The sequence below is a fragment of the Cantharellus anzutake genome, assembly GCF_015039405.1.
Source record: "Cantharellus anzutake strain C23 chromosome Unknown EI90scaffold_78, whole genome shotgun sequence".
Lineage (NCBI taxonomy): Eukaryota > Fungi > Basidiomycota > Agaricomycetes > Cantharellales > Hydnaceae > Cantharellus > Cantharellus anzutake.
The window spans coordinates 280,789-352,180 of record NW_024067028.1 but is presented as its reverse complement, the minus strand read 5'-3'; the positions used below and the strand labels follow the sequence as shown (position 1 = coordinate 352,180).

At 48.5% G+C, this 71,392-nt stretch overlaps 5 protein-coding genes across 5 annotated transcripts in view; 4 read left to right on the top strand and 1 right to left on the bottom strand.

The window, feature by feature from the left end:
- EI90DRAFT_2505886 (phosphatase 2C-like domain-containing protein) overlaps window positions 1-211 on the top strand; it is a 2,608-nt gene extending 2,397 nt beyond the window's left edge. The window contains exon 11 of the mRNA XM_039053147.1: window positions 1-211. This exon is cut by the window's left edge and continues 91 nt beyond it. The gene's annotated coding sequence lies outside the window, so the exon portion shown is untranslated.
- A 359-nt stretch (window positions 212-570) lies between these two features.
- On the top strand, window positions 571-2,138 carry EI90DRAFT_2977852 (isoprenoid synthase domain-containing protein). The gene is made up of 5 exons (XM_039055921.1): window positions 571-809; window positions 872-967; window positions 1,037-1,138; window positions 1,216-1,671; window positions 1,725-2,138. Exons 1-5 carry the CDS (start codon window positions 600-602, stop codon window positions 1,851-1,853), a joined length of 993 nt encoding a protein of 330 aa, XP_038910663.1. The 5' UTR covers window positions 571-599; the 3' UTR covers window positions 1,854-2,138.
- Window positions 2,139-55,629: 53,491 nt separating this feature from the next.
- Window positions 55,630-57,016, bottom strand: EI90DRAFT_3020270 (uncharacterized protein; the record flags this gene model as incomplete). The annotated part of the gene is made up of 10 exons (XM_039057490.1): window positions 55,630-55,814; window positions 55,873-55,953; window positions 55,976-56,033; window positions 56,084-56,115; window positions 56,209-56,257; window positions 56,302-56,327; window positions 56,510-56,637; window positions 56,785-56,831; window positions 56,890-56,982; window positions 57,005-57,016. 10 exons carry the CDS (start codon window positions 57,014-57,016, stop codon window positions 55,630-55,632), a joined length of 711 nt encoding a protein of 236 aa, XP_038910662.1.
- A 59-nt stretch (window positions 57,017-57,075) lies between these two features.
- Window positions 57,076-57,633, top strand: EI90DRAFT_3131601 (uncharacterized protein; the record flags this gene model as incomplete). The annotated part of the gene is made up of 1 exon (XM_039064402.1): window positions 57,076-57,633. One exon carries the CDS (start codon window positions 57,076-57,078, stop codon window positions 57,631-57,633), a length of 558 nt encoding a protein of 185 aa, XP_038910661.1.
- A 4,187-nt stretch (window positions 57,634-61,820) lies between these two features.
- Window positions 61,821-62,881, top strand: EI90DRAFT_3020269 (uncharacterized protein; the record flags this gene model as incomplete). Its single annotated transcript, XM_039057489.1, has 4 exons — window positions 61,821-62,297; window positions 62,349-62,494; window positions 62,553-62,691; window positions 62,750-62,881. The coding sequence occupies 4 exons, from the start codon at window positions 61,821-61,823 to the stop codon at window positions 62,879-62,881; spliced, it is 894 nt and encodes a 297-aa protein (XP_038910660.1).
- Between the last annotated feature and the right edge of the window lie 8,511 nt (window positions 62,882-71,392).

The following is a 71,392-nucleotide window of genomic DNA, read 5'->3' as shown; positions in this document are numbered from 1 at the left end:
TGGAAGTCTTTCAGGCCAAGCATTTCTTCGTAATCCCTACAATGACACACACGTCCCCTTCTAGTGTTTTCCTCGCGCTCGCTGCTTCCTCTTTCCACACTCTACTCCTAATCATTCTTCTAGTCGTGCAATCGGTGCATTGGACCCCCCCATGCATGGTGAATGAAAGCATAATACGCATATGAATCCTATACTTCCTTCCTATTGGAGCTTTGGGTCTGCGAATTGTCTCATTTGCTTATTTGTCCGCATCCTGCAAATCGTGTCTGCGTTTTATCTTGGTATCCTTTCCATTCCTCTCGGCTAGGCTGCGTCCCCTTCAAGCTCTCTTACAGTCTCATCCCATGTATTACCTAAACTTTCGTGTATTTGGCTGATGGCCAGTTTTCGCTGATCGACCGATCGAGGCTTAAAGTGACGAATGTTCTTTTTTTCTTTTTCTTCCTGTTACCCCTAGTCGGACCGTGCATACATTGGTATATTCTGCGACTGCCCAAATATGCACAATGGCATTCGATTCGGTGCTGTGTCAATTCAAGCGTTTGGCGCGCGCTTTCTAGCTCGTCACATGTGTAGGGTCGTTGCCCCAAACAATATTGATGTTCCTGAGTACGTCATCAATAGGTGCTCGAACAAGCGCGCTTGGAACTTCTTCGCGCTTAGTGTGGACTTCTGCGCGTCCTAGTGTTGTGAAGACAGCCGATTACTGCAAAAATCTTGTTCAGAGGCTCGACAGAGATGCTTTTCTGACATCATATTTTTATCCTCCAAGCATTCGACCATCTTTCTTTGCTATTCGGGCGTTCAATGTAAGCTTCGCATCGATTTTTCCCAGCCCCATGGCGTTGTCTCATCTAGGAGCACTGGTAAGATAGAAACGGCGACAGTGAAGGATCAGGTTTCCAACTCTGCGCTCGGACGTATACGTATGCAGTGGTGGAGAGACACGGTTAAGAGCTTGTATAGGGTAAGCTAGGCCTATCTGGCGCGTTCCGCTTATCGATCTCGTTACTGACTTGTCCATTTGTTTGTAAAGGAGTCCTCGCCCATTCAACACCCTGTAGCACTTGCGCTTCACGACGCCGTGCGAAAGGCTAATATCCCGGAATATCACTTGAACCGCATCATTGACGCTAGGGTGTGTACTTGGTATTTGAGGGATCGGTCATATGTGTATACATTGTCTCGCACCTAACGGCCCCGGTTCTGAATTAGGATCAAGACTTCGATAATGCACATCATATGACAATGGAGTCTCTTCGCGCCTACTCCGAATCTACGTCGTCCACCATATTATATATCCTTATTCCATTGCTTGTTCATCCTCAGGGACCTGGCGCCTCCCGACTTTCCGATTTCTCACATGCAGCATCTCATCTGGGATTTGCACAGACTATCATCACTCTCATTCGTTCCCTTCCTTATCATGCTTCGAAGCGATATATGCCAATACCTACTGAGGTCACTGCAAAGCACAGTGTTTCTCATGAAGATGTCTTTCGCTATGGAGGCAGCGCGAAGGGCGTCAGTGATGCAGTGTACGAGTTTGCTTGCGTTGCGAAAGAAGAACTCGATGTAGCACGATCCATCTTCGCCGAAGGTACCTTTAAGGGGGATGGACTCTCGATCGTCAAGGTACCACCCGAGGTTTTACCCATCTTCCTCTCTGGAGTAAGTGGCGTTGCGTGTTTCTTTTCGCTTCATCAACACTGTTTGTTTTCCAGGTACCCATCGCCTCATATCTGAGCAGATTGGAAAGCGTTGACTTCAATGCTTTCCATACTTCATTACAATTTTCAGATTGGAAACTGCCTTTCCAAGTCTGGCGGAATCGTCGATGGCGTCGGTTCTAGGTTGCAAGAGGCCACCGCTAGGTCAAAGTGCTTCGAAAAAAAAATATCGCATTCGTTGTGTCATGCTTATGTAATTCCTTGCTGTCGCTTCTATATATGTAATTCCGAATTATGTGACCAGAGGAAGGCGGACCAGGCTACAATTGTTATGAGGGTTCCCCTCAAACTGGATGGCCGAGCTTGCAGTGCCTTCGGTGCTGCACTGCAAGCTTGGCCATCCAGTTTGGGAGGAACCCTCTAACATTTCAAATTAAATATGCCATCTTCATTTGTATGCAGAGTGTTTAGAGGCAATATACTAATTTATTCTTCATGTTCCATTTAAAGTAATATGAGATTGCTAGCGAAGCGGGGCAACTCAGTCTCAAGCAAATAATGCGAAAGAGAACTAGAATATATTACCTAGCGAAGCGGGGCAACTAGAGGTAATATACAGTATATAAGTATAGGTTGAAATAAAGGAATGATTGTTGCTAACCTCAGTCTCAAGCAAATAATGCGAAAGAGAACTGAGGGAAAAAGTGATTCAAAGAGCGGTAATTCCCATGTAGTTTGGGAGCGGGATAGTCCGAAATGAATACAAAAGAATGAATAAATAGATGTGGCTGGCCGGGCGAGTTCCTCGCTCGGCCGTGGGAATGTGGCCATATGAAAACTCGCACGGCCGCGCTAGCGCGCTGTTTTCCAACACCATTCAGTGCTTTCACAGCACACTCTTGTTAGAAAAGTGACTATAATAATCTATTTGTTGCAGTAAATTTTGTTTAATAAACTCCATACCCAATCCAAGAATCTGAACCATATCCACAGATTGAAATGTGCATTCAGTGTCAGGGATTGCTTGTCAGTCCAAGTCAAGTATTGCCTGAAAACCTAGTCATAGACAAAGCTGAGGTTCCAACCCTCAGCAACACATACATGACATCAGCAAAATATTGTTATGCTCCTGAGTGCTCCGGAGTATGGAGAGCACTGGGAGAATCAGGAGGAGATTGGCTGGTCCAGGAACAGCTCTGTAAGGAATGGATGATGCATGCTTGCATGCATGTCAGGGCACGCTGCGCTGCACCCCTCTCCACTCTCTCTCTCTCCCTCTTTCTCCTTCCTCCTTTCCTTCTTTCTCTCCTTTCTCTTCTTCCTTTCTATCCTTATACAGGTGTGTCCAACGCTGAGCACCCTGTACAGGTACTGTGATGCCGGATGTGCCACGCATCCCTACTTGTGTTTCTCCTCTCTCACACCCGGGATTGACTGCGGAGTTGCCTGCAACAACCCAGCTCCATCTGAGGTTGATGTGGCACCTCCATGTGACCCGTTTTCACATGTATATAAACTTAGCCGAAGCAGGACTGAAGAAGCAGCCTTCTTCTCATTCCTGCTTCAGGCAAGTGTTTCAACCTAGTTTAGCTCTTCATCTTAATAACAATACATTCCCGCTTCAGCCTAAGAAGCCACACAGGGACATCAGCCTGAGTGAGGGCTACCCACCATACAGTCTCACCACCCCACCACTGTCTGGGCCATTAGCACCAAGTGTTATGCTGTTACCCCCACCTCTTCAGAGCCATCCCTGACAGCAGAAGAAGGCTTCAACCTAATCTCCCCTGCCTCCTCCAGCATGGTAACTGAAGAGCAGTACCAGGACCTGCTGACCAGGTTCCAGGAACTGCAGGCCATCCTTGAGGGTCACATCCAAAACCCACCAGCCCCACTCACACCTGCACCCATAGCCACACCTGTGCCCAAGCCCAAAGCACCCAAGGTTGCCCCCCCCACCGCTTTCGCTGGCACGAGTGAGGACCTTGACCGCTTCAAAGCAGAATGCGGAATCTACTTCCATGTCCGCGCCGCAGAGTTTCCTGACACCCTGTCCCAGATCCTCTTTGTCCTGTCATACATGAAGGGAGGAGCTGCAGGAGCATGGGCAACACAATGCATGATTGTGCTGCTGATGGTGGGGTCCCCCATGATCACCATGGACAAGTTCATGGCAGAACTTGATGCCATGTTCCAAGACCCCAACTGGGAAGCCACCACATGACAGAAGCTCGCCACTGTTGGAGAATATAATATGTTCCCAATAGTATAGAGTTTAACAGCCTATACCGGCATGGCTCAAGGGCGAGTAGTGTATGGATGCACACTAGAGGTCCTGGGTTCGATACCAGGCTTGTCCATGATTTTATGTCCTTGCCATGTGACCTGGATTTGAAGCCATTTGAATTGGAGCTCCAGATAAGTCCAGTAGTCGCACCGGATACAATTTTGACAGCCACTCTGCAGCAAGGTAATGACTCCATGGATAAGGTCATCCAGGAGTTTGAGATCCATGGCCCCACCTCGCAGCTAGGTGATGTAGGGCTGGTAGACTGCTTCGAGCAAGCAATCAATGCCTGGCTCTGTGAAAGCATCTACCACCTACGCCCCATGCTGAGAACCTGGGCAGAGTGGAAGCGAGAAGCCACTCTCCTTGACAACCAATGGCAGTGCTTCCAGGCGACTCAACCCCAACTCCCACTGGTTAGGTCGCCTCCTCCCCCCACCAGACCACCACCACCCCCTCAGTGTCATATCCATACAAACCCGATCCCGATCTGACTCCCAGACCCTCTGCTTCACCATCTCTGGAGTCCTACCCTATCCCTGTCCGCTCCGACATTCACCTTTGGACCGAACATCACTCCTCTCATCACCCTCCTCCTCTCACCCTCCTCCTCATTCCTCACCTCACCTCCACCCTTCCATCCCTCTCCTACCCTATCTCCGTCCGCTCTGATACTCACCTTCGGACCTGACACCATTCCTCCTCCACTCCTCTCGCCACTCTTCTCGCCACTCTCCTCCCTCCTCCCCTCTTCTGCCAAACCTCCGCCAAGTTACGACCTTCCACTGCCATCCTGTACCTTGTACTCGGACACTGCCCATACCTTCACTCCAAGACTCCATCATGGTCCTGACCTCGGACTTTGACTCCACCTTGGCCTAAGTCCATTGCATTGGTGACCTCATACTACGTAAACACCATTGCCAACATTCCTTGGACTTTCAACCCCACCTCTGTAACCTCTGTAAGCTCTGAGCTCCACAGATCATACCTGGCACTTTCGCTGATTGTAATGTATCTTTTGCGCTTTCCCCTCATCCTTATTTGGACTGCTGCTTCTCTCCATTTTAGCCAGTTAGTCATCATCCCCACTTCACCTCATCCTCCTGCCCCTCTGGGCTTCGCCCTCCCTATCTCCTTTCGGATGTACCACAGGTTCTAACCTATGACCTTCAGTGCCGCTCCGCTTCCATCATCCCTTTGTCCCTGTTTGGATGCCTTTGTTCCAATTCAGACCCCCTTTGTTTCCTCGTGCTTTCACCTCTCTCCATTATATACAGGTGCTTGTACATACTCGTTTTAGGCCCTTAGTCTAAAATCAACCTGAAATGCCCCCTAGAGACTTCCTGCTCAATGCCTCTGAAATTAAGGACCAAATGGACAAACAGCAATGGCACAGCACTCTGCATGAGTCACTGAGGCCAAGGTCCCTCCTTGCTAAGTCTCCGGTTCCCCTCCAGAATCGTCCACCCTTGCCCAGTTCTAACACTCAGCCACTCCCATGCCTGTCACCAGGGCCACCACCATGACTTGCCGCCACCCCCGCTGCCCCCATGACCATGGCCCTGCGCCCCCCAGCCCTGCTGCCTCAACTGATGGACCTTGACCGCTTGAGGGCAGACCAATGACGAGGGCTATGCCACAACTGCAATGCCCCCAGGCACTTCGCACGAGACTGCCCCCTCCCAAAAGTCTGCCAAGTGCGCTGGATGCACCCAGAGGATCTTCGAGCACTTGCAGAAGGGCTAAGGAGCCAGCTGATGGGGACACCTGAAGGGAACAAGGAGGAGAGGGAGGAAGTGGACCCCTCTGCAGATTTTCAGGAAGGCAACTGGTGAGGGATGTGTCCCAGCTGCCTGTGAGCAATGGCACCCAGTGTAAATACAGAGATATGCACAAGTCCACGCCACTGTCCAAATTCCACCAGGTGATTGCTAAGAAACAGAGGAAAACCGCATCCTTGACCAGAAAAGGCATGAAAACCGCGAGCCTGCCCCTGGAGGTGGCTGTCTCTCCACCTGCCATCTACATGCTTGCCAAACAATCCCCACATTCCCTCAACCTGAAAGTGAAGGTGACTGCCCTACCGTCCCTCTCCACAGTCGCTGTGTCAGCACTGCTAGACTCCGGCATGACCAGGAACTTTGTGAGCCCAGACTTCATCTGGAAACACAGGCTCGAGACGACCTGTTATGGGGATGGGGGAAATTCCCCATTCCTCGATCTGTTCTTATAGTGGGATGACAAAGGTCATATCTGGTCTGTACCATAATGGGATATGTAATCGATGAGTGATCCCAGTCTTGCCTGGGAGTGGACGATTGAATTCCCATCGATCGCGATTGGTGATGTAGTGAGCTATTAAGGGATTGATGGTAGGTAGTCGGAGATGCCAGGATGGATGGGTCAGCCACGGGTACTTGGCGCTCCTCAATGGAGCGTACCGTGTGCAAGGTCGCGACTTGTGAGATGGGTGAGAACTTCGTATAGTCGCCATTGGGTACTTGGCATTCGCAGTGCGAACATACTGGTAGCGGGTTGATATCATAAGCATGCAATGAGGACTGACTAATAGGGCCTTTGGTGACTTGGCGTTCCCAAAGGGAACGTACCGTTGGCAGGGAAACATGATGACTGACGAAGGAGGGAACAGATGGTGGATGGGCGGCGACTTGGCATTCGCGTAGCGAACGTGCCGGCATCACGGGAAAGTGGGCCTCAGAGTATTCACGATCTCCATGATCATGATGTGACGTTGTATGTCGAGTACTGGGGGGAGAGGGGAGTGACGAGGACCCATAGGGTACAGATTCAATAGGACGATACACATGTCGAGAGTCTTCGACTCGCGACCTCGAGTTCTCACGGCGAGGGCCGTTAGAGGACTCGATATAACCAGACTTATAAGACATATTGAGAGTTGTACAATCACACGGGTTCAGTTGAGTCACAGGGAGGGTTGTTACAGAAGACGATACATGAGACAGTTGTAGAGCAGTTGTTAGTTAGCGGGAACCACCTTCGGCGGTTTCTGTACAAGACGCATGACTATCTACAAATGGTAAGGTCACGGGAAATCCCGTGAAACACAAGTAACCTCGGCCAGCACCAAAACCCCAATGGGGAAAGCTTTGCACAAGGGGGGGAAAGGGGTAGAATGGGTAAGGAGGATAGGGTATCGGGATAGAGGACGGAAGGGAGAAAGAGGGGAGGAACGATAGAGAGGAGAAGTCTTTGACCATGCGACGGATATGGTCGTTGGAGACTCCGTATCCATAACATCGCCCCCCAGTCTCCTAACGACCATGACGCAGTCCCTGAGGGGCGTATCTCCGCAGGTCGTCTCTCCAGGGCGACCGGCTTCTCGAGCGCTCGTGATAGGAATCCGGATGGAGGGAATCGTACTGAGCTCCACCAGAGGAGGATGGGTGCGGATCTGATCCCGGGTACTGCACAGGCGGGGGGTAGGGCCGGCTCGTAGGAGGAGGATGAACAGTTGTTGGAGGAGCTGCCAGGTTGATGACGAAGGCGGGCACGGCAGTGTTGGTGTTGCTGTCCACCACCCACATAGGATTGACCAGCATCGCGAAAGTTGGCGTCCGCGGAATTGACTGTGGCCCTCTGGCGCTATACGGTACCATACTAGAAGGGGAAGGATCAGGATTTGAGTCTCTTGGGTTAGGGTGGCTATCCCTTCGAGCAATCGATTCTCGAGACGTAGGTCGAGAAAACCACCTTCTATCCACATCTCTGTCGTAGTCAGATCGACTAGGTTCGGGGCGATAAGAGTCCATCCGAGTTTGACGGGTTTCATTCCCCATTTGCCAACGAGCCTGTCCCAAATGACCCGAGACTGATCCTTCTCTTTGGCCGGGATACAGATGGGACCTCCTCTCTTCTCAAGGCAATTTCCTCCAGCAGTTATGGTTCGACGAACCCGAGGGAGAGGATGAGGCGGAAGAGTTGTCAGTGGAAAGGGCGGATGGGGTGTTGGTAGGATGAACGCTTGGTTGCGGCACCACCACATTCGGAGGGGGTAGGAAGACCGAACTCCCCGCACCCGGCCAGTTGGGAGATGGAGGTGGTATGGAAGCGTCTCCTAGGTTCAAGCCCAACGTTCCTGACGTCAGCTCGTCTGAGCCCTCGTCGAAAGGAGTCGGTGAATCTGGCTGTGCCAGTTGTCGCTCAGCATCATCCATGACCACTTCTTGTGCCTCGGCGCGAGTCATGAAGCGTCCGGTATCCGGGTAGTAGAATGTCCGGCTCAGACGACGTTTCTCCACCAACTTGAGGGTGGATGGGTCCTTGTTGGATGGGGGTGGACCAGGCCACACGAGTCGGAATTTGTAGGCCTCCCTGTCTTCAGCACCAGGCAATGGTTCGGGCGCATCTTCCCATTTGGGCCAGTCGAGGAACCAAGGAACTTCAGTCCCTTGAGCCAATGGGAGTCGATAATTACGAGCAGCCTTGGCATGTCCGCTCAGGTTCAGTTCTTCGAACAATCCATTCTTGATTACGTGACATGGCAGCTGACAAGCTAGGTATACAGCGAACTCGGGTGAATTTGCCGTCAATCGATCATCAGTCGAACTTTCTTCGAGAAAAATTCCTTTCGGGGGTTCCAACCAGGATATCTTGCGTCCCTCTTGGACTTCTACTTCCATCAGGTGTTCATGGATCCGGGTGTAATTGACGAAAGCGGTAAGGAGGGAAATGATCCGGAGTATGTAGGTGTATCGAGATATTATGGTGAAGGGGTGTTGCCAGGGAGCAAACTGGAAGGCAAAGATGTGACCATCCAACTCGTGCTCGCCGCCTGACTTGGACTTGACTTTGTATATTACTTCCCTCAATTCGTTAGGCAATCGTAATTTCGTGAGGGCCTCAGCCTTGAGTGCGGCGGCCTTTGAAGACTCCCAGCGTTCCAGCAATGGGGTCAGAGCTCGAGGCGGAACGTTCTGGTTCCCGTTTTCTCTCAGCACTTCGGCCTCGTTGAGGTGGTGATATTCCGGTAGTAAGAGCCACAATCGATCCAGAGATCGAGCACCGGGTCTTATGTGGTGCAAAGCGACGTACGAGAAAGTAGGGTCGAGAGGTCCCAGCTGCCCGTTTAACCACATAGGGTTGGATGGGGCTCTCTTGAAGGGCTTGGACGACACTTCGGCTGCTTCGAGACCTGGGCAGTCCTGTCTGTGATCGTCCATGATCGCAACAGAGTTACGTGGGGTGGGCCTGCAGCTCATACTTGCCAGTCCGAGAGACATTGTCAGTTAGGTTTGTTGATGGGACCATGAGAGGGAAAACGATGGAGATGGAAGGTGATCGAAGTGTATTCTGATCACGTGCCGTTAATCGACTTCATGTGAATACCTGATCGGGAAGTGGGCGCTTATTCACGTCTGCTCAGGCCCGCCTTCGATCTATACCTTCCAAGGATCTCGGGGGCGTTTTGGAGGTCTCTTTTGGTTGCCCAGGTGTCTTCTTGCGCCCCATATCCTTTCCACCTCACTCTGTACAGGAGTTTCCCTTTCCGCTTCCTGTGCCCCACCACCTCTTCTACCTCAAACTCTTCCGAGGCTTTCATATCGTCCCTGGGGTTGGACAGTAGCGGTCTTGAGACGTCACCGGGTGAACGATAAGGCCTCAGGTGTGCTACATTCACCACGTTATGCATAGGGTAGGAGTCGGGAAGTTTTAATCGGTAGGCGTTCTCGTTTATCACCTCCGTCACCTTGAATGGTCCAATGCGTCTCTGCATTAGCTTCCTCCCTGTACCCTTTACTTCCAGGAGGTTGAGTTTATGAGGATCGATCAGTACCAAATCTCCCACTTCGTACGTTACTCTCCTGTGTTTGGCATTGTGCGCTCTAACTTGACACAATTGTGCCAGATGGATCGCTTCTCATGCCCATCTTCTGCGTACATTCAATGCATCCACTCTTTCCTCCGCTTTGACGTTGAGGGACTCCTCAGGAACTAGGAATGAGCTGGGCAGATGGGGCCGGAAACCCATCAGTAGCGTAGCAGGAGCTTCTCCCATAGTAGTGTGAGGACTATTATTGTACGCTAACATCAGAACGTCCAAGAATTCATGCCAGTCATCCCTGTCCTTATTGACATAAGCTCGTAACATGACTTCCAATTGCTGGTTCATTATTTCCGTCTGTCCATCCGTTTGCAGGTGCACAGCTGAAGACATCGCCAGCTTAGTGTTAAAGTGATGCGCTAAGGATGACCAGAACGTCGAGAGAAAACGAGGATCCCAGTCGCTGACTATTACTGCGGGCAACCCCACATGTTTAATCACATGGCGCCATAATAAGTCTGCAGTGCCCGTCGCATCTGTGGTGGAAGAGCATGGGATAAAATGCCCATATTTCGTGAACTTGTCTACCACTACCAAGATGGCATCTGGCTGCGTGGTTCCTTTAGGAGGGGGTAATCTAGTCACGAAATCCAAGGTTATCATGTGGTATGGCAAGTCTGGGACAGGCAAGGGTTTCAGCAGACCCGGCATTTTGCCTCTGTCATGCTTGATCTTCTGACAGACGTTGCAAGTTTCCACATACTGTCGAGCATCCTTTCCAAGGTCCTTCCAATAACACTTAGATTTCAGGCGCTTGAGCGTTCTTTCTATACCCACGTGGGCGGCCTCGTGAGGGGTGTCATGAATTTCCTTGAGGATCGTGGTCCTCAGACTTCTCGGGACACATAGGCGTCGGTTGGTTTGCGGGTCGTCCCAAAGTAGCAACCCTTCCTCCGACACTTGGTAGGCACCTCCTGCTACACTGCCGTCAAGAGTTTTGCGGTATATGTCCCCGAATTCTTCGTCCGTGTAGTAGGCCAGACGGAATTCCTTGGCTGTTCTCGGGGCTAAACCCAACCATAAACTTGTCGTGCTCTTTTCCACTTGATCTTCGTCCACGATGTCCATGCTACGCGATAGGTCTAACTTATCTATGGTGCGAGACTGTGCCCTGGTAACCACAAAGGCTCCTTTCGCTGGGTCCTTGCACAGATACATGCTCCAACTTTGGATAAGGTCCTCCTGAGCCAGGCTGGTTTCTAGACTGAGTAGCTTTTCCACGTTCGGGGATATCGTTTCCGGGGTCCGGGCCAAGCGAGATAAGGGGTCTACGTTAGAATGTGCAAGTCCCGGACGGTGGACTATGGTCATCTTCAGGAATGCTGCGAAGACTAGACCCCATGCCGCTAGGCGACGATTGTAGTTTTCGAAGGTCCTCGCCCATTGCAGTGCCGTGTGGTCCGTGATTAGGAGTAGGTCCTCACCCTCGATGAACGGCGTGAACCTGACTAACGATTCCTTAGCTGCTAAGGCTTCTCTCTCTGTTGCCAAGTATCGGGTCTCGGGACCCTTGCACATTCGACTCCAATAGGCGATAACCCTTTCCACCTGGATGGTAGATTCTTCGAAAGCGGACACCCACTGTGCAGGTAGGGGGCGATCGTCTCGCCTGGCGTTCAACTTCTTTACCAACTCAGGGATCTGCTCCTGCTGATCATATGCGAGTTTCAACTTCTCATAGGCACGCGTCACCTTGAGGTCCTTAATAGTCATTGGCTGTATCTGCTGTAACGTACCCGCCAAAGCTACGTCAGACGCATCGGTATAGAGCCTATAACCCAACCCTTTCATGGGGTGTCCCCTGACCGGAGCCGTGGCTAGGGCGTATTTCAACAATGAGAAGGCTTGTTTGCACGGCTCGTGCCAGATCCAGGGAGCCCCATCTTTCAATAAGTCGAAGAGGGGTCTGGCAATGAGTGAATATTGAGGTATGAACGAGGAGAAGTAAACCGCTATTCCAAGGAAGGTGTGCAGCGCCTTCCTGTTTTGGGGTTCTTCGATCTCCAGTAAGGCTTGCACCTTTTCCCTGTGAGTGGAGAGTCCCAGGCGGGATACCTTTTGACCCAGTAGCAACAAACTCTGGTATCCTAAATGACACTTGGGCGGCGAAAGCGTAAGGTTAGCCCTCTTTATAGCATCAAGAACTCGATCTATATGTGTCAAGTGTTGGGCAAAAGACGTGGAGTATACTACGATGTCGTCGATGTACACTAGGGCGAATTGCCACAGGAAAGGAGCTAGGACTTCCTGCATGACTCTTTGGAACACGGGTGGGCCGTTTCGCCACCCGAAGGGCATCCTCGTAAATTGAAACAATCTGCGATGGGTACGAAAAGCCGTCTTGTCTCTCAATTCTTGATCGAACTCCAATTGCGTAAACCCTGATAGCACGTCGAAGGTTGACATATATTGGGAGCCGGAAAGGGCCTGTAGAATATCCGTTTGTCTTGGAATGGGGAACTCGTCCGGGATAGTGACCTCATCCAGCTCTCACCAATCCACGCAGAGCCTATTCTTCCCTCTTTGGCTGACGATTATAACCGGGGTGCCCCAGGGACTCTGGGACGGCTCGATCACTCCCATCTCTAACCAGGCATCTAACTGTTTATCGATGATCTCTCTTTTCAGAGGGGAGGCATGGTATGGCGGAAGCGAGATGGGTTTCGCACCTTCTTTTAATGATATATGCACGCGGGCATCATATCGTCCCAGGTTCCCAGCCGTAGCGAAGGCCCTCCCGTGCTTCTGCACCAAGTGTCACGACCCGGCGTTCCCCGGGGCCAGACGACCTCCTCCCTGACCCTCTCCCACGCCCGAACACTCCCCGCACACTCCGCTCGCCGTCCGTCGCCGTCTAACCACTTCCCGCCACCTCTCCACAACCCCTCTCTTGATTGTCGTTGAACGACCTAGCGGCGCAGAGCGCCGCGACCTGTTGTCCCATGTTTCGCCGCACCTTATTACCTCGCGGCGAAGGTCACGCTTGACCTTCGTTGTCTTGAACACGTGCTCTTTGTTTGTTTTCCTCCTTCTTTTCTCCGCCCGCAATCTCCGCGAGATCTGGCGACTTATTCCCTATTCAGTTTCCTAGCGCTTATATACAGCTTGTAACTAATGCTTGTACTGTAGTTCGAAATCAACTAGAATTACCCCCTAGAGCTTACCTCTGTCCCCGCGAGACCTCTGACCTTCTAAGTATCGGGACCGCGTCGAGAACGAGGCGCAACGCTCCTCCTAGAGTCGTTGAAGCCGAAATCCCGGCTCACTCGCCTAAGTAGCCTCGGCCTCGAGATCGGTGGGGTTTATCCCTCGCTAAAGCTCGGTCGGGTGTAGGATGCCTTTACTACTAGCGGGCAATGCTCGGTCGCCTATGGCTACCCTCGGCGAACCTTCGCACGGTTCTGACACCAAGGCTCGGAGCTGTTCCTTTTCTTTGGGCGATAACTCTGGGTTTACGTCTACCACATCCACCAAGGTTTCAGGAAGGACCTCATCTCCAGGTATCGTCTCCACTGTCTTTGGTCCGACTAAAGCTCCGTCGATATCATGGACTTCCTCAGGTTGTCCCAGGACATTGGCTTCCGCTGCGACAGCCTGTATTAATAGTCCTTTACTCTGGAACTCACGGATCTGAGGCTCGCTTAGTTGTTTGGCGCCATCTAGATCCTCGTTGGGATTACACATGGATGCTATCGTTGTCCCGCTCTGGACTTTGATCGGGTATGGGTTTGGATTGGTCAAGGGCAGCCTAAGGGGATGGGCGGTGTTTACGAGCATGGTCGGAGGTGGCAGACAGTCACCCTGCTTCCATCCGGTCCTCCGTCCTTCGACGAGGTGTACTCCCGAGTTGTGGTCGAAGTTACCAGTGACCCCAACCAGGTGGACTGTGTACGGTTCTAAGGTCACATCCTCTGTGATTTTTAGTCGACCTGTACCCGAGACATTCACTCGTTTAGGTTCTCGAGAATGAGAAGGACCGGCTATAACTGGATAGGCGGGCGCGTGATGAATCTGGCTCTTGAGGGGAACCTGGTGGTCTGAGTCTGCCACTTGCCAGAATTCTCGTTCAGGTGGACACATGGTATGCAGCTGGAACGCTGTCTGCACGTCTTCGGCTATCAACAGAGGGATGGTCATCCCTTTGAGTACGTAAGCTTCCACACCCCGCAACAGGACGTGACCTCGTTGTGAGGGCAGGTATAAGTCAATCGTCGTGTAGCCTTGGCATTTAGCCTTCCCTGTTAGCTGAACCAAATTCAATTTCAATCCTTGCTTAATGCGGGTGCCTTCTCCTTTAATACGGTCGTACAGGTCAGTCGATATTAGCGTGCAGGCTGCCCCAGAGTCGGCCAACACTTCTATCTCGATCCCATCTATTGTGTTGATACGACAATGGACTCGACAAGCGTCAGATCCTAAGGACTGCTGACCTGGGGGTCGCTCGAATATCTTACGGGCTTCATATATCTCACCCGGGACCAGGGCGGCCCCAATGAGTCTCTCGTCAGGCAGGATCTCCTTCCACGTACAGGCTGCAATGTAAGAAAAGGAAGAATCTTCGGCATTATCTATGTCAGGTATGTCCGACAATTCGGAATCGGACAGGGTACAAAACTCTGTGTAGGCCACTGCGAATTCTGCTTCCTGACCTTCCACTAAGGCAGCATAAGCCCATCAGTAGGTACTTTCCAACTTGGACGAGTTGTCATGTTCCTTATGGTCGTTCCTGGCTCGATCAGCCTTCCTAGGGGGACAGTCGTTGTCCCAATGGTTCGCACTTCCACAGTGCCGACACGGTCTGGTCGGTTTCTTCCATGACTTGAAGTCGCTCATAGGGTAGGTCTGGCTTCTGGACGTGACGGCGACGCTTCTGGTCTCGACACGGTCTCCTCCGCGTTTATTCCTCTCCAAATTAATGCGGGCGACTCGGTTTGCTAAAGCGTCAATACTGAACTCGTCACTAGCTACTAATTCGTCATGCTTAAGTTTAGTCAGCCATAAGAGTTCTTCGGCTGTGTCGACCTGATCGATGTTGAGATGGGCCCACCATCCTTTCGGGATGTCTTCTAGAAGTCTTTGGGCCTTGCCCCTCAAGACCTCTGGTCCGGGAACATCGGCGAGTGGATATAGGATGCGTAAGAGTTGTAGTTTGCGTGTCGCGAAGTCGTGTGGGGACTCCTTAGAGTACCTTTCACCCTTACGGTACCTACAAGCGTGGAATCGATCTCGAATCTTGTCGAGGAAGGCGGGTGTTAAGAAGAAATGTAGCACATATCTGTGTAGATCTTCCCAATTGGTGGTAAAATACAACTTGTCGGCGACCGGTACAGTCGACCACCAGTCTGCCAGAGCACCCTTGAAACGATCAGGAAGTACACAGGTCATTTGTTGGGTGAAAGCAGGCGAGTGCCTGGCCAGGTTCCGACATATGCTGCACCATGTTATATAGCTGTCGATTGAACCATCGAACTCCGGGAAGTCTGATGCAGTATATTTGCGATCCACGTAAGGTTGCGTGCAGTTGAGAGGAGGAGGTCTGTATCCAGGATTCTGCTGAGGCGCTGCCAACGCTCCAGGTCCGGGAGGCGGGGGAGGGGGTGGTGCCCCAGCGTATCTGATGGGTAGAATGTGCCCTGGGTATGGAGCCCCACCGGGCGGAGGAGGTGGTCCAGGTGGAGGTGGTGGTCCTGATGGGGGTGGTGGACCTGCACCTCATGGTGGTGGCTGCCAGGGGTCGGGAGGCAGTTGTCTCGGATCATGACCTGGATCTCTGGATCCAATGGGTCCTTCATTTGCCGGATGGTGAGGGACACGAGGGGGTTCGGGTCCACGGTTGTCGGGATCAAGTCTCTCCTCGACAGGTCCCAGCTCTGTCTTCCTTCCGACCTTCAGACCTTTCACAAATTCCGTGTAACCCACGTTCTCCTTGGGGTTCTCGAAAGCGTTGGTCTCTCGACGAACTGTGACGAATGGCATCGAGGGTTCGTCTCTGAGTAGCATCCCTGCAGCGACATTAATGCTTGGTCTTGGCACCAGGAAGGCCCTGGACGGTAGGGTGCGTTTACAAACGAAAGTGGTCTCTTCCGCGGGAGATATGAGATCCTCAAATGTAGTCCATCCCGACGGGAGGGCTTCAGGTTGACAAGTGGGTCGCATTTCGGTTGACCACGCCTCCTTGACTTGCCCAGGATCCGTAAACTTGGCGGGCAAGACATTCGCCAACCTGAGTCCACTCATGCGCGACTCGTCAAATTCCTGTGAAGGACGAGCAGCTTTCTTGATGGCATCGAAATGTTTTTCAAAGGAATTGAAACGCTGGTCTAGGAAGTTCCATGCAATGCTGAACTCCTTAGGCGACGACCATCCTCTTATGGTGAATATCAGGGCGAGGTCGCCTCGGGGATCCACTACGAAATCACCTGCGGCTAAGTTGGCCTTGGTGGCTAGCTGGGTGAACTCGGTAATTTTCATGAGCAGGTCGGTTAGCTCGACCCGCCAGACGGTCCCTAGTCGATATCTCAAAGGCTCTCCTTCGAGACCGGCTCCAACAGACTCTTTCTCGAGATCAGCGGGAGCGAGACGACGCCAATTTCGTATACGTTTCATGTAGTTATTTGAATCCTCAAAAATTCCACCTTCAAACTCTCCAAGAGCTTCGATGACTTGCCTGAGAGCTTGTTGTCTTAGGAATGCGCCGGGCGAGGAATGCACGTCTTCACCTACTGGCAAGGTATCTCTTGAATTGGATCTACGATCCGACTGACTGATCCTCGTGGGGCGGGAAGGAGGATACAATTCGTGTGTCACTTGGACCGGGGTGACTGGTTTGTCTCCCAACAGGGACACCGTCTTTGGTGGCATGGTGCGAGTTTCTCGCACTGGGGTTGGGGCACCAATGTTACGGGGATGGGGGAAATTCCCCATTCCTCGATCTGTTCTTATAGTGGGATGACAAAGGTCATATCTGGTCTGTACCATAACGGGATATGTAATCGATGAGTGATCCCAGTCTTGCCTGGGAGTGGACGATTGAATTCCCATCGATCGCGATTGGTGATGTAGTGAGCTATTAAGGGATTGATGGTAGGTAGTCGGAGATGCCAGGATGGACAGGTCAGCCACGGGTACTTGGCGCTCCTCAATGGAGCGTACCATGTGCGAGGTTGCGACTTGTGAGATGGGTGAGAACTTCGTATAGTCGCCATCGGGTACTTGGCGTTCGCAGTGCGAATGTACCGGTAGCGGGTTGATATCATAAGCATGCAATGAGGACTGACTAATAGGGCCTTCGGTGACTTGGCGTTCCCAAAGGGAACGTACTGTTGGCGGGGAAACATGATGACTGACGAAGGAGGGAACAGATGGTGGATGGGCGGCGACTTGGTGTTCGCATAGCGAACGTGCCGGCATCACGGGAAAGTGGGCCTCAGAGTATTCACGATCTCCATGATCGTGATGTGACGTCGTATGTCGAGTACTGGGGGGAGAGCGGAGTGACGAGGACCCATTGGGTACAGATTCAATAGGACAATACACATGTTGAGAGTCTTCGACTCGCGACCTCGAGTTCTCATGGCAAGGGCTGTTAGAGGACTCGATATAACCAGACTTATAAGACATATTGAGAGTTGTACAATCACATGGGTTCAGTTGAGTCACAGGGAGGGTTGTTACAGAAGACGATACACGAGACAGTTGTAGAGCAGTTGTTAGTTAGCGGGAACCACCTTCGGCGGTTTCCGTACAAGACGTGTGACTATCTACAAATGGTAAGGTCGCAGGAAATCCTGCGAAACACAAGTAACCTTGGCCAGCACCAAAACCCCAATGGGGAAAGCTTTGCACGAGGGGGGGAAAGGGGTAGAACGGGTAAGGAGGATAGGGTATCGGGATAGAGGATGGAAGGGAGAAAGAGGGGAGGAACGATAGAGAGGAGAAGTCTTTGACCATGCGACGGATATGGTCGTTGGAGACTCCGTATCCGTAACACGACCCCCCTTCCCCAACCTATCCCAGTGCACAATGTGGATGGGATGCCCAACGAGAATGGGGCCATCACAGAAGAGCTGGAGGCCCTGTTGATGTTTGGCCAGCACACAGAGTGGGCCCACTTTGCCATGGTGAACCTAGGGCAGCAGTCCCTCATCATCGGGCATTCATGGTTGCTGCACCACAACCCGGAGGTTGACTGGGTACAGCAGAAGGTTGTCATGTCCCATTGCCCCTCCTCCTGCCAGTTGCCACGAGTGGACATCAGGCAAGCCCTCGAAACAGAACCTGGTGATGGGATCTATGCTGCCATAATGCTGCCAGGGTGGGGACACGACCTGAGAGTGATGACAATGCTGTCTCAACGCCTAGCAGAGGAAGCCCAAGACATGGAGGTGAAACTGCTGACGCTGGAAGAGCTGGTACCCGAGCACTACAGGGACTTCCAGGACATGTTCTCAAAGGAAGCCTTTGACATCCTGCCCCCCTCGAAAACCCTGGGATCATGCCATTGACCTGACCCCTGATGCCAAACTCCCCAGAGGCAAGACATTCCCCCTATCCCAACCAGAGCAGAAGGAGCTAGATGAGTTCCTATGTGAGAACCTGTGGAACGGATGCATATGCCCCTCGAAGTCGCTGATGGGCACCCCCATATTCTTCGTCAAGAAGAAGGACAGGTCCCTGCACCTAGTCCAAGACTACTGAAAGCTCAATGAAATAATGGTCAAGAACTCATACCCCCTCCCACTCATTTCCGACATCCTTGCATGCCTTTGAAACGCAAAGTACTTCTTGGCACTGGATCTGCGCTGGGGGTTTAACAACGTGCAGATCAAAGATGGCGATGAGTGGAAGGCAGTGTTCGTGACTAACCGAGGCCTGTTCAAACCCACGGTAATGTTCTTCGGGCTGTGCAACTCCTCCACAACTTTCCAAACCATGATGAATGATATCCTCTGGGACTTCATTGACTGGGAAGTCATTATTTGTTACATGGACGACATCTTGATTTTTATGTCCACTCTGGAGGAACACCGGAAGGTTGTGCAGGAGGTGCTGGAAATGTTGCGGAAGAGAAGCTCTTCCTCAAACCAGAAAAGTGCAAGTTTGAGTGGTGCCGCATTGAGTACCTCGGACTCATCATTTCCGAAGGCAGCATCGCCATGGACCCGGTGATGGTCCAAGGAGTCCTTGACTGGCCAACACTGATGAAGGTGAAAGAAGTACAATCCTTCTTAGGCTTCGTGAACTTCTATCGCCGCTTCATCAAGGACTTCTCCAAGACAGTGTGCCCACTCCATGCACTGACCTGCAAAGTGAAGGCCTGGGCGTGGGGCAGAGTGAAGAACACGCCTTCAACGCTCTTAAGAAAGCTGTCACCTCCACCCCCATCCTCACTTTCCCCACTGACTCCAGCCGCTACAGACTCGAGTGTGACGCTGCAAGCAGGGAGGAAGGCTATACCACAGTCAAGGGGTTGCCACGTTGCAAGCGGGCTAGAGATCTAACCCCCTAAATGCGAGCAAATTCGTGGGGAGGAAGTCTGGGATTATCCTAAGCTTGTCCTAGGTTTGGTCCGGGTCCTAACAAAACAAAAACAATCACAAAACTCGCTGAGAATTACGTACCCCTGGTCTGTCTTGGACAATCGTCAGGGATTTCCTTATAATACTCAAAGAGTCAAGCTTAGAATTTCTCTCTTTTTCTTGGATCTCTCAGCGCTACAGTCTCTTGTAATCAAAAAGGGAGGTCTCTTTTCCATTCCTACATGTACAAGCTTTTAAACACATGGAACAGCAATAATGTGGAAAAACAAATGAAAGGAAAAATATAAAACAAAGGATTGTTGTTACGGGCACCATGTGGACCGTTAAGTATGGCCGATAAGTCCAATGGCCGACATGGAAGTTCAATAAAAAGAAACAGGAGTGATAAGCGGGCCATATCTGCTAATAATTGCCATTCTCCACCAATTTCCACCATCACACTACACTCATCCGTCTCTTCCTACCCGTAGCATCCTTTCCTGACCTCTCCATTCGATTCCCCAGGTTTTCAGCTTTCTCTTGATACTAAATTTGTCCCAAATGGTTGAGATTTGACTGAGTGGTGGGCGTGAGAATCGTAAAATTGGCCCGTGCACAGGGTTAGACGTCCCAAAAAGTGTTTGCGAGAGTCCCCGTGTCAATTGGATCTTCATATGCATCCTTTGTGATTCTTCTGAGTTTTTATGAGCACTCCGGAGTGCATTTTGGCTGTTTGTTTGCTTCAGTACGGCTTGTGATTTCCATATTGGGCCGAAAACCAGTTTCGCGATCTCCTGAAGTACGGATCTCAGCTCCGCCGCATGGGACTTTCGACACCACCACCCTCACATGCCTTTCGACATCGTGCGGAACCTCGTGGTAAGATGAGAAATCGTCACCACCATTGTTCCACAACGGCTGGGTCGATCTGGACGAAATTCGGGGAATCCATAGTTATGATTTTTCTCTATTTTCTGAGCCCTTGATCGTCGCCTGGCGGCCAGTAGCGCCAAGTGTAGTTTTTGGGCTGAACCAATTCAGTACCAGTGCATTATGCACAATTGTACCCTGTATTAAATGAAATAAAATGTTCTTATGCACCATTGGCATTGGTAGGTGATCATCGCATATGGGAAATCCTTAAGGAACGTAAAACCACAAAAATACTGGCGGTGTAGGGTATAGTAGGTTATCCCGCCTACAACGTCACTCTCAGCTGCTCCCTCACCAAAGGGAAAGAAGAAGGGGGGGTGGAAAGGGCACCTAGGGTTTCAGACTCACTGTGACCCTGGTCCCGACTAACTCAGCCTAAAAAATCAACACTAGACACCACCCCAGGTACATGGACCTGGTACTTAGTGGAGCAGAGGGGAGAATCTCTGTATCATACTAGATACATTTTGTATATAAACCATGGTCATCTGAACTAAAGTCCGAGAAATCCAACGGTGTTAGGGATGGACAGAAACGGATGGAACAACACAGAACAAAGAAAACAACAGAAAACATGAAAAATATATAGGAACGGCCACACAATCGATAAATTCCGACGATCTCCACAACGGCGGCACCAAATCTCCCGATCTTGGACTCGTTCTACTCGTCTTGATGGTATCTTTCCAACGATACCAAGTGCGTCCGGATCGGAGAAGAACCGGGGGAGATATGGCGAAATTACTGGGAAAGCGGCCCAGTAACACGTCCGGGTGGGCCATAACCTGGTCTGAAAAAATATCAAAAAATACAACGATGATAGGGGAGGTTCAATAGGCTTTGGGGGAGGTGGGGGATCGTGTGTCAGGTCCTAGGTATCGTCTGTAGGCCATAGCGGTGTCTGGGTACTACCGGCTCATCCCTCCCACAATGCCTCCAACTTCACCACTGGCGCCATCCTATCCCAGCTCCAAGCCGATGGCGAGTTCCACCCCATAGCCTTCATGTCCAAGAGCTTCACTGAGGTGGAACGCAACTACGAAATTTATGATAAGGAGATGCTCATGATAGTCCGAGTGCTAGAAGAGTGGCATCATTTCATAGAAGGAGCAGAAGAAAAGGTCGACATCTACACTGACCACCGCAACTTAGGCTATTTCTGCACCATGCAGTGGCTTAATCACTGCCAAGCATGGTGGTTGCTCTTCCTGTCCCGCTTCCACTCACCCTCCACCCTCATCCACTGGTGTCAGGGATGGCTCAGAAGTGACAGGGGTTGCAGCGTGTCGTCCGGTGCTAGTGACCTGGGTGGTGGCAGAGTTGTGGGAGCATATGTTGGACAGCCCTCACTTAAGCAGACATCCCTGTGAGCTTCTTAGACTGAAGCAGAAGTGAGTTATTATTAAAATGGAAAGCTGTAGACTACTTGCCTGAAGCAGAAGGTTGCTTCTTTGGTTCTGCTTCGGCTCAGTTTATATACAGGAGGAAACAGGTCACATGGGGAGTGCCACATCAGCCCTGGGTGGAGCTGGGCTATTGTGGGCAGCTCTGTGGGCGATCCTGAATATTAAAAGAGAGATATACAAGTAGGAATGCGCAGTGCATCCGGCAGTGTAGCACCTATGCAGGGTGCTCGGCATCGGATGTGTCTGCACTACAAGTGTGAGGAGGAAGGGGGGTCGCCCATGTAAAGATAGAAAGAGAGAAAGGAAAGGGGAAGGGAAAGAAAGAGGAAAGTGAGCGGTGTGGTGTGGCATGCACTGACAACCAGCCAGGGAAGCTCATGGGGAAGCCAGATGCCCTTTCCTGCCACTCTGACCACTTGAAGGGGAAGGATGACAATGAGAGCCTGACCCTCCTACAGCCAGAGTGGTTCAAAGCCTGTGTGACAGAAGCCATCATGGTAGAGGGGGAAGAGATGACCATCCTGGAAAGAATATGCATGGTGAAGGACTGCGACGAGAGGGTGGTGAAAGTGCTGAAGGAACTAGGGGACGGAATGCTCAGGTCAGATGAATGGAGCAGAGACAGGGAACTGATCCTCTACAGGGGGAAGGTGTACATCCTGCAAGACCTGCAGTCACGATCTGGTGCAGCTACACCATGATGCGTTGAAGGAGAGAACGAAGGAAGGTCAGTTGGGAGGTTCAAACGAGACCACCACCAAGCTGTTCCCTGGTTCTTTAGTTAGGATGGGGAAGTGTACTAGTATTATTTGTTGTAAATATAGTACCAATCCGAGTGTTTTGGCTAATTCTATTTTTATGGGTTAGTCTAAAGTTTCTGGGAATTGACTTACAGATAAACCGAGCCCTGTGGAGCTGTTTCTTTATTGAAATTTCTTAATTTGTCTAGGTGTAATTCTGTGTAGCGTTGTTTAATTTGGAATTTAACTTGAATTTAATCTTCTACTTGGTGAAGTTTCAAAGATTCTATTCAGTTAATGGATTTGGATTGTGTCTGGGGTGTCCCTTGAGTTTGTTTTATTTTTGTCTTATTTTATTGCTTGTTTTAACAGTAGCAAAATAACTGTTTTGTGTTTACACTTTTGAAATCTGGAGTGTTAACCAGCTCTCCTGTTGAAATATCTACTTAATATTTCTCTCCTTAATTGCTGCCTTTTACTACAGTGGCAATCTTAACTGTATATCACTTTTTCGCACTGGAGTGACAACCAGAAATGGTTGAGAAAAATAATACTCTATTTTCTTACTTCTCTAAGGGGGGCGAAAAGTCGCAGAAAGGGTCTCCCTTTTATACTCCTTGGGTTGCCTTCCTTTTTCACGCTCTACCTCGTATTTACAGGATTTATTTACAGTGTATTTTTCTCAAACTGAATAAAAAATGAAAATTTCACGCTATAGTTCTACTGTGCTTTTGCTGCGCTGAACTGCGGTTCTACTGTGGTCAGACTGCGCCTAGAATGCTTATTGTCCTTCCTTGCCTAAGCTATTTTAATGGTTAATTAGAACTTGACTGCGCTGCATTTGTCGCAGTTTCCTATTTCAAATTCCTCATTTTTACCATTAAATTCGCTATGACTCGGTGATTCTGAATTCAAACTTCACATTACTATGCGTACAGCTGCACTGAGACCTTCAGCTGATTTATTCCATTTTTATTCAGTGACATTTAGTTAAAATGAGACTTGAAATGGTAAATGAGTGAATTATTCAGGTTTAAAACCAAAAGAAAAAGTTGCTAGTAGTCAAGAATTACTCAAACGAATGTATTATAGCTCTCCACTTAATTAGAATATCGTTCCCTAAAATTCCCACCATGGTCCATCGTAGTTTAGTGGTTTTCGTGGATTTTGTTCATCTTCCTTGATTCCCCTTTGTATTATCACATCCTAATCCTCCAGATGTGTTGTTCGTTGTTATAGTAGGTCGTCCTCGAAGATATCATATTTTTATGTATTTTATTTAGGGCTCTGGACCTCTTGAAGCTGTTTTCCTGCACGTTTTCAGGTTTCTAACTTCATGTCCTAGTATCTCATTCATTTCTGGATGGTTTCTCACGTTCTTGGTATCATAAATTTTCATTTATTCCCACCTTTCCAATGGTACTAAAGTTGTGTTCTATTTCCTGGTATTTGTCGAGTTAGCAAAAGTTCGTGCATGCATTCGGTAATCACATGCGTCGTTCCCATAGTCGTTCATATGCAGGCGCTGTTTCTGTTTAATTGTTCGGGATTTATGATATGCGCGGATGTTTATATCTTTCATATGGGCTTCTGTGATTTATCTCAGATTTTTCCCTCATGATCTAAGGTTGTTTTGCACTTTCCATGCTTTGTTTTGACCGGGCTCTTCCTTATTTGGATGGAAATTGGTCTTTGCAATCTGCCAAAGTGCGGATCTCAGTTCCGACGGCCGGTTCCCTTCACATTGCCACCCTCACGTGTCATTAAACATGATGCGGATTTCTATATTCCCATCATGGGTACAGTGCCCCAAAAAACCGTTGCAATGTTTTGCACATTTCACTTCATGAGCATATTGCACCATGGGAAGGGATCCTAAAATTTTAAAAAAATATTAAAAACATGCAAGAGTATCTCATCCATAACTCCACCAATTATGGAATCAATATGTCCATTTTTGGGTAAGTTATTTGATTTACAAATGGCCCATGTGTTAGAAACGGGCGGAAACAGACGACTCCGGAGTGGAATCGGAGACTTAGCGTGGAGGGACCTTGGCCTCAGCGACTCAAGTGGAGCGCTGTGCCATTGCTGTTTGTCCATTTGGTCCTTAATTTCACAGTAGGCGAGCAGGAAGTCTCTAGGGGGCATTTCAGGTTGATTTCGGACTGAGCCCCAAACAAGTATGTACAAGCGCCAATATATATAATGGAGGGGGCAAAAGCACAAGGAGACAAAGGGGATCCGAATCGGAACGAAGACGTCCGAACGGGAACAAAGGGTAGACAGAAGCGGAACGGTACCGAAGGTCATAAGGCAGGACCTGTGATACATCCGAAAGGAGGTAGGGAGGGCGAGGCCCAGAGGGGCAGGAGGATGAGGAGAAGTGGGGATGATGACTAACTGGCTAGAATGGGAAGAAGCAGCAGTCCAAATAGGGATGAGGGGAAAATGCAAAAGATACATTACAAGCGGCAAAAGTGCCGAAGGCGATCCGTGAAGCTTGGAGGTTGCGGAGCTTATGGAGGTTACGGAGGCGGGGTTGAAAGTCCGAGGAATATTGGCAATGGTGTTTACGTAGTATGAGGTCACCAATGCAATGGACTAAGACCGAGGTGGAGTCAAAGTCCGAGGTAGGGACTATGATGGAGGCTCGGAGCAAAGATATGAGCGGTGCCTGAGTACGAAGTACGGAACAGCGGTGGAAGGTCGTAACTTGGTGGGAGGTCGGCGGAAGAGTACCAGAGAGAGGAGAGAGGAGAAAGGTAAGAGAGAAGGAGTGGTGGGAAGGAGAGTAGTCAGGTCTGAAGGTGAGTATTGGAGCGGACGGGGGAGGCGTAGGGGTGACGGAAGGGTGGCGGTGTTGTGAAGGAGGAGCGGAGTAGGAGGAGGAGGAGTAGTAGGAGGGTGGCGAGAGGGGTGGTGTTCGGTCCGAGGTGAGTATCGGAGTGGACGGAGGTAGGGGAGGAGAGGGAAGGAGGAGTAGAGGTGGCATGGGGGGTAGAAGGAGGCGTGTTGCCAGGACCGAAGGTGAGTATCGGAACGGGCAGCTGTAGGGTATGACTCCGGAGGTGGGGGAGGAGGTCCGGGAGTCAGGTTGGGATCGGGTATGCACGGATATGACACCATGTCATTGCAACGGTTTTTTGGTGTCCAATTTTGATAAAGGAAAATCACATTAATTAATACTTGGTATATCCACCTTTTGCCCTAAGTACTGCCTCAATCCTCCTAGGCATACTTTCAATCAAATTCTGGCACACACTTGGCTCTATCTTGTCCCACTCCTCCGGAAAGCGCTCCCACAGCTCATGAACACTATTTGGTGGTTGTTCATACTCCCCAAGCTTCCTCTTCACATGATTCCACAAGTGATCAATTGGATTTAGGTCTGGGGACTGAGAGGGCCACTCCATGACCTCAATACCATGGTTATTGAACCAGTTCTGGGCCTTTTTGCTGGTGTGTTTGGGGTCATTGTCCTGTTGGAAGAGGACATGGGCTGGGTTTTTGTCATAATATGATAGGGTTTGCAGGAAGTCCTCTTCCAGGATTTGGCAGTATAGCTCTGTGTCCATCCTCCCATCAATTTTACATGCCAACCCAGCCCCATCCCATGTCATACATCCCCAAACCATCACAGAACCACCACCAAACTTCTTTGTCCCTTGCACCAGCCTATCTGTGAGAGGCTCATTCACCCGTTTCCACACCCATTTCCTCCCATCTGAGCCCAGGCGATTAACCTTAGTCTCATCAGACCACACCACTCTCTTCCAATCCTCCAGAGTCCACTCCTTGTGGCTGATTGCAAAGTCCATCCTGTCTTTCTTATGACGTTTGCTGAGCATGGGCTGTTTCTTCTTCACCACTGCTTTCCAACCAGCCTCCTTGAGCCGCAGACGAACAGCCTCAGTGGAGAGACTTGTGTTGTTGACATTTTGAAGGATTCGGGTGACTTGTGCAGCATTGTCAGCTTTGCCAGAGTTGATGAGATGCATTGCATGCCGGATATCAGTGTCTGAGAGCTTAGATGGATGACCACCACTGGGCTTAGGAGTGTCAGGACGATGTTTGGACCAAAGGCGGGTAACAGTGGAGTGGTGGGTGCCAGCAATAGATGAGATTTGGCAAGCACTATGGCCAGAATCAATGAGAGAAAGAACTTGTTCAACTTTTGAAGTAGCTAATTGACGCATTTTGGAATTGGGGGTTATGGGTGGAAATGCTTGTGTATTTATACTCCAGCAATGCTATTTTGTTTACTAGTGTGTATAGTAAACAATATCACATGACTTATCACATGATATTTCCATTTTTAGTCCATTCTGGCAGTACACCAAAAAACCGTTGCAATGACATGGGTCATTTGGAAAATAAATAACTTAACCAAAAATAGACATATTGATTACATAATCAGTAGGAATTTGGATGGGATACTAGCGCATCTTTTTCATATTTTTTCACAATTTTGGAATCCCTTCCCATGGTGCAATATGCTCATGAAGTGAAATGTGCAAAACATTGCAACGGTTTTTTGGGGCACTGTATAACTTCACAACGACTGGACCATTTGGGCTGAAAATTTGCATAACTATATTTCCCCATTTTTCATAATTTCCGTGTAAATTTTGTTGTATGTTGTAATTATGGATCCTACGCAAACATCGTCTTTTCCCTGAGCTCGGACTTTGGATGTCGTTATTCCCGTTATTGGATATCTCATTAATGCATGATCCTTTTATTATGAAAATTTGGGTGGATTAAGATTAGATCCCTTTCTTTCTAATGGGCCATCAAGCTCGTCTCGGTCGTTACTGGTTAGTCTTCGCGCTTGCTTTTTAAACGTTGTCCTCATTTTGCAGGAGTTTTAGTCATATCTCCGTCGTTTATGGGTAGTTTTCCCTGTAATTACTTTCATTGGGTCCGTTTGGGGGACATCTTCATTTCCTATTATAAACACAACTTTGAATTTTGCATTAGTTCCTGAGGAATCCTTGTTCCGTGGTACTTCCATCCTTGGCTATGTGTGCAGACATGGGAAAGTAGTTTCCATGGAGGTTCTCTGATTGTTTCTATAGTCAAATCTTTGTCGATTGTCCTAATTCTTTCTTTAATATTTGGTATAAATTCCCCCGAGAATTCTGTTTTGTTGATGCTAAGCTTGAAGTATTTTTGCTAATTTTCTTTCTTTCAATTTATCGCATATAGTCATAATAATTTGTAAAAATTCGTAAAAATTCATTAAAATTCAGGTCCTTCTATTTTCTCATATCTACTTGTCGTATGGGGTTTTGTGATTTATCTGGCATATTTCCATAATGGGTTTCCATAGTGTGACCGTTATTTCTCCTACAGCATGGGCAACAGGGCACCTGGGGCGATGGAAGACCCTAGAGCTCATCTCCTGCAACTACTGGTGGCCCCAGATGGCGGAGTACATAGGCCGCTACGTAGCAGGATGTGACGCCTGTAACCAGGTCAAATTGTTCCCCTCATGGAAGGTGGGTGTCAGGTCACAGTCCATGTATATAGGGGTCACGTGACCCAGGGAGGTCACTATCATCCTACCCACTGTGAATCATACATATTTGATACTCACAGCCAGGTTCTAGGATACCCACCTTACAGTGGGGAAGCTCATGCCAAACAAGATCCCCACACACTGCTGGCAGGTAATCTCCATAGACATGATCGGAGAGCTCCCCAAGTCAAGAGATTACAACACCATCCTGGTTGTGGTGGATCGCCTTTCCAAGCACATCCATGCAATCCCCACAGTCACAATGGTAGACTTGGCAGGAATTGCCCGACTTTTCCTTGAGCATGTCTGGAAGCATCATGGCCTCCCCGAGGAAATTCTCAGCGACAGAGGGAGCATCTCTCAGTTTTCCAAAGAGCTAGCAGCCCTGCTAGCGGTCAAGCTGACCCCCTCTGCTCCTTACCACCTGCAGACGGATGGACAGATGGAGCGGGTAAACCAGGAGATAGAGGCCTACCTCCGAGTGTTTGTCAACCACTGCCAGGACGATTGGGCAGACTGGCTCCCGCTAGCAGAATTCTCCCATAACAACTGCATCCACACATCCACCCACTGCACCCCCTTTGAGCTTGACACCAGTCAGCACCCCAGGATGGGGACAGAACCCATGTGCACGTCAGAAGTTGAAGCTGCAGACACATTCACCTTGAGGATGATGAAAATGCAAGAGGAGGCAAAGGTGGCACTGGAGCATGCGGCAGAGGAGATGGCCCGCTACTACAACCAAAATCGAGAAGTAGTGCCTGAGTACAAGGAAGGTGACCAAGTCTGGCTCAGTACTCAGAACTACACCATGGACTGTCTGACCAAGAAGCTAGATCACGAATGGGTGGGCCCCTTTAAAATTCTCAAGGCTGTATCCCCTGCTGCGGTCAAGCTCCGACTCACAGCATGGCAAAAAGGTGTCCACCCAGTGGTGTCAGTAACAAACGTCTGACCCTACCACCCAGATGCGATCGCCAAATGACCTGCCAACCCCCGCCCAGGCCCCGAAATCATAGATGGGGGAGAAGAGTATGAAGTTGAGAAGGTCCTCGACTCCCACTGGCACTGCAGAAAACTCTCGTATTTGGTGAAGTTTACAGGCTGGCCAAACTCTGAGAATGAATGGCTCCCCCTTGACAACCTGACCAATGCACACGACTGAATCAAGGAGTTTCACAGAGCACACCTGGATGCCCCCGGAAGAGAACGAGAGAACCCCCTGGCCATTTCGAGGCAAAGCAGCTTAAGGGGGGGTGATGTCAGGGCATGCCACACCACACCACACCCCTCTCCACACTCTCTCTCTCCCTCTTTCTCCTTCCTCCTTTCCTCCTTTCTCTCCTTTCTCTTCTTCCTTTCTATCCTCATACAGATGACTTCTCTCTTCTCCACATCTGTAGCATGGATGCATCTGATGCCGAGCACCCTGTATGGGTACCGCGATGCCGGACGTGCCATGCATCCCTACTTGTGTTTCTCCTCTCTCACACCTGGGATCGACTGCAGAGTTGCCTGCGACAACCTGGCTCCATCCGAGGTTGATGTGGCACCTCCACGTGACCCGTTTTCACATGTACAGTTGAAACCGTGGTAAGCCATACCTGAGATAACACATAACCTGCCATTACCCATAGAAATTTCTGGGAACCGGTATGGTTCTTATTGTCTAACCTGTCAGAGACCAGGTTGAGACGAGGGAGTGTCTCTGTGATGGAGGGCTTCGGCCTCAGTGACTTGTGCCAGGAGCACTGAAGGACAGAACGAAGGAAGGTCAGTTGGGAGGTTCAAACGAGATCACCACCAAGCTGTTCCCTGGTTCTTTAGTTAGGATGGGGAAGTGTACTAGTATTATTTATTGTAAATATAGTACCAATCCGAGTGTTTTGGGTAATTCTATTTTTATGGGTTAGTTTTAAAGTTCCTGGGAATTGACTTACAGATAAACCGAGCCCTGTGGAGCTGTTTCTTTATTGAAATTTCTTAATTTGTCTAGGTGTAATTCTGTGTAGCGTTGTTTAATTTGGAATTTAACTTGAATTTAATCTTCTACTTGGTGAAGTTTCAAAGATTCTATTCAGTTAATGGATTTGGATTGTGTCTGGAGTGTCCCTTGGGTTTGTTTTATTTTTGTCTTATTTTATTGCTTGTTTTAACAGTAGCAAGATAACTGTTTTGTGTTTACACTTTGAAATCTGGAGTGTTAACCAGCTCTCCTGTTGAAATATTTACTTAATATTTCTCTCCTTAATTGCTGCCTTTTACTACAGTGGCAATCTTAACTGTATATCACTTTTTCGCACTGGAGTGACAACCAGAAATGCTTGAGAAAAATAATACTCTATTTTCTTACTTCTCTAAGGGGGGGCGAAAAGTCGCAGAAAGGGTCTCCCTTTTATACTCCTTGGGTCGCCTTCCTTTTTCATGCTCTACCTTCTATTTACAGGATTTATTTACAGTGTATTTTTCTCAAACTGAATAAAAAATGAAAATTTCACGCTATAGTTCTACTGTGCTTTTGCTGCGCTGAACTGCGGTTCTACTGTGGTCAGACTGTGCCTAGAATCCTTATTGTCCTCCCTCGCCTAAGCTATTTTAATGGTTAATTAGAACTTGGCTGCGCTGCATTTGTCGCAGTTACCTATTTCAAATTCCCTATATATACCATTAAATTTGCTATGACCCGATGATTCTGAATTCAAACTTCGCATTAATATGTGTATGGCTGTGCTGAGACCTTTAGCTGATTTATTCCATTTTTATTTAGTGACATTTAGTTAAAATGAGACTGAAATGGTAAATGAGTGAATTATTCAGGTTTAAAACTGAAAGAAAAAGTTGCTAGTAGTCAAGAATTACTCAAACGAATGTGTTATTGCTCTCCACTTCATTAGAATATTGTTCCCTAAAATTCCTGCCATGGTCCGTCATAGTTTAGTGGTTTTCGTGAATTTCGTTCATATTCCCTGATTCCCCTTTGTATTATCACATCCTAATCCTCCATATGTATTGTTTGTTGTTATAGTAGGTCGTCCTTGAAGATATCATATTTTTATGTATTTTATTTAGGACTCTGGACCTCTTGAAGCTGTCTTCCCGCGCGTTTTCAGGTTTCTAACTTCATGTCCTTGTATCTCATTCATTTCTGGATGTTTTCTCACGTTCTTGGTATCATAAATTTTCATTTATTCCCACCTTTCCAATGGTACTAAGGTTGTGTCCTATTTCCTGGTATTCGTTGAGTTAGCAAAAGTTCACGCACACATTCAGTAATCACGTGTGTCATTCCCATAGTTGTTCGTATGCGGGCGCCATTTCTGTTTAATTGTTCGGGGTTTATGATATGCGCGGGTGTTTATTTCTTTCATATGGGCTTCTGTGATTTATTTCAGATTTTTCCCTCATGATCTAAGGTTGTTTTGCACTTTCCATGCTTTGTTTTGACCGGGCTCTTCCTTATTTGGACGGAAATTGGTCTTCGCGATCTGCCGAAGTGCAGATCTCAGTTCCGATGGCTGGTTCCCTGCGCATCGCCACCCTCACGTGTCATTACACATGATGCGGATTTCTATATTCCCGTCATGGGTATAACTTCACAACGGCTGGACCATTTGGGCTGAAAATTTGCATAACTATAGTTCCCCATTTTTCATAATTTCCGTGTAAATTTCGTTGTATGTTTTAATTATGGATCCTACACAAACATCGTCTTTTCCCTGAGCTCGGACTTTTGATGTCGCTATTCCCGTTATTGGATATCTCATTAATGCATGATCCTTTTATTATGAAAATTTGGGAGGATTAAGATTAGATCCCTTCCTTTCTAATGGGCCATTAAGCTTGTCTTGGTCGTTACTGGTTAATCTTCGCGCTTGCCTTTTAGACGTTGTCCTCGTTTTGCAGGAGTTTTAGTCATATCTCCATCGTTTATGGGTAGTTTCCCCTGTAATTACTTTCATTGGGTCCGTTTGGGGGACATCTACATTTCCTATTATAGACACGACTTTGAATTTTGCATTAGTTCCTGAGGAATCCTCGTTCTGTGGTACTTCCATCCTTGGCTACGTGTGCGGACGTGGGAAAGTAGTTTCCGTGGAGGTTCTCTGATTGTTTTTATAGTCAAATCTTGGTCGATTGTCCTAATTCTTGGTTTAATATTTGCTATAAATTCCCCCGAGAATTCCATCTCGTTGATGGTAAGCTTGAAGTATTTTTGCTATTTTTCTTTCTTTCGATTTATCGCGTATAGTCATAATAATTCGTTAAAATTCAGGTCCTTCTATTTTCTCATATCTACTTGTTGTATGAGGTTTTGTGATTTATCTGGCATATTTCCATAATGGGTTTCCATAGTGTGACCGTTATTTCTCCTACAGCACTGTGCCAAGTAACATGTCCATGCCCTAACTTACTAAACTGGCAACCAGAACTGAAAGGGGTAAACTCTAGTCGATTTTATTACTGAGGTGTAACCTATGTACAAGTCCATCAGCAAACCTGGATGCGGAGGCCTGAGAGCTCATAGAGCTCTCAGAGCTCTCAGAGCTCTCAGAGCTTCAGTACTTTGAAATTGCAGGTCCCCTTCTCTGAGAGCTCCAAAAAGTAGTCAAAGCTCTGAAAAGTAGTCAAAGCTCTGAGAGCTCATAGAGCTATTTTTGCACACAGGGAACTATTATCTATATGAGCTCCCTGAGTGTTTAATTTACCCGATATCAAAATTAAAATTTAAAAGCATTGACTATGGCATCATGTGACTAGCCATAGCCAACTCCCTACCATACAAGGGACTGAACAAACTCAGCTTCACTTTCAGCACCAATGCGGCACCAGACACCAAGGGTATGTAGCCCAATCAATATATAGACCAAATTTAGGGATATAAATGCAGTTAATCTGAAATTACTTAGGGAAAATGCGGGAAAATGAGTGGGGGGGAAATGGGGGGGAAATGGGGGGGAAAATGAGGGGAAAATTGAGGGGGGGGAATGGGGGGGAATGGGGGGGAATTGGGGGGGAATTGGGAGGGGGAATGAGGGAAAATTTAAAGGGGGAAATGGGGGGAAAATGAGGGGGGAAATGGGGAAATTTGGAGGGGGGGATGAGGGGGGAAATGAGGGGGAAAATGAGGGGAAAATGGAGGGGGGGAATGGGGTGACATTTGGAGGGGGAAATGAGGAGGGAATTGGGGGGAATGAGGGAGGAAATTGAGGGGGGAAGTGGGGGGAAAATGGAGGGGGGAATGGGGTGAAATTTGGAGGGGGGAATGAGGGGGAATGAGGGGGAAAATGGGGGAGGAAATGGAGGGGGGAAATGGGGGGGGAATGAGGGGAAATTTGGAGGGGAGGATGGGGGGAATGGGGGGAAAATTGAGGAGGGAATTGAGGGGAAAATTGAGGGGGAATGGGGGGGGAATGAGGGGAAATTTGAAGGGAAATTGGGAGGGAATGGGGGGGGGGAATGGGGGGAGGTTTGGAGGGGGGAATGGGGGAGAAATGGGGGGGAAATTGAGGTGGGAATTGGGGGGGGGAATGAGGGGAAAATCGAAGGGGGGATGGGGGGGAAATTGAGGGGGGGGATGAAGGGGAAAATGGGAGGAAAATGAGGGGGAACTGGGGGTTTCTAAAAACTTGAAAAAAAGTCAGGGAAAATTAAGGAAAATTCAGAAAATGGGGGACTTTCTAAAAAAGGAGAATGTCCAAAAAATCAGGGGGAAAATCAGAAATTTTGGGATAAGTTAGGGAGAGATATTTCAGGAAATTAGGAATAATTGGAAAAAAAATTAATTCACTTTTTTGATAATTTAATGTGCATTGGAAAGTGCCAAAGTGGGGCAATGTAGCAATGTATGTTTCAGTGTTAGAAAAGTCTCCCACCATGTTTTGGTGAGTGTCAGGGCACAGCCCCTCACTATTCCACAATCCTGCATGCACGCAGACCCATGGGAAAGTTCTGGGTAAGTTACTCACCCAGAAACCATCACAGCCACAACTGTGGGAACTTTCTGGGTGAGCAGCTCGTTCCCACGGGGGGGTGCCATTTATGGGGAGTCAACAAAGAGCTGAAAACTGTATAGTTCCTGGCTCCCATTTGTAGAGGAGGTTGAGAAGGTTTAGCCCCCTCAGTGAGTTTGAGGATCTCGGACTGGGACTAGATACCCCAGCGACTAGGAGGATCCCCCTGGGCCCATCACAGAACAAGGGCTGGGCCCTGACAGTGAGCCAAATAACCATGGCTTTTTGACCATGGGAAATTTGGTGTCAAAGGCTTGGATGATATCTGAAGAATACATCAGCTTTTTGTTTGCTTTATTTTCAATTTACTTCATTTGGAACACTTTGTTAAAACTGATTTATACCCTACATAACATGCATGGTTACATTGCCACACTTTGGTGCTTTCCAATTCACATAGAATCATCAAAATTGGTTGAGTTTTGAGCAAGAAATGAGATGAAAGATAAAGTGCAAATTTTTGAATTTCAGAGTTTTCCTCAAATTTTGTAAATAGCAATAAAAAATAAGGTGCTGATTTTAGTAAACACAAAAGGTATATGAGCTCTATGAGCCCACTGAGTTCATAGAGTTCATAGAGCTCATAGAGCTTTCAGAGCAATGACAATGGCCATTTTACACACATATATATCCATATTATCTTTGCACTACTGGTGCCAAAATAACTAAGCAGATTTCATGGAGATATGAAGACCATCCATGATTTAAAAACAAAAAGCTCTATGAGCTCTATGAGCTCAGTGAGCTCATAGAGCTCATAGAGTGTTTCAAGTAATGATGCTGGCCATGGAATATGCATTTCCAAAAATGTATATACATATTATCTTTGCACTTCTGCATCCTTAGGAGAATAAAATCATTCAAACATTTAATTTTCTCCACCCAATGTGTAGAGGGTGCACAGCAAAAAGACTCAATTTGCTCACAGAGCTCTGAGAGCTCCAAGAGCTCCAAGAGCTCCCTACCAAGTTTGCTGATGTTGAGTATATATATAGTTACAACGGGGGCAGGTCCGCAAATGGTGGAGCCGAGTGGAGCGGAGCTAATGGGATTAGACATTAGCTGATTGAATATTACTGATGAGTCGGGTTACGGGGTTAACGGAATGGTAGGCGATAACCCAGAAACGGAAAGGAGGGATAGGCCTGAAGATGGGCTTGCAGGGCAAGTGAGTGTATTGCCCAGCGGAGGCAGGAGTGTGCTAGCGGACGTCGGAGCTGTCCGGAAGCCTTTGGGGCTCTGTACTTAGGGAGGCATAGGTAATAAATTGAAAAGAGGGGGTGGTGACCATCGAGGGGTACCGAGGTGATTGCAGAATGCAGGAGCTCCGAGGTTAGTGAAGAAGGAGCAGAGGTAGAATGGAGGGATCGGAGGGAGTGGAAGTCGATGGCTGGGGATGGATATGACATAACCCATAAACCTGCCATCCCCCATAACACATAACATGCTGGGGGATTTTTATATTGGAATTTTGCAAAATTTGATCCATAACCCATAACTGAAAGAGTGGTCATGCCTCTGGCAATAATTTTTAATTCAGAGAAATTGACAGCAGCAAAGTAGGAAGGAAGGTTTGGATGCTCTTGAGTCAGCTGGGGCCCACAAGAGAAATAAAATGAGTTATAGCTGAACTGGTAAACAACCCACTGGAGATTAATGACGTCTCTGACAATCACATCTTTGATGCCGTGTCTGAGGCATGGGAACATGGGGATGACCAGGATTTGGCAGGGGCCTATGATGCTGATCATTCCGGTGATGATACACCAGTTTTCTCATGTTAGAAGGCTTTTCGGGCAGTGCTTTTGCTAATGACTTACACCAAACAAATACATTCCTCTTTTGCGTGGAAAATGGAAGCCATTTTTGGATGTTGTTAGATCGGGCAGATTTGGACAACTCCGGAATGGAATCGGAGACTTAGTGTGGAAGGACCTCAGCCTCAGCGACTCAAGCAGAGCACTGTGCCATTGCTGGTTGTCCTGGGGGTCCCTAATTTCGGATCTAGCAAAGGAAAGTCTCTTGGGGGGAGATCAAGTCGATTTCGGACTGAGGTTACCAGTTACTAGGTACATTGTATATAAGGAGGGGTCCGGAATCAAAAGGAACAAGGGTAGGACGAAAGGAGACAAAGGGAGATGGAAAGCGGAACAACACCAAGGGTCAAGGGTTTGACTCAATGGTGTTTCTCAAAGGAGGAATGAAGGGCCAAGGCCCAAGGAGGAAGGAAGGAGGATGGGAGTGGGGAATGGCTAGCTGACTGAATAGAAAGGAAGCAGCAGCCCAAATAGGAATGAGGGAGTATAGCGGAATTGAATGGGACATTGCAATAGTTGCAAGGTCCGAGGTAAGTCCGGAAAGTCCGAACTCGGAAGTTAAACTCCGGAGTATTGGCAAAGGTAATTAAATGGAATGAGCTAGCCAATACAATGGGTATAAGCGGAGGTGGGGTCAAAGTCCGAGGTCGGAGCTAAGACCGGAGGTTCCAGAGATGGAGATGCGAACGGGATTCCGGAGCGGAGGTCCGGAGTTGGGAGCATAGGTGTTGTGTGCTTGTCTGGAAGGTGTCGAGGTTGAGGTTGGACCCGGAATGTTCCGGAGTCGAACTGAAGGTGGTGTTGGAGCCGGCAGTGGGATAACCTCTTGGGAGTCGGCAAGGAGAAGGGAAGTGGGGCTCCGGAGTCAGTTTCGGAGTTCCGGGAGCCCGGAGCGGAGGTCGGGATTGTATGGATGTGACGGATGTGAGACCCATCACCAAGTTCAGTCATCACTCTGCAGCAGTACATACTTCAAAAAAGTTGTGTAGATGGGCTTTATGTAGATACATAATCTTAATGTTTAGACCTTGCCGATATTTGAGGTACCACATAACCTGTCATTACCCATACTGAAGTCTGGGAATGCAAGGGTATGGGTTATCATGGTTTCAACTGTATATAAACTTAGCCGAAGCAGGACCAAAGAAGCAGCCTTCTTCTCATTCCTGCTTCAGGCAAGTGTTTCAACCTAGTTTAGCTCTTCATCTTAATAACAATACATTCCCACTTCAGCCTAAGAAGCCACACAGGGACATCAGCCCAAGTGAGGGCTACCCACCATACGGTCTCACCACCCTGCCGCCATCCGGGCCGTTAGCACCAAGTGTTATGCCATTACCCCCACCTCTTCAGAGCTGTCCCTGACAGTGCATTCCTTTTATTCATTATTCTATAATAAACTTTGGACTAAACAATGTAAAACACCTGTATGTACATATATAGCATCTGGGGCTTTGCTCTTCTCCTCCCCCCCTGTTGAATACTAGCTCCATACAGTCTAGATTATTGACAGCCTGAGGATTGAGGAGTCACCAAGGCTGGCACCCCAACTGGCCTTACAAGCTCATTTCCTCTGGAGTTGGCCAGGTACTCCAGGGCACTCCCAGGAGGGCATGGAGCATTGCTTTGTGCACAAACATATCCAGTAAATACAATTTAAATGCTTCAAAGTGAGAAGCTTGTGGGAGCTCCTGGAGCATTTAAAAATGAAAAGGAAAAAAGATGGAAGATGTTGGAGGAACCATGTGCTATGAGGGTACTCCAATGGAGCTAACCTGAACAGCCACATTCCTGCGTTAGCGTGGGAACATTCTGGGAGAGCAACTCGCCCAGAATCCACCATGTGACTACTTAGTCACAAGACCTCTTTTATATTATTTTGGTCTAACCTGTGCCAGTCCATGGATATATTCATTCATTTGAATTCATTTCCTTTTCCCTCAGTTCTTCATGCATATTAGCTGAGACTGAGGTTAGTTACTACATTCCCTTATTGCTTTATCATTGTAACTCATAATATGTATATTACCTTTAGTCTATCATTAGTTCTTCACACATATTAGCTGAGACTGAGCTTCACACTTATAGTCCAGCTCCGAGATCAAGTGTCGCTCATCAACAGAAGATTCCCCATGAATGCCTCCTACCACAAGACTAACACAACAAGACACTGCTTAACATTTAGATCAAACACTATACTACAGTCATTCATGTGCCAATGGTTCATTTGCATGTAACATCCTTATTTCACCTCTGTATTTTTATATATTTTACATACTTGTATGTTATGGCTGCGCAAAAATTTGACCAGATCAGACATGAAATGAAGGAGTGATAGCAGTTGTTCAGTGAATTAATGGTGCACACAAAAATTATGCATCTTGCACTTTCCAGGAGCACAGCTATGACAGTACAATATGCCGTACAGCTTGATGCATCACCAGGGAGCAGAACGCCACTGGCACATGCACCCATGTTTGTTTGTTTTGGTGAACAAGCATTTTGTTGGACTTGGGTTTACATCTGAGTTTCCAAATTCAGTAGTTTGAATTTATCCCTTTCTGCACCTACTGCTTTCACTGGATTCCCTTCATGGCTTGGCATGCAGATTCCCTGAGAATGTGCCAGCAAAAAGCAGCTCAAGCAGTGGAGCAACATATTCTATAAACCCTTGCTTCATACCATACTGAATTAGCATGTGCTCAGCAAGAGGGTTGGAAGGCAGTCAGTGTGTGAGTGTTAGAAGAGCGTGTAATTGTCCGGAAGTGGAGAAGGGACTCAGGAAAGGAGGGACCTTGGCCTCAGCGACTCAAGTGGAGCGCTGTGCTGTTGCTTTGTTGTCTAAGGTGGTCCTTAACGTTAGCACAGGGAGTCTCTTGGGGGGACAATCCAGTCGATTCTGGTTCTCTAGTCATCGATTTCAGACTAGGGGTACAGGAAACTATGTACAGAGTGTATATATAATAATACAGGAGTGGAGTCAGAGGACAAAGGTGTCAGGGACGCATCCGGGGTCAAGAGGGCCCGGGGGTAATGTCCGGCACTGAGGCCGTCGCGGGGTGTGGAGCGGGCGTGCATACTGGTGGGCCCGATCCGGGACAGTGGTCCCTGGCCACTCAGACTGAAGTGGAGAATGTGTTATTATTATTAAAGGGGAAAACTACACTACTTACCTGAAGTGGAGAATGTGAGAAGAAGGTTGCTTCTTCGGTTCCCACTTCAGGTACATTTATGTACATGCGGCTTGAGTCACATGACGGGTGCCACGTCATCCTCGGAGGCAGCCGCAGGCATCTGGGTGTCCCCGTGGGGGATCCCGAGAGCGTCCGCTGCATGTGCGCGTGCTGGGCACAGCGGGAAGCCATCCGGGGTGTGTGGGCCGGATGGGTCAATAGTACATCGATACAAAGGAAGGTGGTCCGTGTAGATAGAAAGAAATAAACAGGAAGAGGAAGATGAGAAGAATGAAATAAAGAAAGGGGAAAGAAGAGGGAAAAGAAAGGGGAGGAGAGGGAGGAAGGAGGGGGGAGGGGATAGACAGCGGGGAGCGGGTGTGGTGTGGCCGGGTGGGTCCGGGTGGACCCGGGTCAGGCAGGTGTGCCCTGACAAAAGGGAACTGGAAGGAGACAAAGGGGGACTGGATGAGGGAACAACCCCAAGGGTCAAGGGTTGGAACTCTATGGTGCTTCCCAAAAGGGCAAGGCCAAGAGGGGAAGGAGTGGAGTGGGTTGTGGGGAATGACAGCTGACTAATATGGAAAGGTAGCAGCCATCTAAATAAGGAAGAAGCAACAAGAGGATTAAATGACACCATACAGTAGGGACTGCAGGGTCTGGAGTAAGTTCTGGAGGTCTGGAGTCGGAAGTCTAAGTCCGGAATATTGGCAAGATGTAATAAATGAAATGCAATAAGGAATACAAGGAGATAAGACAGAGGAGGAGGTCAAAGTCTGGAGGTGGAGATGTGACCAGAGTTCTGGAGGTGGAGGTGTGATGGGGTTCCGGTACAGGAGTCTGGAAAGCTCTGGTCTGGAAGGTATGTGGTTGGGATTGGACCTGGAGTAAACCAGAGTTGGACCAGAGGTAGTGTTGGACGTTGTGTTGGAGCCAGAGGTAGAATGGGCTCTCAACAAACAACAGGGGGAGGAGGTGGTGGAGGATGTGGAGTTCTGGAGGAGGAGGTGGAGGTCCAGAATCAGGAGCAGAGGTCCGGAGTTGTATGGATATGACAGTGAGAACATGCATTGGAATGCAAGGTACTCTTAACTACATTCCTATGGAGGCTCAAGGGTGGGAAAGGTCGTGATGTGGCAGCTATGGCCCGATCATGGCTGAATCAGGCAGAAAATGATACTCTTGTGGAATTTCTACTCCTCATGTCAGACCACAGCTTCCCATTAACCCATGAAGGTGCTGCTGAGTATGCACTAGACATTGCCAATATCCAAGATCCTGATCTCCAATCACTGGGCAAAAATTGGTTGATGGTTTCTTGATCGACTGACTCAATTCAGAATGGAGCACAAACCTTGAGAATATTCATGGTGGTGCTGTCAACCCCACAACAATAGAACACTGGTTTCAACTCCTGCATGCTCAGTACAAGGAGTTTAACTTCTCACCTGGGAATATACATGCAATGGATGAAAGTGGCTTTCCATTTGGCACTGGTGAAAAGGTCAGGGTGATTGCATGCAAAATGGCCAAACAAGCACACATTCAACATGATGGAAACTGGGAGAATGTTAGTGTCATAGTGACTGTCTGTGCCAATGGTTCCTATGTGCCACCAGTTGTCATCTTCAAAGGACAAAACATTAACTCAAAATGGTTGAGGAACATGTCAGAGGCTGGGTTTGGGACAAATGAAGATGTCCCTGTAATTGGAGGGCTATGGCCTCAGCAACTCTGCCAGGAGTGCTGTGCCCAGTATCACATTGGTGCCCTAATTTATGGACTGAGGGGAACTCTAGAAGAGGGGGATTAACTCTAGTCAATATTTTCACTGATGTGTACCATAACTACAAGTTATGTATATATATAGTTACAGAGGGAGTCTAGGTGGTGGGCCCATAAATGGCAGGGGCCAGATGGAGCTGACTGTCAGGGCAATAGCCCTGAACCCCGAGTCTTATGTAACAAAGGTGTACTTAGAGTCACGTGGTTAAGCGGCAACTTCCGGTTACCTGCTTAACACTACCATAAAATACACACCATTGTAACACTTATGGACTAGTGTGCTGAGCGACCCACAAGACCTCACACTTTTTTAAGTGTATGAGGTGTGTTTAAAAAATAAACACAAACCACAGACTTATACATCTTTAACATTCTGACTTGGTAGCACCTATGGCACCAAAACATGCCTGCAAGGGCAAGGTCACCTCTGCAGCGACGATAAAAAAGAACAAGTGGTTCATAAAGAAACTGCAATCTCCCATTATGGGAGATTCACAACAAAAGTCATTGTCAGATGATGACAAGGATCAATGCGATCCTCAAAAAGCAACCACTTCAGGGCTGGTCCCTGAGGGTTCAAAAAACTTATGTGGAGTAAGTGCGGGGCCCAATACCCCTAGAACTCCATGTTACACAAATCCTACCCACATTGGGGAAGATTCATCACCTCCAGAAGAGGTGATCGACTTACATGATGAATGCATAAGCGCCGAAAAATCAGCCGAAAAAGCTGATTGGACTAAGACACAGGAAACTCCAGGGCCCCACTATCCCCTGAAGTCTTCCCCTGTCTCCCCAAGTCAAGCCCCAAAGGCAGACAAAGGGAAACAGAGGGAATGAAAGGTTGCTTCTTGTTTGGGGATGGTAATGTTCTGTTCCCCCATTCGCCTCAGGCCTCAGATATTCCATCTAAATATAAGCTTTAATGTGCTGTATATTCAACGGGGTAGAGGTAAAAGGCTACCGGGCCTTTACAACTACTCCAAGGTATATATATGTAAATTACATATCCCAGCACAAATAAATAAAGAAATAACAGCATCACTATAATGGGAATTATAGTGAAGTAAGGTTAATCCCTTACATCCTCCTCCCTTGCGATATTGAATTGCAGACAGGGTACAAGCATATTAAAGAAATACAGTGCTCTACATACAAAGAATGTATGCAAGTGGGGGCACACTCATTGCAGGAGGCTATAGTTGTCAGAGACCAGATCCAGGATGAAGAAGACGTCCCTGTGGTGGAGGGCTTTGGCCTCAGCGACTAAACCAGGAGCGCTGTGCCTAGTTACACGTCCATGCCCTAATTTACTGACTGGCAAGGAATACTAGAAGAGGGAAAACTCTAGTCGATTTTATCACTAAGGTGTAACCTATCTACAAGTTATGTATATATAGTTACATAGATGACGGGCCCATGAATGGCAGGGCTGAGCGGAGTGGAGCTAACAGAGTTACATGTTAGCTGACTGAATATTACTGACGAGTTGGGTTACAGGTTTAGCGGACCATTTGCAGACCCGCCCTCGCTGTAACTATATATACTTAACTTGTACATAGGTTACACTCCAGTAATAAAATCGACTAGAGTTTACCCTCTCCAGTTCTGGTGGCCAGTTAGTAAGTTAGGGCACAGACGTGTTTACTAGGCACAGCGCTCCTGGCATAAGTCGCTGAGGCCGAAGCCCTCCGTCACGGAGACACTCCTTCGTCTCGACCCGGTCTCTGAAGTATTTTATTACTCCCTGACTAGTACACATCTTGTATGGCACCAAAAGCCCCTCGCACTCGTTTGCCACTATGCACATTAGTTCCCAACTCTGCCTCACCGTCCCCAGAACCCTCACAGCCTGGTCCTAGTCGATTGGCGAGAAACCCAGTTGAGTTTCGAAGCTTTTCTAATCTTGAAACCCCTCTCCCATCGACTCCGATCATGCGCCCCATTAGGAATCGATCACCAGTTGCAGATTCCGACTTCGGAGACACCACGGAACAACCCATAGACCCCGTCCACTTCTTTGGACTCGGTTCCGAGGTCCCCAACTTCATCGACCCTCCTCCTGCTGATCCTCCCATCCCCACTGTCCCAACCACCAACGATGCTGAACCCATCCCCAACGTGGCTATTGCACAATTAGCCCAAGCCATTGCCAGCTTGGCTCGTCACACCGGTCGTCCACCACCTCCACCATCCTCTGCTCTCCGGACCAAGGTCCGTGAGCCCGAACAGTTCGACGGGAAAGATCCCTGAGAACTCCGAGTATTTCTGGTCCAATGCGAACTCAATTTCCAGGACCATCCCCTCACTTTTGCTAGCAACTGCGCTAAGGTCATCTTTGTGCAGTCCTACCTCAAGGGAATGGCCCTCGATTGGTTTGAGCCGGATCTATTATTCAACCAAAATTCTACTCTTCGTCTGCGATGGATGAATAACTACCAAGAGTTCATCAACAAACTTCAAACCAACTTCGGTCCTCACGATCCTGTGGGCGATGCCGAAGTTCAACTAATGACCCTGGACATGAAGGACGGGCACCACATCAATAAATACATCATCGAGTTCAACCAACACGCCTCTCAACTTCATGGATACGGAGAAGCCGCACTTTGTTGTTTTTTCTATAATGGATTGCCGGAACATATCAAGGACGATATTGCCAGAATAGGTAAACCTTCTACTCTTTCGGAACTTCGCACCTTGTCACAAACTCTCCATGCGTGCTATTGGGAGCGTATATCTGAAGTTACACGTCATGCAAAACCTTCCTCCTCTAACGTTTTCGACAAGTCCAACGCCGCTTCTCGTCCCGACCCCGTCCCTTCCTCCTCCTCTTTCAACTCCGCTTCTGGTAGCAAGCCTCCGAAGGACAACAAGAAGTCCGAGGCCAGCTCCACTACACCGGACCTTTCGTCTAAACTCGGAGACAATGGCAAGCTCACGCTACAAGAGCATTAGCGTCGTCTCGACGAGAAACTTTGTATGTTCTGTGGTCAGTCTGGCCATATGGTCAAGGATTGCCCCAAGTCTTCTTCTTGCGCATCTAAGGCCCGTTCGGCCCAGACCGAGGAGCAAGGATCCGCTTCCGCAGAAGCAAAAAATTAGTCCGCACCCCTGTGGACTCTGCACGGACCGGGGGTTGTGATCCTTCCTTCCGTGCGCTCAAAGAAGTGCGTTTAAACACGTCTTCCATCTCCGACTTATCCTCCCTCCATATTCCTGTTTCTTTTCCTCTTTCAAATGGTCTATTTTCCCCTCTCAATGTTGACCCTCCGGTTAATGTTCTACCTGTTGTAGATAGTGTTGCTGATGTACCACTCTCTCCTCCGCCCCCTCCGACTACTTCCATAGATCGATCCACCTCTCTCCGTTTCTCCTCTTGCTCTTCTCCTGTTCCTTCTCCTCCTTCCAATAATAGGACACAAAATAAACTTTTTCGCTCCTATGAGAATGTACCTGCACTCATAGACTCTGGGTCTTCGGACTGCTTCATCGACGACACATTCGTAAAGAAGTTGGCCTTGAAGACATACCAGATTAAACCCCTACAACTATGCCTATTTGACGGTAGCACCAACTCAATCATAACCCGTGCCGTTGATATTCCCCTCCACTTCGCTTCCGGAAACATCACCCCCATGACTTTCTTTGTCACATCGCTGGATGGATCTTGTTCCTTAGTCCTAGGACACAACTGGCTTACCCGCTACAATCCGTTGATTGACTGGGTCTCAAGCAGTATTACGTTCCGAACTTCTGAACCTACCAAGACAGTTACTCTGAGCTCTCCCCTGTCGTCTCCGGTACTATTGCCATCGTCCGACACCCAACCATCTGATGTTTCACCAGCACCTCAGTCACAGGCTCCCACTCCTCTGTTACCATCTATTGAGTTCATCAGCCGTTCCGCATTCGTGAAGGCTTGTCGACTTGAAGGATCGGTATCCTTCAGCCTAACCATCTTCTGAGGAAAGCCGCTTGAGGGCTGCCTCATCCCACACCGAGTCCGTCGACCTCTCAGCCGTTCCGAAGGAGTATCATGAGTTCGCAGATGTGTTCAGTAAGAGCAAAGCCTTGACGCTGGCACTGCACCGTGAGTACGACCTGAAGATCGACCTTGAGGAAGGCACTTCACCACCCTTGGGTACTATGTACTCTCTCTCTACTTCGGAACTCAAGGCCCTCCGGGCGTTCTTAGATAAACACCTGGCCTCCGGGTTCATTCGTCCCACCACTTCCGCTCATGCGCCACTGTCAGGGACGCGTCCAGGGTAGAGGGGGTCCGGATGTATCGCCCGGCAGAAGGGCCCTCATGGGGTGCAAACCGGGCGTGCGTGCTGGCGGGTCCGGGAAGGGACAGCAGTCCCTGGCCACTTAGACTGAAGTGGAGAATGTGAGAAGAAGGGTACTTCTTCGGTTCCCACTTCAGGTACATTTATGTACATGCGGCTTGAGTCACATGACGAGTGCCACGTCACCCTCGGAGGCAGCCGCAGGCATCCGGGTATCCCCACGGGGGATCCTGAGAGTGTCCGCTGCATGCACACGTGCTGGGCACAGTGGGGAGCCGTCCAGGGTGTGTGGGCCGGACGGGTCAATAGTACATTGATACAAAGGAAGGTGGTCCGTGTAGATAGAAGGAAATAAACAAGAAAAGGAAGATGAGAGGAATGAGATAAAGAAAGGGGAAGAAAGAGAGAAAGGAAAGGGGAGGAGAGACAGAGGAAGGAGGAGGGAGAGGGTTGGACAGCGGGGAGTGGGTGTGGTGTGGCTGGGTGGGTCCGGGTGGACCCGGGTCAGGCGGGTGTGCCCTGACAGCCACTGGTCCTCTTCGTCCGCAAGAAGGACGGATCCCTCCATCTTTGCATTGACTTCCAAGGGCTGAACAAGATCACCAAAAAGGATCGCTACCCACTCCCCTGCATCTCCGACCTCCTTGACGCACCTAGCCATGCCACGGTTTCCGCACGCACTATGGTTCCTATGAGTGGCTTGTCATGCCATTCAGTCTCACAAATGCACCTGCGGCCTTCCAGCGATTTGTCAACACGATCTTTGCCAACCTCTTGGACGTTTCTGTGGTAGTCTACCTAGACGACATCCTTACCTACTCGGAAGACATGGCTTCACATCAGGAGCATGTCCGAGAAGTTCTTAAGGTAGGGAGCATACATAAGTAACGACTCTCTGGATGCAAATATTTCAAAACTTGCATCACTTCTTATTCTCGGCGCAATGCTCTGCTGCTCAAATGAGCACCAAAAACCTGTAGGATAGACCTTCCTTAACAAGTCTTTGGATTCGCTTCTTCAATAAATATCATATTGATCAAGTAACGAGTGAATTACATTCTGGTGTCAGGAGACTACTTCTATGAGCATTATTAATCCAAGGGCGCAATAATAAAAATTGAAGTTCCGTCAAGTTTGCCACACTAAACACCATCGAAATGAATGGCGGTAACTGCTGAGAACGAAAAAGGAAATTCTCCCCATACCCTTTTCCCTCCAAAACTCGGCGGAACGGAGTTCTAAGCATGCCTCTGGGGAAAAAACGTAAGTGCGCAAATAATTTGGGACTGTATGCACAGAAGGTCCTTTTTTCACATTTTTTTATTCAACCCGAAACTCACATACTCATGCAGAAATCATGCACACATAAACAGACTAAACCATCATCACCAACTATGGACATGACTACCAGTGATGCCGATGTTCCCTCTGATACAGAGAACTTTGATTTGGCACTGGAGAGCGAGTCTGATTCCGATTTCAGTGAAATTGATGAGCATGAACCAGACACATACCCCAATATTCCGCCAATCCCTCCCCTTTGGGAGCGGCTGTCTGAATCGCAGAAAGCCCTCTCAGCACTGATCAACCAGCGGGGCACAATCCCCGGAAACAAAGTTCACTACCCTGGAAACTGTCAGGGACCGACCCGGGGTCGAGAGCGCCCGGGTGTATTGCCCGAGGCTGAGGGTCCGGTAGGTATGACGCGGGCGCGCGTAGCAGCGGGCCCGAAGCAGACAAGGGTCCCTGGCCACTAAGACTAAAGTGGGAAATGTGTTATTGTCATTATCAAGGGAAGTGTAAGCTACTTGCCTAAAGTGGGAAATGTGAGAAGAAGGTTGCTTCTCAGTTCCCACTTAGGCTGTGTTTATATACATGTGGTTGAAGGCCACGTGGGAAGCGCCACGTCATCCGAGCACACAGCCACCTCCGTCTGGGTACCTCCGTAAGAGGTCCTAGGAGTGTCCGGTGTGCGGGGGGTCGTCCGGTGTGTCCGGGTTCGGGCGCATTACGCTGCAGCCGGGTCAATGGTACATTGATACAAAGGAAGTCGTCTGTGTGATGAGAAAGGAATAAAGAGGAGAGAGAATAGAAAAGAAGGAGAGGAAGGAAGGGAAGGGAGAAAAGGGGAAGAGGGGGGAGGTCGGGAGGAGTGGATGGTGGGGCACCGGGTTAGGTGGGGCCGGGTCAGGCGGGCATGCCCTGACAGAAACACAATTAATGGGATTCAGGCAGAGTGTACACAGCGGCATCATGCAGCCAAGTGGAGAGCTACCAGGGGAAAATTGCAGGAGATGAGCAACAAGACAGCAGTTGACCAAAAGAAGCGGACAATTACTGACTTTTTCCAGAGTCGCCAATCCCACATTCCTGCTGACAACCTATCCCCCCCTTCCAATTCCCTTAACTATCCTGGCTCCCAACCTGGATCACCCAGTTGCTCTAGTAGTGGGAGAGCAGCCACTACTGCTGGAGCCTCGGACACTGAGAGTCAGACAACACCGCAAATTTCAACAACGTGAACACGCACACTTGCACCCACACCCCTATCCACACCTAAACCTGGGCCTGTGTCCCCATCCACTTATAATCCACCACCCACACTTCCCTCAGCTGGCATATCAAACCCGGTAACTCCTCCAACCAGTGGCCAATGCACAAGTGGGGAGGAACTATTCGCGCGGGTCCAGTTCCATTCGCGTCCCCATGTTGCAGCACCAACCAAAGCTCAAGTGATCGAGGTGGCAGAGAAACTTGATGCACTCATAAGGCCACCTCGAGCAACAGGTGCTGGCCATAAGCATTCGAAATTCGACGATTTTACGCGGATGCGACTGGAGCAGATGCTCCAAGTATACCGGACATTCAGCTCAGCGCGCTTGGATCCGAGTGGGGAAATGGGATGGATCACAGCATCATTGTGGGTTGCAAGATCATGGGATCGTGGTTCATCATATGCTTCACGGCTGCGAAGGTGGTGTCAAGTATTTATGTGGGATTACGAAACGATTCCAGTCAATCCATATGGACGGTGGAAGGAGTCAGTTCTGACAACCGATGAGGACCTTAGGAGTGAAATCGAGGCTCACCTGCACAGTATTGGCCCATACATCTCAGCTATGGACATAGTCCATTTCTTGAGCACTCCAGAAATGCATGTCCGGCTCAATCGCGATAAGCCAATTTTGGTTCACACGGCATGGCGTTGGCTTCAAACAATGGGTTACCGGTGGCAACAGGAGAAGAAGGGTCAATATTCAGATGGGCATGAGCAGGAAGATGTTGTCCAGTACCACCAGAGAGTCTTCCTCCCTGCCATGGCAGAGTATGACAATTCTATGAGGAAGTGGAATAGTCAAGGTGAACAAGAAATATCTGACAACTCATCGGAACGCCACACTGTTGTCTGGTACCATGACGAGTCAATATTCTATGCTCATGATCGCCGGAAACTGTGCTGGGTTCACAGTTCTGAGTCAGCAAAGCCGCATCCAAAGGGTGAAGGTGTTTCACTTATGGTTGCTGACTTCATCTCTGCGGATTATGGTTGGCTGAGAGGTGATGGGTGTGATGCGCGTGTTACTGTCAGGGATCGCTTGTCAGTCCGAGTCGAATATCGCCCAAAAACCTAGTCGTAGACAAAGCTGAGGTTCCAACCCTCAGCGGCACATAGAGCTATATACACGAGTGACATCAATCAGTCGGAAGAGATAGGATCAAAGGAACTAAACAATGATCCGATAGAAAACGAAGTGAATAGAGATGAAGGAACACTCGGATCAGGGGGCAGAGTCGGATCAGGAGAAGGTGAGGGATTTACGATATATGAGGGCCGATGCGGCTACATGCGGTGATATAGTCTTACGCGATATCGATAGGGTAACAGAGAACCGCTTACGCTATGTCCCCTGACAGTTACTCTGAAGCTGGGAAAGAACAAAGATGGATATTTCACTAATGATGATGTGATTCAGCAAGCATCACAGGCCATGGAGATATTACAGGCACGCTACCCGAACGACAAACATGTTTTTGTCTTTGACAATGCTCGGACTCATTCTAAGCGTGCTGATGATGCATTATCAGCTGTCAAAATCCCAAGAAATCCCAAGCCATGGGGAGTTCCTGTTGCCTTGCGCGACGATAGTGGCTCAATCATTTATGGTCCAGATGGAAAGCCCCGCATGACTACCAAGCACATGGCTGATACAATGTTCAATGGGCAATCACAGCAACTTTATTACCCTGATGACCACCCACAGTATCCTGGGTATTTCAAAGGCATGGCCCAGATTCTTACTGAGTGGGGCTATGACACAACTCACTTGCATGCCCAATGCGAGAAATTCAAGTGCCGAGCCAGTGCAAGCCAATGCTGCTGCCGCAATATTCTTTTTCACTCCGATGATTTCATCAACATCAAAACCCTTCTTGAAACCCATTGCGAAGCAGCTGGTTTTGATGTGCTTTTTCTCCCTAAGTTCCACTGTGAACTGAATTTTATTGAACAAGTCTGGGGATATGCAAAGCGGGTTTATCGTGAATCTTCCCCATCATCAAAGATCAGAGATGTGGAGATTAATGCCAAAAATGCGTTGGACTCGGTGTCTTTACTCTCAATCTGGAGGTATGTACTCAGTGGAATTTCAGGATTAAAATTGCTGATTATTCTCAGGTTTGCAAACCGCTCACTCCGCTATATGGACACATATCGAAAGGGTCTTGATGGGCGAGAAGCAGCATGGGCAGTGAAAAAATATCGGGGACATCGCCAAATCCCAGCCGAGGCAATGCAGGAAATGATACAGGAACTCATGATAGTAAGAAAGCAGGTTGTATATACTTCACATTAATCAGTCGAGCCACAAATGTTTGCTGTGTACAGCCACACCGGACCTTGCCGGGATAGTGATCACTTATGTATGCTCCCTACCTTAGGAGACTCCGCAAACACGGCCTATATGCCAATCCGAAGAAATGCGAGTTTCATATGGACACTATGGAATATCTCGGATACTGCCTCTCTCCCTCCGGACTCACCATGTCCAGCGAGAAGGTTAAAGCCGTCCAAGATTGGCCCGAGCCCCGGAAAGTCAAGGATGTCCAATCCTTCCTTGGCTTCACTAACTTCTATTGGTGTTTCATCCACCAATACTCTGACATTGTGGTCCCCTTGACGTGCCTCACGCGTAAAGGAGCCCCCTGGTTATTCTCTGACGATTGTCGCTCTGCTTTCAACACCTTGAAAGAAGCCTTCACTTCTGCTCCTATCCTCACACATTGGCTACCTGACGCCCCCCTCATTGTAGAAACTGACGCTTCCGACTACGCAATCTCTGGAATCCTGTCCATCCACTGTGATGATGGAGAGATTCGCCCCGTCGCTTTCCGCTCTAGAACACTCTCGGCACCGGAGCTCAATTATGACACCCATGATAAGGAACTGCTTGCCATTCATGATGCATTCCGATCGTGGTGTCATTACCTTGAAGGTTCAGGAACCCCAATCGACGTCGTCACAGACCACAAGAACCTCGAGTATTTTTCCACCACCAAACTCTTGACCCGGCGGCAAGCCCGCTGGTCGGAGTTCCTCTCCCAGTTCCACATGACTGTCCGATTCCATCCCAGAAGACTCGGAGTAAAACCGGATGCATTGACTAGACGCTGGGACATCTATCCCAAAGAAGGGGATATGGACTACACTCGTGTCAATCTGCAGAACTTCCGACCAGTCTTCACTTCGGAGCAGCTCACTGCGTCCTTACGAGCTACATTCCTAGCTGCCACAGTAATCCGAGCAGCTGTACTCGTCGACACAGAGGCTCTTCATCGAGACATTCTAGCCTCCCTCTCTTCCGACACCACAATCTCTTCTCATCTCTCCTTTCTCTCCACTCCTCATTTCCATTTTTCTTTTTTTCTTTTCTGTAAGTACAGCTCCCCTCACCTTACTAATTCTGGGCCTTCAAGGGTTCAGGCCTAAGAACGGGATACTGTCATATCCATCCCTGGCCATCGACTTCCGACCCCTCCGACCCCTCCGGTCTACCTCCGCTCCTTCCTCACTAACCTTGGAGCTCCCACATTCCGCAATCCCCTCGGTACCCCTCGATGGTCACCACCCCCTCCTTTCAATTTATTACCTATGCCTCCCTAAGTACGGAGCCCCGAAGGCTTCCGGACAGCTCCGACGTCCGCTAGTGCACCCCCACCTCCGCTGGACAATACACTCGCTTGCCCTGCAAAGCCCACCTTCGGGCCTATCCCTCTTTTTCGTTTCTGGGTTATCGCCTGCCTTTCCGCTAACCCTGTAACCCGACTCGTCAGTAATATTCAATCGGCTAATGTCTAAACCCTGTTAGCTCCGCTCCGCTCGGCTCCACCATTTGCGGACCCACCCTCGCTGTAACTATATATACTTAACTTGTACATAGGTTACACTTGTCAGGGCACACCTGCCTGACCCGGCCCCATCCGGCCCCACTTCACCCGGTACCCCGCCACCCAGCCTTCCCCTACCTCCTCCCCCCTCTTCTTTCTTTCCTTCTTTCTCCATTCCACTCCCTTGTTACTTATTTTACCTTCTCTTTATTTTCTCTTTATTCTACACGGACGACCTTTCCTTGTATCAATGTACCATTGACCCACCCGCAGCGCGCTCACGACACGCCCAGCCTGGGCACCTCGGGTGACCCCCGCTATCTCCAGCTCGCGCGTTCACAGCAGACGCCCTCGGGATCCCCCATGGGGACACCCGGGTGACTACGGCTGTATGCGAGGATGACGTGGCACCCGTCATGTGACCTAAGCCGCATGTATATAAACATACCTGAAGTGGGAACCGAAGAAGTAGCCTTCTTCTCATCCTTTCCCACTTCAGGTAAGCAACATAGTATTCCCTTTTAATAATAATAACACTTCAGTCTAAGTGGCCAGGGACTGCCTCCTGAGCCGGGCCCACCAGTACGCACGCCCGCTCCACACCCCACGAGACTTCCAGTGTCAGGCATCTCACCCGGGCCCCCTCTACCCCGGACGCGTCCCTGACAACACTCCAGTAATAAAATTGACTAGAGTTTATTACCCTCTCCAGTTCTGGTGGCCAGTTAGTAAGTTAGGGCACGGACGTGTTTACTAGGCACAGCACTCCTGGCATAAGTTGCTGAGGCTGAAGCCCTCCGTCATGGAGACACTCCTTCGTCTCGACCTGGTCTCTGACACAAATCCGGAGTCTCCAAATGTTCCAACTCAGGACCGAGCTTCCGGGATGGGAGTGGCCAAGGTTCGGTGTGCCGCAACCAGACCGGAGCTGAGACAGTCAGGAGGGAAGGTGACTTGAGGAGTGGGGAGGCGTGGTGTAGGGGATGGTGAAGTTGTTAGGAAGGTGTGATGTGGTGGGAGTGCACGGGGTCGGGATTCCGGGATATGACACCAGTGTCCCAACACAATATGCTTCCATAAACCGGGCATGTTTCCACAAATCCTGGGCTGCTATGCCCAACCAGTGCTCCTTCGCTTTCTCTGATGCCCACACAGCTGGAGTGAACAAATCACTGTCGGACCCTTTTGTCATCATGACCATGACTTGGATGCCACATGACAGGGTCATGGTCTCTGCCTGCATTCTGTCATTCTTTGGTCACTAACTTCTCATCCTTGAAACCTATGATCTGGAAGAGCTGGTCTCAGGCATGCAGTGCAAGGTGGTGTGCAGACAGTTTGGGTGAGATAATATTTTCTTTCAGAGTCCGGTTCTCCCTTTTGATGGTGACACCTTCCAAGATCACTCATACATAATGTTTGTCTGTTGGGGTCAAGGGATTTTTAACATCATCAAATGTGATCTCTTCATTGTTGATGTCATCAAGAAGTTGAAGTTTGAGGTAATCTCTTTTGAGTACAGGAGGTTTGGGAGCGCTTTTTCTGTTGTGCACAGCAGGTTAGTTTATCTCTGTATGACTTCTATCAAATACTGAAACTACATACCTTGTTTACAACATGCCTGAGCCTTTGCATGTGCCCATGCATTAGGGAGCATTGGCTTTCGTGTTTTTTTTTTTTTGGTGATGCCAACTTGAACATAACTTGGTTTTTTATCTGGTTTGCTGAATAGTGTGAACTGTGGCCAGCAACTTCCCATGCAATGACACTGACTTGGGTATCAAAATTCTTCCTAAGCTTGAGAATTCATTTGTTGAACGATGCCCACACTAATTCTTTCCTCTGATTCTTTGATGGTGTCATATCCTGGAATCCTGACCCCACACTCTCCCACCTCACTACACCTTCCTAACAACTTTTCCATCCCCTACACCATTCCTCCCTACTTCCCAACGTCACCTCCATCCCTACTGTCTCAGCTCTGGCCTGGACTTCAGCACATTCGCGAACTCTGGGGGAATAGTCGTTATTGTCGATTTTGCACTGAGGTGCCAACAACTACAGTACATGACTTATATACATAATAGAAGACAAATAGGAAACAAAGGGGAAACCCAAGATGGACTTACCCACTTGCCAGGTCAGCAAGCTTGTGAGAGAATCGCCTTATCAAGCATTGTGGAGTGGGTAGGTGAAGGGTGGAATTAGCGACAGCTATCGGAAAGTGGGAAAACCTTTGCAGGGTTGGTGGAGGTCCTAGGAGGTCTGTATTAATGTTGGGTAGGTAGGAATATTAATAACCTTCTATGATTAGGATAAGGGGTACTGGAGATGGTACCAGAGATCGGAGGCGGAGGTGGACTGGAGGTGTACTGGAGGGTATGGCAGAGGTTACGAGGGAGGACAGACCGGAGGTGGACCAGAATGGTGGCAGAGTAGATCAGAGGTTAGGCAGAGTTGGTATGGATATGACAGGGATACAGGTAGCTCCGAAGCCAGAGTTACATATCTGAGGAATGTTGGGCAACTCCACTAAATGAAATGGAGAGAGGAAGGGTTTAGGAGTATATAACAAGATGTCAGAGGTCTGTCAGGAGGTCGGAGCAATCTGGGGGTTCTGAAGGTTCTGACTCAGGACCGAGCTTCCGGGATGGAGGTGGCTAAGGGTGACTAAACCTAAGGAATGAGTCCAGCCTCCTCCTAGCCCTACTGAAGAAGGATAAACATCAAAGTTTGCATGTCAAGGTCAAAGGACCAGACCCATATAACAGTGAAGCCAACTACAATAAGTTCAAAGTTTGACTGGCAGGAGTAAGAACTTATTTTGAACTAAACAAAGTACACAGATGAGATGAGGTCAAACACCTCCAACACATGTTGAGTGGCAAGGCCACAACATGGTTTGTATCAACTATCGCTCTGACTCTGCGAGATTGGACTCTCAAATCAGCTGTCAAGGCACTGTTTGATGAATGTTTCCCACCAGAATTCCGACAAATTCAACAAGATCATTTCAAATGTTGGATGCAACATGATTCCTCAGTTCAGGAATATGTCAGGGAAATGGACCGCATCAGAAACAGAATATGCAACATCACAGATAGGCAGTTTGTGCAACAGGTGTTCAATGGACTGGATCAATACTATCGCATCAAATTATTAGATTACGGATTTAGTCCTGACACCAGGAACATAGATGATGTAAGAGCGATCACCATGAATGCCTGAAAGAGCCAAGAAAATGGTCAGATATGAAGAGAATCACAAAAGAAACCAGAACCGACAAGGTGAACATGGGAAGGACAAGCACCCACCTGAGAAAGAAAACAAGAAATCCAAAAAAGATAACAAGCCCACTAGGCAGGGTGGAGACAAAAAAGAAAAGACAGTGACAAAAGGTCTGGAGGGTGCAGGAGCAGATCCTCAAAAACAAAACTATTGAAAGAAGAAAGTGATGAGCTAAGGGCCAAGGGCCTATGCTTTAACTGTAAACAATCAGGTCACTTGGCAAAGGACTGCCCAGTAACTAAAGAGACCCACCCCCTCATTTCAATATATTACTTACGCCTCCCTAAGTATGGAACCCCAAAGGTTTCTGGACAGCTCCGATGTCCACAAGCACACCCCTGCTTCCGCCAGGCACTCAGTTGCCTTCCCTGCAGGTCTACCTTTGGGCTGATCCCTCCTTTCCATTTCTGGGTTATAGCCCATCACCCCACTAACCTCATAACCCGACTCGTTGGTAATATTTAGTTAGCTAACCTGTAACTCTGTTAGTTCCGCTCCGTTTGGCCCTGCCATTTACGGGCCTGCTTCCTATGTAACTATATATACATAACTTGTAGATAGGTTACCCCTTAGTGATAAAATCAACTAGAGTTTCCCCCTCTTCTAGTTTCCTTGCCAGTCAGTAAATTAGGGCACAGACATGTTACTAGGCACAGCACTCCTGGTTTAGTCGCTGAGGCCAAAGCCCTCTGCCACAGGGACGTCGTCTTCGTCCCAGATCTGGTCTCTGACAGAATATGTTATTAACAACATTATTCAGATATGACAAGGTAAAAGAGCAGGGTACCAAATATGTCAAGGCACTTGATGCAGACATAGTTGACATCTTCTTGGGGTTGGGGATAGTGGGATGGTGTGGAGGAAGGATTGGTGGCTTTGAACTCAAGGTATAGAGTAACAAGGTCGCCCAGCTGCTCTCCCCAAGCTGCATGCAGTTACTGCTTAGGGAGTAGAGAAGACATCACCATCAGGAGTTGTTCGCTCAAAAGCCCTTCATCTTGAAACAGCCCAGCATCTGCCATTGCAGGTTCATCCACCCAGTCACCTTGATCATTAGGCTCAGGTGCAAAACCAGTGTCCTGGAGCTCCTCAAGGTCCACTCTAACTTCAACTGATGTGCCTAGTTGTCAAGCTCCATGTTTGTCAGTGAGTCCAACATGCCACTAGCTCCCACATACCTTCAAGGATTCTTGCCTGAGTCTCTACCATATCGAGTTGTGCCCTCTTCTGAGCAACTAGTCCATTTTGTTCTAACCTCCCTGTACCCATCAAGTTAGTTACAACAACGTTCCACCATTTTTTTTGTCCATCCCATCAGAATGAAAGATTTTAGCAATGCCTGGAAAAATAAGTGTAGTTAATGTTATTCCAGACTGAGTTGGCACTCACAAAAAGCAGCAACTCGAGGCTCAGGGGCTGAGCTGGATCAGAGTGTGTAGAGCAGCACTGGTACTGTGAAAACAAAGCATGATAACTGTGTGGCGATGCAATCAGGGAATGTTCAAACCACACACTGTCATGCCACTTGACACCCAACACCAAAGCACCATGTCCAAACCGAAACTGAGGGTAAATGAAGAGAAAATGGGCAGATGATAAGAACTCACCATGATTCTAGATTCCACCTTGCATCCTGAAGCCCAATGTGTGTTTAACAGTTTCGTTTGGGGCACTCAAATGAGATATGGGCTCACTGAGAAAGAGGTGAAGGGAGTTCTTCAGTTAGTTAGTGATAAGCTCATCCAGGACTTCAGCCTTGCTTGTCAAGCCAGTGGTAAGTATGTAAACAAATGTAAAAATTCTGCAGAAACTCACGTTCCATAGACTGGATGCCCATTTGGGGCCAAATGAGCCTAGAGACAATTGAAAAAAATGTGTTGACCCATGTATTTACCACAGAGATCAGCGCCAACTTGCTGCCCAGCTTGAGGAGGTTCACATGTCTGTGAGTGATGCAGCAGTGATAACTGGTATAACTAAAGAAATTCTTGCATCATGGAAACAGGCAAATATTTTGGACCACTTGGGACAGCCAGGCATCATGTTGGTTGATGGTGGCCAAACATTGCCTGTGATGATACTGGCCTCACAAAGTGTTGAAGAAAACAAAGGGTGGGAAGCACTGCGCAGCAAGATCCTACACCAGATATCAGGGCAGGAACAAAAACATCAGGGCATCAACTGAACCTCCTTACCACACTCCCGCTTCTTGCCCTTCCACTCAACTGGGGGTTCAACAGGCAGTCATGGGGCCCACAGCTCTCTGTGCGGACACTGCAGTAGCTTTGCTAAGGATGGGGAGGTGTGCACAGTCACAGTCATGTTGGGTGGAATCACCAGTCTGACAGAACACTTCAAGGGCCCCACTCCCTTCTTGGAAGATGCCTGACCCTTTAGCAGTGTCTCAGGTTGAAGACAGGAGACTTACAGTCTCCAGTTCATCAAGTATCGATGATCAAGAAGCAGTCTCCACAGAGCTGGCTTTGTTCATCAATGAGTTCAACCTTACCACTAGCAGTTCTCTGGGAGGCATGCCAATGAATCCCCCCAAAATCATTCCACCATTCACTCGGTCTGCCACTTCATCTTACTTGACAGAATTTGACACTGTGGCCACAACCCGAATTGCACCCAGCATTCAGACCAACTCGGCTAGGCCCACTGCCACTCCTAGCTCCACTTTGTGGCTTCAAAGTGTCACATTATCAGACCAGGCCAGTGCCTATGCTGATCCAGAACCTAGAGTGTCAACCCAACGTCATCTCCCATTAACTCAAGCAAACCTGGAATGGTTGACATCATCTTCATTGAGTAGAGTACCTGACACTCAGGGGGTTGCCACATGGGCAGGAAGTGAGTCAGCACTTTCATCGTTTGTGAAGGTGCATACAGATTTGGGGCCCAACAAAGTTGAAGTTATTGTTCTCATTTGCAACTAAAAAACTTCAACATTGACAACTTCCACTCTATGCTCATAACACCCATACTTACACAGAAGCCAGCTTGCTTGCCAATCTGGCAGCTGCAGGGCAGAGCAAGTGATGGAGAATCAGCGATACTCCCATGTTACTGCCTCCTAAAGTCAGTGATTTGTGCTCAAAAAAAGCCTGTATTTTCGCTAAATTCAATGTCTATCATTTTTCCTTATTCCAAATATGGAAACAACTGTTTACCTCTATTTGTTTACCAGTTTGAATTACCAGTTTATCCAACTCACTCCCAGTGCAACCAAGCCCCAGCAGATGTCAACACTGCCCACAGGTTCACTTGAGCCTGCAACTCCATCTGTCAAAACACAATGATCCTGGTGCAGACAGGACTCAACCAGAGGGGGGTTCTGAGAGCTCCAGTAGTGAACCGAAGCTTCTCCAGGAAGCCTGGGTCTGCAGGCTGATACAAGAGGCTCTAAGAAGGGCGGCCTCAGTGACTTGGAGGGGAGCGCTGTGCCTCTATTACATCTCAGTTAGTCCTCAATTTCAGATGTCTGAGGTATCTTGTAGGAGGGGGACACAAATCACTCATAGGGGGACTTGGGGGTAAGTTTTAGTCGAGATTAGAACTAAGGTACAACCTATGGGTATATATATATCAAAGGTGGAGGAGGAGAACTTTAGTCAAAGTCTGAGTGATACTGAAAGATACTGAAAAGTACCGAAAGGTTCTGAATGATATCTTTAATGGGGGACTGAGGTGTTGGGTCGAGGAGGGTGGAGTAGAAGGCCAGAGAATAAATGGGAACAAGAAATGGGTAAGGGAAAGTTAGCTGACTGAATGGAAAGAAGACGTCAGCCATGCTATAAGTGGAAGATGACTAATTAAGATGATGAGAGCAGGGTCACCAGGGGATTGTCAGGACATGGTAAGGAGGGAGCAGCATGCCTGGACCTTTCCTGGAAGGGAGGCCAGAGATAGAGGATGGGCGGAGGGACTGTGGCCTCAGCGACTCAGAGGGGAGTGCTGTGCCTACATTCAGTAACACTTAATGTCTGGTCCTTAACTTCAGAACGAAGGGGGTGTTTAACTTGCCTAGTTTTAGAAGGTCCAAGTCATTGGAGTGATTCATACTAGTTCTTATCGATGGATGCTGTCATATCCATCCCTGGCCATCGACTTCCGATCCCTCCGTTCCACTTCCGCTCCTTCTTCACTAACCTCGGAGCTCCCGTATTCCGCAATCCCCTCGGTACCCCTCGATGGTCACCACCCCCTCCTTTCAATTTATTACCTACGCCTCCCTAAGTACGGAGCCCCGAAGGCTTCCGGACAGCTCCGATGTCCGCTAGTGCACTCCCGCCTCCGCTGGGCAATACACTTGCTTGCCCTGCAAGCTCACCTTCGGGCCTATCCCTCCTTTCCATTTCTGGGTTATTGCCTGCCTTTCCGCTAACCCTGTAACCCGACTTGTCGGTAATATTCAATCGGCTAATGTCTAAACCCTGTTAGCTCGGCTCCGCCATTTGCGGACCCGCCCTCGTTGTAACTATATATACTACACTTGTACATAGGTTACACTCCAGTAATAAAATCGACTAGAGTTTACCCTCTTCAGTTCTGGTGGCCAGTTAGTAAGTTAGGGCACGGATGTGTTTACTAGGCACAGCGCTCCTGGCATAAGTCGCTGAGGCCGAAGCCCTCCATCACAGAGACACTCCTTCATCTCGACCCGGTCTCTGACAGATGCCCTTTACATCGGGGAATTTTCATCTTGGGTTCGCTGTGGATGTAAGGGTGACTACAAGCATCAGGAAACCCCCGAGGCCGATTGAGGTGATTGAGAGCAATTCAAGTGCTTAATCTGCCCAATCTGCCCAATCGACTACTCTCAATTGTCTCAATCATCACAATCACAAGTCCATTTGTTTGCTCCAGGTGCTGTACAGTTTTCAAATGAATTGGTTTGTGACTTGTAACTTTTTTTTTCACTCCACCTCATGCTATCTACACCCATGTCTCTTTACTATGCAACACGATATTTTTTACTCCACTCCGATGTTCCTTACTTGTTATAAAAATGGGGCCTAATTGGCCCATTTCTATAGCATCCGGGTGCAGGGAGTGGCCGTGACATCGAAATAGTGTTACAGTTAATGTAACAGTTGTTTAACAGTTGTCTTTACAATGTGTCAGGGACGGCTCGAGGAAGGCAGAGGTAGCGGCGTAACGCTCGGCGCTAGTGGCCCGGACGGCAGCGGGGCGGTGAGACCGTATAGTGGATAGCCCTTACTTGGGCTTACGTCCCTGTGTGGCTTCTTAGGCTGAAGCGGGAAATGTATTGTTATTAGGGTGGGAAGCCAGACTAAACTAGGGTACTTGCCTGAAGCGGGAAATGAGAAGAAGGTTACTTCTTCAGTCCTGCTTCGGCTTAGTTTATATACATGTGTGAATGGGTCACATGGGGTTGCCACGTCACCCTCGGACGAAGCCGGGTTACCGCAGGTGGTTCCGCGGTCGATCCCGAGTGTTGGAGGGGAAGTACAAGTAGAAGTGCGTGGCACATCCAGCGTTGCGGTGCCCCTATGGGGTGCTCAGCGTTGGACACATCCGTGCTACAAGGGTAGGAATGAAAGAGAGGTCATCTGTATAAAGATAGAAAAAGAGAAGAAGGAAAGAAGAGAGAATGAGGGGATGAGACAAAAGGAAAAGGAGGTGGCGGCGGCGGCGGCGGCAGCGTGCCCTGACACAATGACATTAACAGAGTGTGGAATTTTGTGGTTGTAGATGATTAAGTTGTTATTATTTACATATCACGTAACTTTGTACTGTACAAAGCCCATAAGAGGCTAGAAATGGGAAATTCCCATTTCCATAACATTACTTGTGCTCATGGGCCAACACCCTTCCACAGTCACCCAACCCTTCCCCAACATGCTCCCTTCCCATATTCTTTTTTTCAAGTCATTCCATCCAACCCCAACCTAACTTTTCACACATGACACTATCCCCAACTTCTTACTGCATGTACTCAACAACCACGCATCCATTTCCAACGATTCTAATCTCATTCGATAGATGAGATCTAGCTCTGTCTTTCTACAGAGATTGGTACCAAACGGTCCAGCGATTGAGGTGCGCGTCTGCTTCCTTTAAATATATTGTATTTCACTAACCTCAATTTCTTACAGCTCATACTCAACAACCACACCTCTGTTTCGGATGAACTTACGCTTGTTTGATATAGAGGTTTGGCTCCATCCTCCCACCGAGTTTGGTGCCAAATGATCCAGTGGTTGAGGTGGGCATCTGCTTTCTTTAATTATATTGTATTTCACTAACCCCAACTTCTTACTGTGCATACTCAACAACCACATGTCTGTTTCCGATGGACCTAGGCTTGTTTGATAGAGGAGATCCAGCCCCATCTTCCCATTGAGTTTGGTGCCAAATGGTCCAGCGGTTGAGGCGTGCGTTTGCTTTGTTTAATTACATTGTATTTTCATCCATTTCGCTTTCCTCCTATTGTTTTGCACCATTGTGTTTTGGTATTAGTTACTTGCATGCCTGTATGTACATAACATAATTTTTAAATATAATAATTTTATCGATGAACTTCAACATGTAGAAGAGAAATGTGACAATTAGTACAATCAGTACAATCAGCTCAATCACCCGTGTGATTGGTGTAATTGTAATCAGGGGACCTGGTTGTGGTGATTGTAAATTGCGTGACATTGAAATGATCTCAATCACCTCAATCAGCCTCGGGGGTTTCCTGATGAGCGCGCCAGTTTGCGCTTCGCACGCTGACCCGGGAAAGAAGAAGGCAAACCGCATGTTACGTTTTTGTGCAGCGATGGGGACCTAAGCGATGGACATATTAAACCAACCAGGGAACGGTCCTCCTATCACACGTGAAGTCAATTGACCAATACTGGGCCACTGCGGACCTGCAGTGCTCAGAGCTTCGCAGGTGATGAACGGTTCGTCCGCGGTCTGTCCGTGGGATCATAGCCATTGTTCGTCGGACCATATCGAGTAACTGTACATTGGGTTCACACCCGTTGCAAGAGCAGGCGCTTATTGCGTGAGGGACTTCCCAATTAGTCGGCCTCAGGGCTGTGTGGTCATAACTGCACAAAGTCACCGACACTGTTGAATCTTGCTCGATCCTCATCACAATCTATCCGACATGAAGCGCACTAAAGAAATCAAAGGGAAAATGAAGATATCCCCGAAGACAGACGCATCATCGCAAAGTCACCAAGTTTCAAGGGTGCCTTCTCCAATACCCTTGCCATCGTCGTCCAGCAACACCAGAGGAGATATCGGGGAACATCCCAAAGGAAACACCAAGGGCAGCATTAAGGGAAACACCAAACAAGCTTCGGTGCCTTCCTCCACACCCTTGCCGTCGTCGTCGGCCGACCCTAGGGACGACACCAGAGTCAACCCCAAGGCGGATAATGAACGAGCCCCCAAAGGGAACATCGAGGACGATGTCAAGGGAAACACCAAGGGTGACGCTAAAGGCGACGCAGGTGCTAGTACCATCTGGAACGGTGTTAAGAGCGTGCTGCGCATTGCGCAGACGAGTCTGGATAGTGTCCCTGTTCCCGGCCTCAAAAGCGCGATCGGTGGTTTCCTTGAAGCAGTCAGCCAATTAGAGGTGTGCTCTTCCATAAGCGCTAGTGAGGACACCATGTTCAAACTCTTATAGAAAGTGGGAGCGAATACCGATGCGATTCGTCAGCTCCGGGAGAACATCGAATTCTTCAAAGATTCAGTATCCGAGCCTCTCAAACACTATGACTCTAAGAATCCCGTTCCTCCAAGGATTGATGAGGCGATTAAGGCTTTATCGACGTGTGTCCACATTTCTGGGTGCTTATCGGGTTCAGAACAACCTAATCGTTCCTTCCAGTCGACTTGCCGAGACTACTACACTATTGCAACCATTTCTTGACAAAAATTCTGTCTCCCGATGGGCGAATCGTGATGACATCGAAGGGAATGTTCGCCAGGCCGGGGAGAAGATACGCGATGCTGTGAGGGCCTTCCAAGTAGGTATCCTTCTGCTATGCATATACCAGAGATTGAATGCTAATGTCGCGGACGTAGGCTTCGCAAGTTGTCCAAATCCATTTAGGAATCAAGGAGGTACAGAAAGATATCCAGATTCAGTCTGAGGTACGGCAACGTTTGCCCCAGCTCTCTCAAGCTCCTAAGCTAACTAATATTTTAGCGGCTTGACAGCCTTATCAAGGTAGCTATCCATCTATGGACATGAAAATCATATGTTCTGACTAGTTTGGATACAGAAACCCGACGAAACTCTGGAGGGAGAAGCAATGCAGTTTGAATCCTATCTCAACAAACTTCCCCATATCCTCGGCGCTGGTTATGACACCAACCGATCCGGTGCCCCATCTAACTGTTTCCCTGGAACACGAACCGAAATTCTCAATCATATCATGCAGTGGCTACACCGGCCAATCAGTGATACAAGTAAACCTGTGTTTTGGGTCAATGGTCTAGCCGGGATCGGCAAGTCTACCATTGCCCATACTATTGCGGAGTACGCCGACAAGCGTGGCCTCCTTGGTTCTAGCTTCTTCTTTGTCCACCAGCATGCCCAATTGTCTAATGCGAAGTTCTTCCTTGGAACAATTGTGCGGAACATTGCTAAGAAACTTCCTGCATTCGGTGCAGCTGTTGTGGAGGCAATGAAGAAGGAAGAGAATCTTCCCTATGCTTCACTTTCCACTCAATGCTCCTTACTCCTCTTTGTACCCCTCCAAGGCCTCAACTTATCCAAGCCTCTTCTCCTTGTGATTGATGCCCTGGATGAGTGTAAGCGAGATGATGTGGATGGAGTGAAAGAATTACTCCGTTGCCTTATTCCTGGCTGCACAGACATCCCCAGTCTTCGCATGCTCATGACAAGCAGGCCAGAATCCCATCTCATTGCAGATCTGAACCGAGCAGTGAATGTGGACAAGATTGTGATCCATGAAGTTGACAAGCATGTTGCTTTGCAGGACATTGAGTTATATCTTCACCATCAACTCAAGTCAATTTCTGATCGGTATAGGGACACTGTTCAGGATTCATGGCCAACAACTGTTATGGTCTCAGCCCTTGCAAGGAGAGCTGGACGCCTCTTCATCTGGGCTGCTACAGCTATCAAATTCATTGGTGATGATGATGTTCAGGATCCGATGTATCAACTGGACTGCCTCTTGAATGATGACTTCAATAGGGCTGATGTGGGTCCTTATGCAGAACTTGACAAGCTGTATGAAATGGTTTTGTCTGCTTGCATTGCCAAACTTCCACCTGGCATGTTTGCCCAGTTCCACCATATTCTACATACCATTGTTCTGCTCAACAATCCATTGCCCCTGAAAGCACTTGGTGCTTTTGCAATGGTTTCTAATCCCATATCAATGCTGACTCGCATCCAATCCATCATACCACTGCCTCCACAGCCTGAAGACAGAGTTGAGGTCTACCATCCTTCCTTCCCTGATTTTCTCCTGCAACGCTGTAAGGATTCCCAGCTCAGAGTTGATGTGGTGAAGCATGAGAGGTGGATGGCTCTCCGCTGCCTGAACCTGCTCATTACTGGGCTTGTTCCTGCTGTAGATGAAATTGTGCCATGTTACTCACTCAATGTGGGTGTGAAGGATTTGAGTGTGAAGCTCACTTCACTGGTGGGGGAAGAAGTGCAATATGCATGCCGCTTTTGGACCTTCCATCTAGGAAAGCTTCAGATTGTGGATGATGAAGTTAGAGATGCACTGGAGAAGTTCACTGGTCTAGGGACTGATGGGAAGGGCCTTTTGCTGCGATGGGTTGGGGTGATGGGTATGATTGGTTGTGTGGGTGATGCTGCCAGAGGCCTATACAACATTCTCCCATGGATGGTTAGTTACATACTCTATACCAGAGGATCATGGTACTGACTCAAATTAGAGGGCTACAATACACCTGGCACACATTGCCCTTGTTTTACATGAAGCCTTCTGGATGATTTTAACCTATGCACCAACCATTGAAGCCAGCTCAGCACATATCAGCCAGTCTGTCTTGCCAACCCTTCCCACCAACAGCAAGCTGTTAGAGGGTTTCCAACAAGTCCGTAGTCCAAGTGTAACTGTTCATGTTGGACATAGTGCAGAATGGCCCTTCAGTCTTGCCACTCTGGTTGGTCACCTTGGCACAGTGAATTCTGTGGCCTTCTCCCCAGATGGATTCCTCCTGGCATCTGCATCAGATGATTATACCATCAGGCTGTGGGACCCTCACAGTGGGAGCCACCTCAAGACACTTGAGGGCCATTCTGATTGGGTGACATCTGTGGCTTTCTCCCCAGATGGATTCATCCTGGCATCAGCATCACTAGATTGTACCATTAGGCTGTGGGACCCTCACAGTGGGAACCACCTCAAAACACTTGAGGGCCATTCTCATTTAGCAAGGCTTGCTTTCTCCCCAGATGGATCCTTCTTGGTATCAGCATCAGATGATTATACCATCAGGCTGTGGGACCCTCACAGTGAGAGCTGCCTCAAGACACTTGAGGGCCATTCTGGTAGGGTGAGATCTGTAGCCTTCTCCCCAGATGGATCCTTCCTGGCATCAACATCAGATGATTCTACCATCAGGCTGTGGGACCATCACAGTGGGAGCCACCTCAAGACACTTAAGGGTCATTCTCATTTGGTGAGATCTGTGGCCTTCTCCCAAGATGGATTCCTCCTGGCATCAGCATCAGATGATCATACCATCAGGTTGTGGGGCCCTCAGAGTGGGAGCCACCTCAAGACGCTTGAGGGCCATTCTGATCGGGTGACATCTGTGGCCTTCTCCCCAGATGAATTCCTCCTGGCATCAGCATCAGAAGATCGTACCATCAGGCTGTGGGACCCTCACAGTGGGAGCCACCTCAAGACACTTGAGGGTCATTCTGATTTGGTGAGATCTGTGGCCTTCTCTCCAGATGGATTCCTCCTGGCATCAACATCAGTTGATTGTACCATCAGGCTGTGGGACCCTCACAATGGGAGCCACCTCAAGACACTTGAGGGCCATTCTTATTGGGTGACATCTGTGGCCTTCTCCCCAGATGGATTCCTCCTGGCATCAGCATCAGATGATTCAATCATCAGGCTGTGGGACTGTGGCAATGGGAGCTGCCTCAAGACACTAGAGGGCCATTCTGATTGGGTGAGATCTGTGGCCTTCTCTCCAGATGGATTCCTCCTGGCATCAGCATCAGATGATTGTACCATCAGGCTGTGGGACCCTCACAGTGGGGGCCACCTCAAGGTGCTTGAGGGCCATTCTTATTCTGTGAGATCTGTGACCTTCTCCCCAGATGGATTCATCCTGGCATCAGCATCACTTGACTATACCATCAGGTTGTGGGACCTTCATAGTGGGAGCCACCTCAAGACCCTTGAGGGCCATTCTCATTTGGTGGGATCTGTGGCCTTCTCTCCAGATGGATTCATCTTGGCATCAGCATCACATGACCATACCATCAGGCTGTGGGACCCTCACAGTGGGAGCCACCTCAAGACACTTGAGGGCCATTCTCATTGGGTTACATCTGTGGCCTTCTCCCCAGATGGATTCCTGGCATCAGTGTCAAATGATCATACCATCAGGCTGTGGGACCCTCACAGTGGGAGCAACCTCAAGACACTTGAGGGCCATTCTTGTGGGGATTCTGGCTTGGGCCCTTTTGTGTTCCAAAATGGGGTTTTAAAGTCTGCTGTGGTTGTTAAGGATGGACAATGGCTGTGTGTTGATTCATTATATATTTTCTCTCTACCTCCTAATTATCAACCATCTACCTGGGCTTCACTTGGATCTTTGGTGGCTTTTGGATCCAGAACTGGTCAAGTCTTGAGTGTTGATCTATCATTTGATCTTGATAAGCTTGGCTGCATGTAAACTCACATGTATTTGTTGTATTGTCTGTTAGAAATGGTTCTGGAAGATTGAACTGGAGATTCAATGGGGAAGGACCTTGGCCTTGTGAGATACTGGACAGGTTGGTGCCTGTCAGGGCATGGCCCTCCTCCTCACTCACCCTCAGATGCCCTCTCCCCTTCCCTGACCACCCTTTCCCCATTGTTTCACATAATGATGCATGCATGCAGACCTGTGGGAACATTCTGGGCAAGCAGCTTGCCCAGAATTTTCCCATGGTTAACACTCATTATGGAAAGTCAGCAGCAAGCAGGAACTGTATAGTTCCTAGGGTCCTTTTGTGTCGGCCTCACAGGGGACTGAGAAGCTTACCCTTCTTCTCAGCTCATTCCCTGTGAAGCCTGAGGCTAGCCCCCTCAGTGACTTTGAGGAGCTAACAGCTGGGGAGAACACCCCAGCTTCCTGTCATATCCATACATACCTGATCCCAATTCGACTCCCAGACCCCTCTCCACCACCTCCAGAGGAGAACCCTATTCCCATCCACTCTGATCTCTACCTTTGGACCTGACCCCACCTTCCTCTCCTCCTGATTCTCTCCTGACCAATCTCCACCAAGGTATGACCTCCCACTCCTGTCCCATACCCTGAACTCAGACACCATTGAAGGAGAGAATGAAGGAAGGTCAGTTGGGAGGTTCTAATGAGACCACCACCAATCTGTTCCCTGGTTCTTTAGTTTGGATGGGGAAGTGTACTAGTAAATTTGTGGTAAATATAGTACTAATCCGAGCATTTTGGCTAATTCTGTTTTATGGGTTAGCCTAAAAGTCTCTGAGAAATGACTTACAGATGAACAAAACCCTGTGGAGCTGTTCCCTTAGTGTAATTTCTCAATTTATCTAGGTATAATTCTGTGTAGGATCGTTAAATTTGGAATCTTAACCTGAAATCAATCTTCTACTTGGTGAATTTTCAAACATTTTACTCTGTGAATGGTTTTATATTGTATCTGAAGTGTTGTCAGGGCATACACCCTGACCTAGCCCATACCCGCATCCACACCCGCACTCGCACCCGCACCCGCGACTGCACCCAGCTGCTGCACTTCCTGTGCGCGCCCTGTGCCGGATGCTCAGTGCGGCCGGATGGCCCGGACCTCGGGTCTTGGGTCTCATGTGACTTCCGGATATCTCCGGAAGTTTTCGATGTATTGTGGCCACTGTGGGAAGATGAGAAGTTAACTTCCTTCTCATCTCTGACCCACAGTAGGATTGTGCCCTGGATAGGGCTGGCCAGACCTGAGGCTGTGGGCCATAGGGGAGGGTCATGGGGACCCAGGAGTCGTCCCCTGACAAGTGTCCCTTGGCCTTGTCTTATTTTTATTGCTTGTTTTTAACAGTAGCAATATAACTGTTTTGTTTACACTTTTGAAATCTGGAGTGTTAACCAGCTCTCCTGTTGAAATATTTATTTAATATTTCTCTCCCTGATTGCTGCCTTTTACTACAGTGGCAATTGTTAGAACTGGGTGAGGGCGGACGATTCTGGAGGGGAACCAGAGACTTAGCAAGGAGGGACCTTGGCCTCAGCGACTCATGCAGAGTGCTGTGCCATTGCTGTTTGTCCATTTGGTCCTTAATTTCAGAGGCAGTGAGCAGGAAGTCTCTAGGGGGCATTTCTGGTCGATTTTAGACTGAGGGTCCAAAACAAGTGTGTACAAGCACCTGTATATAGTGGAGGGACGATAGCACAAGGAAATCAAAGGGGGTCCGAAATGGAACAAAGGTGTCTGAATGGAGACAAAGGGATGATGGAAGCAGAGCGGCACCAAAGGTCACAGGTTAGAATCCTGTGGTCCATCCAAAAGGAGATAGGGAGGGTGAAGCCCAGAGGGGCAGGAAGATGAGGTGAAGTGGGGATGATGATGTCAGGGACACGTCTGGGGTAGAGGGGGTCCAGATGTAGCGCCTGGCAGAGGGGCCCTTGCAGGGTGTAAACCGGGCATGCATACTGGCAGGTCTGGAAAGGGACAGCAGTCCCTGGCCACTCAGACTGAAGTGGAAAAGGTGAGAAGAAGGTTACTTCTTCAGTTCCCACTTCAGGTACATTTATGTACATGTGGCTTGAGTCACATGATGGGTGCCATGTCATCCTTGGAGACAGCCATGGCCATCTGGGCATCCCCGCTGGGGATCCTGAGAGCATCTGCTGCAGGCGCTGCAAGAGGGCTAGCGACTCTCGATGCTGACTAAGCTTGTGGGGCCCAACTCTCCAAAACTCTACTTTCTCAACTAAACTCGCTATGCTCTCAATCCTTAACTCTGCAGTGGGTTCTCTGGGATTTCTGCAAGGTCCAGGCTCAACAAATCCACTACCCACTCATTGCAGGCTAGATTGTTGCCCTTATTCCTACTGTTGGAATTCCACTCACTCACACCCTCTCTAGCGCATCCTAGCACCTTAGAGAATTTGGGGGAGGGGAGAACTTCTATTCCAGAATCCGGTATGTACGGGATATAAGGAACATTTATTTTTAGAAATGATAGATGGTGAATATTGGTACCATATGGTGCCTGCATACCTTATTAGGCGAAATAATAAAAAAGGGTAACAGTAACAATAAAAGAATATCAATCAATATCTGAAATGATGGCAAAAATATGAAAATATAAGAAAATAAGCGATATCTCAATGGATTTACGGAATTAAGAGCCGAAATTGGAAATGTGACTGAATAGAACTATTATGCGGCCAATGAGCATTTTCACCGATTTATTAGACGCCGTGGGAACGAGTGAGGCTGGAATTCTGGGTTGCCACTTGAGATTCCCACGCCTGCACATGCTCGTGACCTGCCGTGCCTAACTTGCCCAGCATAGAACTCCATCAATTCTCCACCGATTGGGACGTTCTTGGTATCGTCAGAATCGTACGAATTAGCACTATTTTTAGATACCAAATCTGTACTGAGTTGTCGCATGAATGGGAGGGGTTTTCTAATCGTGGAAGCAGGTATCCGAGCTGGCTCTGTGCGTGGGCGATTATCCAGCCTACAGCGCGTGTGCTGGGCACAGTGGGAAGCTGTCTGGGGTGTCTGAGCTGGACGGGTCAATAGTACACTGATACGAAGGAAAGTGGTCCATATAGATAGAAGGAATAAACAGGAAGAGAATGATAGGAAGAATGAAGTAAAGAAGAGAGAAGAAAGAGAGAAAAGAAAGAAGGAAAGAGGCAGGAGGCAGGAAGGAGAGTGTCATATCCATCCATGGCCATCATCCTCACCACCTCCGTTCCTCCAGATTCCCTCCACTCCTTCATCACTAACCTCAGAGCCTCCAGTTTCTGCAATCACCTCCGACCCCCCCAATGGTCACCACCCCTTCCCATTCAATATATTACCTATGCCTCCCTGAGTACGGAGCCCCGAAGGTCTCCGGACAGCTCTGATGTCTGCTAGTGCACTCCTGCCTCCACTGGGCAATTCACTTGCTTGCCCTGCAAGTCTACCTTTGGGCCTATCCCTCCTTTCCATTTCTGGGTTATAGCCCACCATTCCGCTAACCCCGCAACCCGACTCATCGGTAATATTCAGTCAGCTAACATTTAACTCCATTAGCCCCGCTCCACTTGGCCCCATCATTCATGGGCCCACCCTCGTTGTAACTATGTATATACATAACTTGTAGATAGGTTACACCCTGGTGATAAAATCAACTAGAGTTGATCCCCCCTTTTAGTTCTCACTGCCAGTAAGTAAATTAGGGCATGGACATGTAACTTGGCACAGCGCTCCTGGTCTGAGTTGCTGAGGCCGAAGCCCTCTGCCACAGAGACATATCCCTTGTCTCGAATCCAGTCTCTAACAGGATTAACCTTACTTCAGTATAATTCCCATTATAGTGATGCTGTTATTTCTTCATTTATTTGTGCTGGGATATGTAATTTACATATATATACCTCGGAGTAGTTGTAAAGGCCTGGCAGCCTTTTACCTCTACCCCATTGAATATACAGCCCATCAAAGCTTATATTTAGACAGACCATCTGAGGCCTGAGGCGAACAGGGGAACAGAATGTTACCATCCCCAAATAAGTAAGCAACCCTTCAGCTCAGCTGCACTGAACTGCAGCCCTGCTGCAGTCAGACTGTGCCTAGAATTCTCATTGTCCTTCCTTGCCTAAGCTATTTTACTGTTTTAATTAGAACTTGACTGTGCTGCATCTGTCGCAGTTTTTTATTTCAAATTCTTCTTGTTTACCATAAGTTTGCTATGACTTGGTCATTCTGAATTCAGACTGCATGTTACTGTGTGTATGGCTGCACTATGACTTTCAGCTGATTTACTCTATTTTTATCCAGTGACATTTAGTTGAAATGGGACTTGAAATGATAAATGAATGAAATGGTTCAAATTTAGAACAAAAAGAGTTAAGAATTGAACAAACAAATGTGTTAGTGTTCTCCGCTTTAATAGTATATTTTTCCCTATTATTCCTGCTGTGGTCCATCATAGTTTTGTCACTTTTTGTTGTTTTTTGTCCATTTCCCCTGGTACCCATTCATATTCTTGCATCCTAATCCTCTGTAGGTATTGTTCATTGTTATACTAAGTTGTCCACAATGATACCATATTTTTATGAATTTTATTTGGGGCTTGAGACCTCTAGAAGTTGTCTTCCCATTCAGGTGTCAGGGTACACACCCTGACTAGCCCGGACCCGGACCCGGACCCACATGTACGCTTCCACCCCGCATGCTCTGCGGGCCGCATGCTCCGGGCCCGGTTCCTATCCTTCATGTGACTTCCGGGTATCCCC

Excerpts from the sequence above, each read along its gene's own strand:
- EI90DRAFT_2977852 (XM_039055921.1), top strand. The coding sequence starts at position 600 with ATGTTCCTGAGTACGTCATCAATAGGTGCTCGAACAAGCGCGCTTGGA. Across the intron at positions 968-1,036 it reads CGGTTAAGAGCTTGTATAGG|GAGTCCTCGCCCATTCAACA; the intron begins GTAAGCTAGGCC and ends TTGTTTGTAAAG. Across the intron at positions 1,672-1,724 it reads TACCCATCTTCCTCTCTGGA|GTACCCATCGCCTCATATCT; the intron begins GTAAGTGGCGTT and ends TTTGTTTTCCAG.